Raw genomic sequence first — 72089 nt, 5'->3', positions numbered from 1 at the left:
ATGTTCCCCATTTCCATAATTTGGTCATATCAAAAATGTTATATAAGTAGAATCATGTAATCATTTGGAATTAGCTTTTTCCAATTAACATAATTCTCTGGGTATCCATTCAAGTTACTGTATATATCCATAGTTTTGCCCTTTCATAGCTGAGTAATATTCCATGGTATGGATTAACTGCAGTTTGTTTAACCATTCACCTGTTGACGGACATCTGTTCTGTTTCTACTTTGAGGCTATAAACAATCACGTACAAGTGTTTATGTAAATATAAGTTTTTTTATTTTGGGGGGATAAGTGCCTAGAAGTATAGTTGCTGGGTTATATTGTAGTTGCATATTTAGTTTCTTTATTTTTTTTAACTGTCAAGCTGTTTTTCAAAGTAGTTGAACCATTTTACATTCTCTCCAGCAACCCAGTGATCCAGTTTCTCTGCACCCTCACCAGCATTTGGTGTTACTATTTTTTTTTAATTTTAGCTACTCCTGAGGGATATTTTTGCTGGATATAAGATTCTGGATTGACAGTTCCTTTTTTTCAGCACTTAAAATGTTGTGGTACTTCTTTTCATACTCTATGGTTTCTAATGAGAAATCTACTGTCACATGAAATAATTTCCCTCTATAGATTAGGTATAGCTTCTCTGTGGCCGCTTTCAAGATCTTTTTCCCATTATCTATAGTTTTCAGAGGCTCAATTATTATGTGTTTTAGCATGGATTTCTTAGAGTTTATCTTTTGGGATTACAATTTATAATTTGGGATTTCCTCAACTTCTTCACTCTGTAGTTTCTGTTTCTTACAAAGTCGGGAAGTTTTAAGTCATTATTTCTTTGAGCACTTTTCCAGTCCTGCTCTCTTTTCCTGTACTCCAGAACTCCCCTGATAGGAATGTTAGGAATTTTGTTATATTCTCACAGGTCCCCAATGTTCGATTTATGTTTCTCCATCTATTTTATCTATTTTATGAATTGGATAATTTATGTTCTTCCATGTTGCAATTATTTCCTCTGTCCTCTCATTGGGCTATTGATCCTATCCATTAACTTTCATTTTGGTAATTTTTTTCAGTTCTAAAATTTCCATTTGGTTCTTCTTAATGTTTTTTCTATTTCTTTGCTTAGGCTTACAATTTTTTAAATTTGTTTCTATCATGTTTATAATTTCTCATTTAGGCATTTTTATTATGGCCACCTTAAAATCTTTGTCAGATAATTCTAACATGTCTGCCTCTTTATTACTGAGAAGACATGGAAGTCTAGGCTTTCCAGGTAGTCTCCACTGACTACATTTGTGGCAGATTCATTACCATTTGGCAGAGATGAGAACCCTGCTTCCCTATTTATCTTTCTCTGAAATCACCCTGGTAGAAGTGTTGGAGAACCACTCTTATATTCTCCTGATTGGCTTTTCTTCACCCCATCTAGTTTAGATGTCTAAGTTGTTCTGGTCCATCTAATAGCCTTCGGGTTATATTATTCAGGAAAATAAGGGAAGGAAGAAAAGAAGAGAGAGGCTGTAAAAAGATAGTTATTTAAACTTTTAATCCAATAGATAAGCCCATCAGTCTGATTCCATGTTTTTGACTTTTTCTTCAGTCATTTGGATGTGACTCCTGTCATTCCTTAAAAGTTTGACTCAATATTAGAAATTATATATGAAAATATTATAGAGGCTTTGGATGATGTTATCTTCTACTAGGAAGATTTCAAGTTTTCTCTTGTAGTTATTTAGAATTGAGTGAATGACCTTGATCAATTGAATTGAAATGACTAAAGTTTGAATTTAGATTTTCATGAGGGCTGTATATTTATCAGGAAAATGTCTTTCAGGGATATAAAAATGATAACCTTGAGTATTTGCAAGACAGTCTCCTCCTGGGGGATTCTAGGCCCCAATTTTTTATCTCTGGACTATTGAGCTGTTTGATTATCTAGACTACCACTTTTTGAGTGGTTTGTACGGTCAGTGCCATGAACCAATAAAGAATACAAAATAAAAAGCAGGGACTAATATGGAGATGATCTCAAATTAATCATTTCCTTTCTGGGAATTTGGTCCTCAAGTCTTGACTGGTTTGGTTGCTTTCTTTTGCCTTCAAATAATATTTTAATTTTTAAAACTTCATTTTCTAATGTTGAATCATCCTTATACTTACTGGAAAGTCCAACTAAATGATATTGAAGCAATGCTATCTTAATATGTACATTGGTGAATTTAGATTATTTCTTTAGTTCCTGGCCATTTTACTGAACAATAGCTGTTCAGGAGATTAACTTTGTTTTCCTGGGCAGAGAATCAAATTATTGATCAATAAACACTGTTGCTTTTCATCTTAACATTCATTTAAGTTCTCTGTTTTCATAAATAATTTTATTGTGTTAGATCTTTAGAAACATTACATAATAGTAGGGGTTTTATTTTTCCCTTTAGTGGGAGTGCCCTCACACTTGTTAATATTTCATTTAATTTTTATGTTCATCATATGTAATGCTGCAACATGTTTTTCACTATCTCCTTATATTTTATCCGTTTTTCTTTGAAAAAGAGATAAAGTGTTAATTTGTGAAATAAACTCTGAAAGAATTTAACCCTGTGTTCCTTGAATGAAACTGCCAGTGCCTTATAGAAGTTTTGTTTTGTCTTTGCTTTGTCAATGCCACATAGTGAGGTTTCTTTTAAATTCCTAATGAAGATTTAGAATATCTATATTTTGTTACAAATATGGTCCACTTTACTACAATCCTCATATTAGTGGATGCATGATATTTCACCAGAGAGATGTTGACTCTACTGTGATGAGTAATTGCCTCTTCCCTGGATCACAGAGTCTTCTTTGCTGTCTTCTTCCTGAAGAGGTGGTCTCAGTTCTGCTGTGTCACTACATGTTTTACTTGGTATCAGAAGCTAGAAGATCAATGCATTACACAGAATATAAAGTCAAGCAGACACTGACTTATCTACAACCAGGCCAGACTAGAAATTGATTACAAAAGAACATTAATGTTGTAACTAACATATTTATTATTCTGAGTAGTAATTTACTTTAATTTATTCTCATACTCCATAATCCTAGTGTGGGGGCACTGAATAAGTGTTCGCCTTTACTGCCTTTGCTGCATGCAGTCATATTTCAGAAACTATAATTTGACAAGCAGTACTTCTGAGTAATCTTAATCATGATTTCTATTTTAATGTCTAATAAAAGCAGTGACTTAATTGTGTTTGCAATTCTTGAAGGCCATTATTTACAATAAAGTTACCTTTTGATTCTATTTCCCTCTCCTCTCTGTTGAAGCATATTTTTTGATTACTGATAAGAAGAACCTAAAAGCTTTGGACAGGAAGCACTTCAAAAACTGCCACATGGAGGTATTGAGCCTTTGGTTATCAGACTGAGCCTGTAACAGGCTCTCCCTCAGTTGCAGAAAATCTGAAAATGACTAGATGTTAAATGGAAAGAGACTGTGCCCTAAGGTCTAAGGTCATTGTAGATGAGGATAACTCCTGAGGGAATCACCTCTACTTATGTGACAACTGTGGATTAACTCAGCTCCCAAATTTTATCTTCAACATCTGAATGAGCTGATGAAGCAGAAGGGACAAAGTCTCATTTGTGGGTGCCACACATAAATAGATACATAGGCTACTGAACACTGGTTTAAAACAGTAGGCATGTTTACCATCTCCAGTTAGTTGATGTTTACCTGACATGATTTATTACCTCCTCTACTGCTCTATTTACTTACTCTCTTCAATCTTAGCCAACTCAACAATCAAATGGATGGCTAATTTGGCTTCTGACAATGATACCAAACATGCCCTAGGAAATGTAAGTCCACAGTGCAATTTTGTCTAATGGAAACATCCTGTAGCCAGAAGTCACAGGAATTACAGACAACTGAGTGTTCTGATTTTCCTAACTAGGATATATCTGATTATCTGGATGGGCATGTCAATAAATTCTTACCAAACTATTAAATAAGAAAATAAATGTGCATCTTTCTCTTCATCCAATTAAGATAAATTTATTTTATTTTAGCTAACATTTTGATTTGATAATTGTAGCTTGAAGATAAATAACAGACAAGGAATGGGAATCATTTTAAGGAAGCGTTTATTTTCTTAACTAGCAAAATATTTCTGGAATCTTTGCTGGCTATATCCAGAGCAAATTTAACAAATATCATGTTTATTAAAATCCCTTTGGTTTATCCCAGATTACTTTTCAAGATCTAGTACTTTACTCCCCTTATTATTTCCTCTTCGCCATGTTTTCCCTCATTTTAAATTCTCCATTGAGACTGCTTACCAAGTCGATTATCCCCAAACTCTCACTTTACAAGTTAAAAAAATAATATATCCAGTAACACTAGAACAAATATAATTTATAAAAATAATAATTTGCAGTGCCAGCTCTTTGGAGGGATTTTTTTCCTTCCTCTGTGGATGTGTCTAATGAGCGAATGTGTATCAGGAGGGGAATATACCATTTGGGTTCCCAGATTGCTTGCCCTATTTAGCATTATTTTTTTTAAGTTGCAATTAGTATTAGCCTTAAGAAATGAATGAAAATTGGTGATGAATGAAAACGTTAATAGATCTTGGTATTATAATTAACAAGGGTCTGATCTTACAAAAGTGGTTTTACAACAGCAGTCTTTGGAGGACATGCAAGTCTCTAGCCTGTCTGCCTGGAGCTTTGCACCATATGTGAGGGAAGGGTTTCAGTGGAGGAAAGATGAATTGCCCTCCTCTGCCACCCCATGATGATGGGGATGCAAAGAAGTATATGAAGTCTGAACCTCATTCAGTCTCACAGACATTGTCCATCTTTTCCCCAGACAAGTAAGAACAGAGAATACAATAGAAGTTTAAATGGGCTGGGGAGCAGACATAATGTAATCGAGATGGTATTTTTATCTCATACAAATAACAGGACTGTTAGACTGGAGAAAGGAAACATCTAAATATGTTTGTGAAAAAGAATGATCCCCTTATTTAGAGAAGTAGCAACCTTAATTTCCCTTTGAGAATTTTTTCTACCTTTTCCCCAGATGGCATCTTTCTCCTTGAACTAATCCTTTGTCTGAGTGGCACACAAAACAAAGATTAGGGTAAAAAGTACTAGAAAGAAGTCTAGAGAAAAAGATACAAAGGACTGGGAACAAATAATGTAATTAATGTTTGTTCTGAGGTAAGTTTGAACATAAAACTTTATAATTGGAATATATAGTTAAAACTGTTAACACTCAGCATTGGTAATGGTGCTGAGAAATAACATCTCTCATGAATCAATTGTGGTTGTGTAAATTGTAATGTTCACACCAGACCATTTGGCAGGGCTACAAATGTAAGGTATTAAACACAGAATGCTATTTGACCCTGTAATTTCAGTACAATCTACTATAAGGATATAGATGACTAAAATAATGTATGTAAAATATATGGATGTTCTTTCCAACACTGTTTAGAATTAAAAAAAAAAAAAGAACCAAATGAAATAACCAATGATAAGATATAGGCTAAACAAATTACAGTGCATTGATACAATGGGATACTATGCATTATTTTTAATAAAGGACTTTAAATACAGGGGAAATTATGCAAAGTAAAAATAAAATCATAGACAAAGAACACCTTTTTAATGAAGTCCAAAGTAACTTTCACTAAATTAAAATTAAGAATTTTTGCTTGCAGAAGTGGAAATGATCAACATCAATAAATGGCACTTGGGGAAGACTAATTTTAACTCATATGCCATGCAAAAATATTGATGTACTTAATATGTAAAGAGCTCTTATAAATAAATGTGAAAACAAATACCCATATAAATTAAAATAAGAAATATTCATAAACAACAAATTTTCGGATAAAGAAATATAAATTATCAGTAAGGACTCTCAACCCTATGATTTAAAAATTTTGTTTAAAACCATGAAGTACAATTCTTTCACCTATCATATTCGTGGTGATAAAAAAGTGGTAGTATTAAGTGTAATGATAGTAAAACAACATAAGTGGCTTCATTCCATTTTTCTGGGTAGGAAAAAATGGTAATATATTTGGAGATCCATGTGGTAATACTTGCAAAAATTTTAAATATATTTATATTTTCACCCCACAAATGCATGTCTGGGTATTTACCTTGCAGAAATAGTGGCACACGTCTACATTAATATGCAAGAATATCTGCTGCAACATTGCTGGAAAATATAAAGATCAATATAAACTAACTGTGTACTTAAGCTAATTGTAGTATCTGCTTTCTGTGATACTCTGTGGCAATCAAAAAGAATGAGTAGATCTATATTGCTTATGTTTGACCTTTTGAGGGCCTGTGAGTAAATGCATTGTTAATGCAAAAAAATGTCCAAACTTTGTCTATGGTATGTTCTCGTTTGTGTAAAGATTTGGAAAGATACATGAGCAAAAGAGCCTGAGATGGGAAGATATGAATTTTTATTCTATACAATTTTGATCTGTGTAATATTTTTCTATCCTGAGCATAAAAGTATTTTCCAACATAAGTTTCTAGATTATAATTAATAGTATAAAAATACATGGGAAAGATATTCCTAATATGTCTATTTAGTTAAAAAGTCATATCTAATTATAATTCTTTTTTCCTAAAATATACATTAAATATTTTATTGTATATTTTATCATATATAATATTAAACAATATGTTGTTATATAACATTGTATGTTTAGTTTACAGAAAAAATGAAACAGTAAATGTTAATGATTAACATCTTTGGTGGACTTAATAGGTTAACTTTTTTGTATGTATGTTAAGTTTTCCTTTTATTCTTGGTTTTCATTAATTGTTTTTATAATAAACAAGCAGTCATTTATAGAGAAACTATTGGTAAATGCTTATATGACTAGTTCTGGCATTTTTAATATGCTTACTTATCTTCTTTTATTTCAGGAAAATATTCTTGAGTCATATATTTAAATATTTCTCCTGTTCCATTATTTTGGATTATTTCCTTCCCCCAAATATTTCCTTCCTTCATATTTATAAATGTTAATCCCTTTTGCTTCTCTTCTGTAACTATTACTTTTTTTAAGACATTTTAACTCTTTTTAAATCTCTATTTAACTGTGGTTAGTTCTTAAAATTCCTCTATGTACCTTACTGTACATGATTCCCATTTTTTTTGTTTTTCTTTTTTAAAATTTTTTAATATCATTATTATTATTTAAATATTATTCTTGTATATTATTTTTGTCTTTTTTTTTGGAATTCTGGCAGACCGTATTTAACTTTATTTTATTATCTTTCTATTTCCTCCCTGAATTTCTATGTTTCTACTTTGAAATCTTCCTTCAGAGAGGCAATTACTTCTTCATTAGTTTTAAAAAATGGGTAATTATTGCTCACATTTTTGATAAGTTGATTAGCAACATTTCTCTGGTGAGTAGCCTTCCTCTGTTGGAAAGTTATAGCATTTCTTTTTTCTTTTATTATTGCAGTACTTTTTAATCCAAGCTCTACTATTCTCTTTTTTAGTCCATTCTTAAATTGTTTGGATTTTCCTGGACCAGTTATTAGCAAGAGGTTCCTCTGGACAAAGAATTATCTTAGTAGTATCCCAGGTGGTTGATTTTCATAATGCAAATGTAACTTCTCCATTGCCCCACATTCTGTGTCTCTGATACTTCACAGAATTACACTTTCTCTGTTTCTCTTAACCAAACCCTAAAACTCCTGCTGCCAGCAGTTCACACCTATTTCTGCTCCTGCTGTTCAAAAGAAGGTTATAGATATTTCAACTTTGATTATGACCCTCATCATCAGAAACTACACTTTTGCTAGTGCTTTTGAAATCTGTCAGGACAGCCCTCTCAGAGTCCCGTCCCTGCTGTTTTTTCTCCTCTTGCTCCATGAAACCTTTTTTTATCACATATTCAGGTTTCCCAAACTTGACTTCAGATCATGATTAGAACTAAAAAAAGCTAATACATTATAACTGTTAACTTAAAAATTATTGTGCAAGCTTCAGTGCTCATCATTCATTCTTTTATACCATAGGTTTGCAATTAATCTGAGGTAGCTGGATCATTGTTCAATTAATATTATCTTCAGGAAAAAAATGGATACTTTTTCAGACCCTGCATACTTAGAAATGTGTATGATGGGCTTTACTTCCCCTCAAAAATAGGAACATATATGATGGTTTTATTTGCCCTCAAAATACAGAAGGCGATCTCTATTGATTTCTCACATTTAAAATGAAAGAGATGTCATAGTTAAACTCAAGTGTTTTTGTTTATAAGTAGCCTAATCGATTCCCTGGTAGCATTAATTGTTTTTAAAAATGGACAGATTAGATTAGCTGTATTTACTATGACTTGCTGCTATATCCACAGAACTTTACCTAAATTTCTTCTCCAATCTCTAGGACTTTTGCTGACTTTTACCCTGTATTTATAGTCTGTCGATTGTACTGGTGGTGATGTAGACAAGGACCATTTAAATACTTGTGTTTGTAGTGGTATCCTCACGAACAACTACAGGTGTGTTCAAATGAGGTTGCTAAAACTCAAAGCATTTACGTAAACTTTTATTTTAGAAAAACTTTCTCTTATGATAAATAGCTGACACCTGGAAATGATTAATTTTTCCCAGTTTTAAGTTTTCCAATTTTAACAAGAAAACAAGTTAGTGAAAAACTGAGGAAAACACATTTTAGTCTGCACAAAGGAATTTATAATAAAAGTGTCTGGAGGCTTTCTTTTTTGACCCATAACTTTACTTTGAAGTTCATTCTAAAAGATGACTCTCAAATTTTCTTAATTGCTGGAATCATTATTGAAGTAAACATACACCAACTCAAGAATACTCTCTTTAAAAATACCTAGTATGAGGGTTTTCATGTTCAAATGGGCATACAAAAATCAATCTCTTTACTTTACAGTTATATTCAGGTAAAATTATGCAGCAATGAACTATTTACTACTTATTGAATCAGATTTTTCTAATCCACACACTGTTTCAGTGAAATGAATAGAACTCCACTTTCCTGAAAGAGTTATTCAGCTTCCAAAGTGCTTGGCTTCCTCCCAGAAAGTAGTTCACACAGTGACACTTTATGAGTGATAAAACGATATGAAGAGGCACTTACATACTCCCATACTCACAAAAAGCATACATCTGCTAATAACTGGAATTATCCTCAGAGCCTATAGCAACTTCTTTTCAACTTCTTCAATAATGCAAATTTTATTCTTTTTAGAGTAAACCTGCTTTTTGGTGTACTCAACTAAGAAGAATTGTCCAGTAGCATCATAAGCTTTCCAAAATTCACACAATATCTTCTAGCAAACTAAAAATAATCTTATTAAAAATATCTTATACCAAATTGCACATGGCAACTTTATGACATGATTGAAAATGCAAATTAAGAAACAATAGGCATTTTAGAATATAGACTAAATAATGTTTGCGTTTAAATACATTTCTAAAACATGATACAATGCTTTAAATTAAAGCCCAGTTTAAAAAAAAAAACAGATTTGCCTACATCTTTTCTAATAGTTGTTTTAATGTTTTATGGCCACATAAAGTATAGTCAATCAGAATAACAGTTAATATATAATTTAATGAAAGCAATCATGAATGGTACAATTCATATTTCATTTTAACTCCTTTTTACCCTTTTTTGTTTACCATAAATTTGTGTTTTTTCTCTTTTATACACTTAAGCTATGACTATTGGCCCCTACTTCTGAGATCTTAAATCTTCCATTTCTTTTCTTTTTCAGGTACTTTCAATCTGTTTCTCTCTACTGAGTCTTATCTTATCATACTCAAGAATGTAGGGTTATCCTCTATATTGAAATACTCTTCACCTGACTCACAACCCTGAATAGCTATCACCCTAATCTCTTTTGGGTATATAGACAGGTAGAAAAGAGATAAATCATTCTAAGTCTTGTATGCCCCATTAATTATTTCAATCATTATTCTAAAAATATAGTATTTAAAAATAGGGATGAAGAGGGGTTGAAATTAGAAGAAGGCATATGATGAGTTTTGAATCTTGAACAAACCATCCTTCCTATAGTGTAGGAAATGAATTGGTGGTAGGGAGAGTGGATTGTTGGAGACACATTAAGAAACTAAAGTTGATAGGACTTAGTAATGGATTGGATATGGGATGACTCTTGAATTTTTGCCTTAGGAACTGGATAATGATGTATCTGTTTCCTGAAATTGGGAAATTTTTGTGGAGGAACATTTCTAGAGGATTCCATGTGTTAGAAGTACTTGGGACGTATGTTGGTAGAGCTGTCAAGTAGGTAGCTTAGTTTATAGGCCTGAAGCTTCAAGTCTGGGATGGAGATAATATCTGGGATTCATTTGGGATACTTAATCAAATTAAACTATAAATATGAATAAGAGTGCATGGGAAGAAATTATAAGGGGATATTAGAATAGGACCTTAGACCAAGAGAATAGTTAATAGAGGAAGATGTGTGGCACCAGAGACTTGTAAGTAGCAAGAATTAGGGCAATAGATATGTTAGTGTAAATCAAGCCAAGGGAAGATAATTTTCCATGGAATATGTCAACAATGCCAAATCTGGCTTACAGTTTAAGAAATTTTTTAAATTTCCATTGGATTTTGGAACCTGGAGATCCCTGTGAATCTCAGCCTGAGCTATTTTGGTGATAGAATGTTCATAAACATCCAATCATCCTTTAATGCTCTGGGGATGGACTTAGAGTACTATACGAATATGATAGTCATGCTGGTCAACAATGACCTACTAATGAAAATCAGTTTCTTATCTTCAGTCTTCTTTCCCTTTGAACTCTGTTGAAGGAGTTAATTATCCTCTTCCCTTGGTAATTATTTCTCTTTAAAGTCGTGACTCATTTCCTACTATTCCTTCCTTTGTTTCTTTTCTGGTTCCTAACTAAAGGTGCTTTCCATTTGGTTCTTTCTTCTAATCTATTTTCCAATTTTGCTTTGTATTTGCAAAGATACCTTGAAAACCGTAATAATTGCTAAGAATAATACCATCACTGCAGAAGGGTTACCTGTTAGTGGCAGGATAGCCTTTCTGACACTGACAGTGTCTTTGTAAGTTTTCATTTTACCTTCAGGGTTTATATTTTCATCATGTTTCTCACTAGTTAATAATTTGTGAATGAAATTGTAGGAAGTAACTTGTTTTAACAAAAATTTTAATAACACAGAATCCAACCTTGAGAAGGTCCAATGCATTCTAATCAACCAAGATAATCTATAAATGCAAACCCTTGATTTAGGCAAAATTTTCCTAAGAGGGAATGTGAGCGGTGTCACTAAGCTCCTTCCTATTCCATTGCAGACTCTGTGCCAGCTATTCTGCTAGTCTATGTTTTCTCATTTGATCTTCACAAACTTCTCTTTTAGGTAAATTTTATTATCCTTACTTTGTTAATAAGTAAGTAACTTCAGTTCAGGAAACTGAGACTGTTTAATCACTCTTACTCAGGACATAAAGCTAATCATGATAGAACAGGACTCAAATTTGGGTCACTAACACTCCTAATTATATGTTTTTCCTACTATAACCAGTGGTATTTCTCAAAGTTGCACATCCCCAAAGACAAGTACAGATGGTCACTTTCAGATCATGATACTTTAGTCAAAAATTGAATTATAAAAGAATGTCCATAGATCACAATTTTAAATAATTTAATTTTGTTATATTTGGTGACTTTCTGGTATCTGTGTGTACTTTGAAATGAAAATGCATGGTTTCCTTTTGAGAACACAGCTAACCATGGGGTTCACAGTTTCAGATACAATGAAGTCATGCATTAAACTTCTGCTCTGAAATCACAATGTAAATTATTCCATAAATAAGCTTCGGTAGCCATCAAATGCTAAACATCAGTTTTTAACCTTTTAATTTCATTAATGATAGACTCTCGAAAGACCAACCCTCCAGTTGCATCAGTATGGTAGCTTGTGTATTTATAGTAACTAGCTGATAATATGGCCTTTTAATACACAGCACACAGAAAAAGGCTTGTGATGTCAAGTTTCCTCATTTCGGGATGCTTTTGTTACATCAAGATGTTGTACAAAGTGAAATCATTATTACTACGTCAATCAGTATTCTTGCAAGTCAGGCATTATCAATAAAATGGCAATTCAATTTATCCTTTAAGTAAAAGGGGGAAAAAGGACGAAATATGTCCTAACTAGGTATGATTATTTTTTAGTTTACTTAAATCACAATATTTAGCTGATATTCTTTAAGTATCTACCCTAAGATTTAAAATTTGGGTATAAAGTTAATTCTACTTTAAAAATTAAAACAAAAGAAGGTTGACAGTTGCATTTCTTTAGACAAGAAAATAGGTGAAAATTAGGACTTTTTAATTTTTCTGATAGCAGTATTACTACAGCTTCAAAACTGGTGATTCTTGCAGTAATGTATATTTAGATTTTCCATATGTAATAGAAAATACATGTTTTCTAAAGCTTATCAAATACTGAATTTAAAATAGTCATCTATTACCCATAAATATTACCCAGACTGGATTACTATAGGGAGGGTGGGTGAAGGGATGGGTGAAATAGCTGAATGGGATAAAGAGGTACAAAGTGAAAATTGTATTATAAGTTAGTCATAAGGATGGAAATACAACACATAGAATATAACTAATAATATTGCAATATCTTAGTATGGTAACAGGGTACTACTATTACTGTGGCAAGCATCTAGCTAGTAATATATATATAATTATTGAGTCACTATGTTGCACATCTGAAACCAATATAATATTGTGTATTAATTTTGTTCCAATAAAAAGCTTGTAATAATACTTCAAAAAACTTATTTCTAAAATAAATGCTGTGAGTTAAACTTTAAAAAAATAAAATAAAACGGTCATTTGTTTTAAAATATAAAAAAATAGACTAAATAATGACTTCATAAATAGTGTTTCCACGAATAAAATCCATATTATTTTCCTGACACTAATGACTTTTTTAATAGCAATAAGTCATTTAATTATTTCTGTCTTTATGATTTGGGATAATTTATCATTTTCTGGTCATAGGCATAAGTAATCATCTAACATTGTATAATACATGCTGCTTCCTTAGTGACAAACAATAATTATGTGTTTAAAGTGCATTGTAAATTATTACAAAAGTGTTTAAAATATACCTAGTTTCCATTTTTTGCCATTTTAAAAGCGAAACTAAATCTTTCAGGTTCAGAGTGATTTTACATTTAGGGTCTATAATAATTTATGACTTCATTCCACTTCTTTGTTTTGCTTTTCTGTTTCCCAGTTACTTTAAGGAATATGAATCTCAGTGAGTAACATTTATTTTGAAATAAAAATATAGTTCAAAACAAGTTTCATTGCCAGTGGAAATTTTCTAAAGGTGTCTGTATTTTTTTTAAGAAGCTGTGATTTATTTACACATTCCCTCTCTGCAAGCCACTCTGTTCTATCATAATAAAACCTACAAATAAAGGATCTGCTCTATGGAGTAATGTTGATATAATCCTAAGAGTACAAACCCAGTACTTGTTTGTCAAGAGAGTTTCCAAAGATTATTTCATCAAAGGAAAAATATAACACTTAACAGCAATTTCCATTATGCACTTAAAGCTCTGAGAATATTAAAGGAAGATTAATATAATATGTATTTTCTTGCTCATCTAGTTAAGCATCACAATATATCAGTCAGAGTAACTAGTAATTTTTATTGTATGTGATAATGTTCTTGAAGAGTAACTTGGCTTTTTACTTAATATCGTTATTTTCTTATTGAATTGGCATCTTAAACCATTCAGATTATTTTTGCTATTTATCCATGTACTTGAATTTTATTTTCTGAATTTGGAGAGAAAATCATAGACCCAACTTCACTCTCAAATGCAGATACATAACAATGTAAATGCATATATGCCTGTATTTAAGTATAATAGGCTAATTGTTTCTATTTTGAACAAGAAAATTAACTAATCCCTATTGTTTGTAATCCAGTGAATATCAAAAGTAATTTTTTCTTAGAGTGACTATTTTGTAACTAAAATTTTCAGCTCAGCTAATATTCTTTTTGTGTTGTGTAACACAACTAAGCATGACAATTGCTGACTAAATTTTTATCTTTTTTGTGGTAATTGCACAATTTATTAGAATATTAAAGACTAGGTAGTAAGTAAAGAGGGCAGAGAAAAATCTAAAATCTTATTTACTAACATAAATCATAGCAAAAATGTAAGAATGTGAGAGCTCTTCAATAAAGCTTTTTTAGGATGTGCAATAACCTAGGTAAAACATTAATGAGAAGTGGAGAATCAATGTAATATGCAAAACCACCTGGCACAAGTCTCTGGAATATGTCAAATCAATTGAAAGAAGACACATAAGTAACTAGGGAGAAATACTTGTGGATTTTGAAGATAGAGTAGCTTGGTATACTTTTAATATGTTTGCATTTTGAGAGTTCTCATGAAGGAGCTTCCTTTAATTTAATAACTTAAGTTTGCTTTAATTGATTTTTCAGAGAATTCCTTTTGTGGCAATGATACCCCAGGGTGCCAAGTTTGAATCATGCTGTGATTAATTTTTTTTAAAGTCAACTGACTTAAGCAAGTGCATTAATCTAGGAAGAAAAATACCACTATATTTCCTTAGACTGATATATAAATGTAAGATTTTCTACTGTTGATTTAAAATAAGGCATTTAAAAAGTTTTAGTATACTGTTTATAGTATTTATATCTCATGTAATCATCAAAGTATAAAGTTTATTGATGGAGGCAATATTAAGCATAGTTGACTCACACTGAAATATGTTCTAATTGATTACACTGGCAGCGAGTCATATGTTTCCTGGCTTGAGTTGTGTCTAATTGTGGGTTTTGTTTGTTTTTGCTTATTTCTCTTGGTATTCTCATCTACTTTCCCCACTTGACTCAGACAAGAACAATAGTTCATTACATTGTGTGCAAAGAAAATTGGGTAAATAATAGTGATAACAAATAAATACAAAATACACACACACACACACATACACATTATAGCTTGCAAAGTACTTTGTTAGAAAAGACATCAGTATAAGGGCTTTTGCCAGTATTATCTAATTTAACTCTCATGCACTGTTGTACTGGAGTAGCTCCTCTTGCCTCACATGGGACAGTTGTTAAATTTTCAGGAATGTAACCTGAGTTGTTAAACACTATTATTACAAAAAAAATATTAAAACTTACCATGAAATAAATTATACTAAAAGCAAAGATAAATACTCACAATTCATCAATTCCTACTTATTGTATAATATTTCATTAATATCTTTGCTTTGGATGTTGTTTGCATTTAGGGGAAATACCATACAAAATAAAATAATATAGTGCAAAATATTATATTATGCAATATAATGATGTGCCACTGTGTAGCTCTTGCCAACTCTGTGTTGAAAGCTTGAAATTCGTTATGATAGAAGAATTTAAACCATAAAAAAATCAGCAAATGCAAATAAGACAGTTGCAGGCATTTACTGGCATAGCACAGATCTCACAGCTCAAAGATGCAGACTATTTTACAGAAGTGAAATTTAAACTCAGAGAATTAGATTATTTACCCCATGTGATCATCATCCATAAGTATTAGAACCCACATGTTCTCCCAACTCTGACCCAATACTTGTTTGGTGATGCTTTGTTTCCTGGCAAATACTAACAACACCATAATGGAACTCTTGCTGGTGCCATGTTTGCTAGTAAGTATTTGGTATATGCTTTGTCTTAATTGCCACAGAACCTTCATGATTAGTTACCTTCATGATAGTTACAACCTTCATGATTACTTTATAGATGAATGAAATGTGCCTTTGAGAACTGATTTGCCTTTCCTAGAGTCAGGATTTGAACACAGACTTCTCTGACTCTGAAGCCAGAACCCAACTCACACTGCTTACCCAGATAACTTTAAAAGGGTGATTTAACACAAAAAAGGTGGATGGAGAAACATGAACTTTTCTATTATTGCCATCAGACTTCAAGTTTACTTTTATTTTCACTTTAGCTGTACCTGTTTTTAAGTACTCTAAGGTTGCTGCAAAATTAATCTACTTCCTTTTTCCTTTTTGATGCTATTAAGTAAAAAAAAAAAAATACTTCCCCTCACTCTACACTCTAAAAGAGCAAAAACTTCTAGATTTTCCAATTTAAACATATCCTTTGGAGATGAAGCCAAATTACAATATAAATTCTGGCATTAAAGAAACCTGAATGTTATTTCGGGAAGCATTTTCAAGAACACGGTATTATTTAAGTATAAATATTAGTGTTTTTACTTGCTCTTCCAAGCTATTTAAAATAGTTTCATTAAATATAAAGTTTGAATAATAAGACTAGCATGTGAAATGATTGATAATGTTATTGATGGTTATCATTAAAGAAGCAAAGTCCTTAACAACAAAATCATGGTTTTGGTAAAAGAGAGACACTTAGAAAAATAAGAGTGGCCAAATGCAATGAAGAAAGGAGCACCAAATAGCATAAACTAAATTGGTCTTTGCAGGAGAAAAGAATAAAGGGTGGGAATGAGAAGAAACAGAAATTCTGTGAAGTAATAGCAAAGAGCAAAGATGGTGTCTTTATAGTTTTCAAAACGACTAGAATCCAATGAAGATGTTGCTGCTCTGGGTTAACATATTCCTTTCTAAATAACATATAAACTTATTTACAGATGAGCCATATTCAAATAGTTTCTGAAAATATGTATCTACAATGTTGTTTTTACTGTATTCCACAGATAGTTTATTCTATTCTTATATGGAGTCATTTCAGTAGAAAAATTTCTATCTACAAATAATTTAAATAATACCTGAATTAATATTTTTCACCTAATGATAGCCAGTGTTTGAAAGCAGTAGGACATGAAGGAAGATATATTTTGCTTATTGGATATCACTTTATATCATTAACTCCATATAATTTTTACAGTTGAAATTCATGTTATAGAATTCTAATTTCTACCCCTCAAAGAATTATTTTATTAACATTTCTGGAAATCATTTTTAAAAATCTAGGTTGTGTTTTTTTCCAGAACTGATAAGAAAATTTTTATAAATGAACTTTGACATCCTTATGTATATTTCACTTTAACCAATATTTACTATAAAATGTTATCTGTAATAATATAAGAAACTTTAAAACATTCAGAAACTTAGTTGTACTAAGAGAGAAACGAGCAATCATTTTTATAGTATGTGTGCAATTTTGTAACAAAAATGAGTGATATTGGTATTTGAAGCGCAGGAAAAGATAGCTAAATAAAATCCAATTTTGTTCTTTCACGTATTGAAAAATGTGTTGTTCAGATGTTATAATGAGAGTGAATACAAGGTGCACTTACCCAGGCTTTTGTATACTAAGCTGTCTTATTTGTTTATGTATTTGTTTTCAGATAGTACAAATGCAGTCAGAATGATAAAGGTTCTCGATCATTTCAACTTGAAGAATGTTAAGACAACAGTTTTTACATAGAATTGAAATTCTGATTATTTTTTTAGCCATTCAAAGTTTTTCTTTACATGGTGTACATTTTAGTTTAGAGTATATCATTAAGCCTAAAAATACTACAGATAATACATTTATAAATAGAAATATTTCTTTGATTGAATAGTTGATTTTAGTAACATTTGCACTTATAATTTTGTTTTTAAAAATTTTCCATAGAATTTTTTTCATCTTCTCACTAGATTTATTATTTATCTATCTTTTAATGTACTAGTCCAAAATATATTTTTTGTATAATTAAAGACCTTAGTACTATGGAAAATAGTAGGCTGTGATGCAGATACAAAGAAAATGTTTTATTTTAAATATATAATAACTTTATTATTTTTCATCTTACATTGTAGCTTTAAAATATTTGATAATGATAATATATTAGTTTAATTTAAAATATGAAAATTTAGAGTTAATTTTAAAAATTAAGATTAGCTAACTAGAAATTTTAGTTTATGACATACTACCCAATTTTTCCATTTTTAAATGTATTGACTAATATGACCAATAACTAATGAAAAAAATGACAAAAGTTATTTTCCAAAGAACACACTATCAGATTGCTTCTCTTTATACTTTTTAAACATTACACGATTTTTTTCATATGGTGTAGTTACTATTATTAATGAAAAAATGAATTTTTATCAATTTTTTAAAATGGTTTTACTGGGATTATATATTTCAATTTTAATTAGCAGCTGAATGAAATAGAATTGGGGCAAATATCACATAATTTCACAGATGAAAAGATGTTGAAACTCTGGTCAGGAGAGTATGTAAGCAGAAGAGATAGGAAAAATTGGATATAGTTACACCAATACAATATTTTTATGAAGATGCTTTATAGACACAGAGTACTATATCTGGCTGAAAACGTTCCTGAGAAGGCAAAGCTAGTCTTTGTTCATATTATCGTTACAGATACACTTGAAAATGACTGTAGTTGGTAAAGAAATATTGGATTCTGTAAGGTAGAAAGCAAACTTTATATTAATGTGGAAATTATCCCCCAGAGCCAGCTCTTTTATGATAAATTTAGATACCATATGATTGCCCTAAACAAGAATACAAAGCATGGTTTGAGAATTTGGAAGCAGGATGGGAGAGCAGTGGGGAAGGGAATGTTCTCAACTGCTGCATTTGGTTCAAATGACAATGACGTATCAAGTGTATGATTTATCAACGATGATGGCCTTTTGTTATGAAATGTTCATTAATGGAAATCCATTTGTTGTTTTACTATTTCATGAATATAAAGGAGTATTTAAAACTCCAGGATGACACATAGTCTTGATGAAGTAACTTAGTCCCCATTTGACGAACTTTTTTTGCTATCAAAGGTGAAAAGATTATAGTATTCAGGAAACAACTGCCTGGATTTTCAATTTTATTTAAACAAAGTAAAGCTTAAATAAAACTGTATACTTCGTTGAATACTAATCTTACTATGAAGGTTGTGTCAATCTTGTTATTTTTTCTTAATAAAAATAGCTGTTTTCAAATATTAGACTTTTTAAATTGAAAACTTTATTATGATTTTGTTAAATGCATTTTAGAACTGGAAGAGGCTTTAGAGGTTATTTAATACCATCCTTTTACTTTCCTGGAGAGAGAGCGTAGGCCAGACGAAATAAATGATGGATCCAAATTGCATAGCTCCTTAAAAGCACTTAGAGAATTTTCATCCCAAGAAATTTAGAAAAACAATCATACTCTGTAGCATCCATTTCCTTTTATATGTCTCATTAGAATTATTCTGAATTTATAAAGCTACAACACATCAAGGCTAACATAGATGTACTTTTGGGGACAAAATAGTAAGGCTTTATGTGTGTGTGTGTGTGTGTGTGTGTGTGTGTGTGTGTGTGTGTGTGTTGAGCATCTCTGGGAATCACTTAGAGGTCAATCTACTTTCTCAGTTAACTTGTTTATAGCTTTAAGTACAAATGACAAATGTTCTTTTCGTTGGCCTATTTTGAAAGCTTAATATACTTTTTGTTAGGGATTTGGTTTTTATTCTTTCATGTAAGTCTTTACCTGAAATAGTACAAGAAATAAGAGGTTAAAAATAGGAAGCGTATTTCCAGCGCGATCGATAGCAGTGTACTTCAGGGCGTGACAGACCTGTACTTCAGATGCTCCAAAGATTGTGTTTTAAGAAACGGAAAATTGTCTCAGAACGTGGTAAAAGTTCATTGCATATTGTGATTCCCCTGTTGTAACCATTGCTGATGCCACCACATGTTCTGCATAAGTACAGAAACACACACTGAACTCAAAATGCCCCAAGAGTATTGTCATTCATAACACCCTCGTGTCCCATGTGTGGCTGAATGAATAACAAATGACTGAGCTATTAAGATACTAAACAAAAGTCGTCTAGGCCCATAATATTGATGTAACAGCATCTCAATACTGTATTTGCTTTCATTAGTTCGTGTAGAATAAATTTTTTTATCCCGAGAAAAAGAGATCACACTGAGCTTGGTGGTAATTTGCTCCAGGAATTTTTAAAAAGTGAATCCTACTGTAGCTTATTTTAGCAGTTGCACATGTTTAATATTAGAGGCGTATCTACAAATGTGTGATAGTGCAGCTTACTTTTTTTTTTTAACAAGGTCTAGTTCTTGATGCTGGGCTTCATAAGTTTATCTTCTTCACCATAAACTGCCAAATTGACAACTTAAATGGAACCTGTCTGCTGGTTGAAGTATATAGCATTTATTGCCAGACCACTTTTCAGTATGATTAAAATCAGATTTTCAAATTAATTTGACAGGGCATAAATCAAGGAAGCTCAAAGTTTACTCTATTAAATATACATAAATATATATATATTTGTGTATATATATATATATATATATATATATATACACATACATATACATACACATACTTCCTTTTTTCCACAGAGCCCAGAGAGTTTGTCATTGTTCTTCCAATTGTGAGCTCCAATCCAAGTGTTGTGCTTGTGCACACACACGTATGTCACGTGGAGCTGTGCTCACAAGGATATTTAAAAATAAATGTAGCACTCAGCTTTTATTCATATTTCATAAATATCCAAATTGCCAAGACCTAATAAATTGCAAAATAAAAATCTCCCATTACCCAATGTTTATGAGAGTTCATCTAAGTTTTAACATACTGGGCTGGTCTACCATGAGTATTTCCCATAATATAGTGTTTAAGATGAATGTGTTTGACCAGACTCTAAAAGCCCTAGCTGCTCCAGTTTCCCTAGTGCAGGCAGATGTGATGTGAGCACCCCATTATATGTATGTAATTTTATGTATTTCCCAATTACCCTCTATATTGAAGGAAACATCCCAGTGTCAAAATTATTTGTTACATAGGCTCCAGGCTTACTCTGTCTTTTTATAAAGGGAAAAATACTTTTTCTCTCAAATTAACACTGATATGAAATAGAAAGATGAAGGCACATAGAGGCAGGGACTGCATTTTGCGGGGGATAGGTTCTGGTTGAATGAGATCTGGGATGTGTGCCAAATTAATAGAAAAAATCCTGTTCTTCCTCTCCAATAGCCACAATGTTCATTATTAAGAAAAGCATATGAACCACAGGATTCGATTTTAATAACACCAATGTCTTCATTAATTTGTACATTCCATTTAGCCTCATTATTGGGCAAATGCTGAATTAATGCAGTACACATATTATTGCTGGGCAGCCCTTGCAAAATCTTTCTTTCTTCTTTCATTAGTCATTCAAGGATGATCAGGTGTATGTGTTGTTTTTAAATAGACCTGTGGCCTTCAAGAGCTTTTCTTACCTCCCTTGGGTCTAAGAGGATCCTTTAGGCTTGGGGCACCTACAAAGGATATGGGAAATGGAACTGCAGATTCCCATTCAAAGCCATAATTATTTTTCTGTCTTTTTAATGCCATCGTGTCAAGGAGGCCTCTCCGTCACCTGCAACTGAGATGATATTTCCTCGATGGACTCTGGGCGTCCTTCTAAATCAAGAGTGGTGATAGCCAACACTGCTTTGTATCTGCGGAACAAATAGTGGCCTTTGTCCAGCACAAGTCCCTAAACAAACTTAATCTCTCTAACACTGTGACAGATGACATTTAGATGTCCTTGTTACCCTTAAAATGAGTTTTATTGACAATCAGAGAACAAAAAGAAGGCCCAGAGAAAGCCCAATGTTTTATAGGCCTGCTAACAACATCTTAGTGCAGAGGGTGAGGAGAAAGCCTGAAGTTGCCCCCATTTTCTCCTGCTTTGCTCTATCACCATGACAACAGATATAGAAATCACTTAGTGACTCCTAGAAAGAAAACACAGTGACACAGTACCCCTTGTATGGCGAATCAAACTAAAGCCTTCATTCAAATGGCTATTCAGCTTGGGCATTCATGTAGAGGATAGGGTGGATTTTACACAGGTAACTACAAGGGAAAGGCCAGCAAACCCTCCAGCCACAGCATATGGCAGAGTCTCTGTCTAATTAATGCATCCTCAATAGAATTGATCCATTTTAAATTTGTTTTCTTTTACTTGAAACATCATTAATGTAAAGGGCAGCATTAATCAACATCGTGGAACTTAAAAGAGCATTAAAGAGTGATCTTTTTCCCTATGCAACAAGAATCTTTTCAAGAAGTTGTGTTCACTGCAGCGGATTCCAGGCACATTCTGAGTTCTTAATCAGAAGGCAAATCTAGAGAGGCCTCTACTGGTGAGTGTCTCTCTGTGCAGTTGTCCGTGTGGAACTGTCCTGGAAAAGCAAGCAATGACTTCCAGCTTTTACTGGGAAATTGTGCACAAGGAGGATCACTGATGAACGTACTGTAGAAAACATTGAATAATGGCATTCACATTTTTGAAGTTGTCTTGCCTAACTGCTTTTTTTCCGCTAATAAAATAACCATAAAGCTCTGATGAATCAGTTTCTGGGACACTGAGATAATTTCAAGATTATTCAACAAAGAAATAACAGGTAATTTTCTTTTAAGTTTATATATAAGACTCTCATGCAAGTTTAAGATTGATAACCATTATAACAGGAAAATGTATTTCTTGACATTGTTTGTATGTAGATGGGGTACACACTGTTCACACACATTCCCTTCACTAGTAGAAAACTGAAATCAAATCTTTAGATAAAACTGAAGTATCCAAAAATGATTTTTTGATTAATTGAAAGGAAAAGTTTATTGCCAAGATTTCCTAGTTAGAGTGAAAAAATATGGATAAAATATAGTCCTCGCAAGTGAAATTTAACATGAAAATACCACCGTAACATGTTTTCATCAGATTAGACCAAGGATAAACTCGCTGCTTCTCATGGTAACTTTTGAGGGGAATGGGGATTTTATTTTTTCACCAGAAGCTTAAAAATCATTTAATATTTGCTAGGATAAAAATATATGTTGTTTGTTTTTGCAAAGGGAAACTCATGTTTTTTTCTTTTCCAAAAATACATAATTCCACAAGTGTCATTTAACTTAGAAAGTTTTCAAAAGGTGAAATCCTAACTCTTCTTTGTTTCCAACATTCATATTTTTATACTCAATATTATTTGAAATCTGATCATGCTAGGGCACTATTCAAATTGCCCTTCAAAAGTACCATGAATTATTTTTTGTTGCCGTGACTGATACCTTTAACCTTAGGATTTCTCCCAGCATATTTTCAGTAAGGTCATTTCAACATTTCAAATTGTTTCATGTTTATTACAGATAAAATTTTAGTCCAGCAACCTTTCTCGGGGTAGTTTGGTTAGCATGGGTCAGTAAATTACCTTATAGATTATGTAGGTAACCGGGAATCTTCTCTCAAGTAGATTATTAGATGTCTTGTGCCCACTACCTTGTAGTCCCAATAGTGACACCTACTGGTAGAAGGAGAGCCAAAACTAGTTCGAGTTTTCTTTCTGCTTATTGTTTGGAGAATACTACCAGGAACTCTTATAGTAAAAGTGCACCAAATTTACAATTATCTTTTCAGGTATTTTAAGCATAGAACTGTACATGACCCAAACCTTGCAAGAGAGAAGAAAAGCCTAAAGAGTATTATGTAAATAAATATTTAATTTAAAAAAATGAATAAAGTTCCTAGGAAAGGAATATGGTCTAAATTAACACCAGATAGTGTAGAAATATATCATTACAATCCTTGGGATTCCTATATAGCATAGAAAATGAGAAACCAGAATTTAGCAATAGGGTTTCTAAAACATATTTTATATTTCACAGTTAGAACTACAAGATACGGACAGTCAAAATGCTTAGCAGAAATACTTAACATTTCTCTAAAGTTTCCACAAATGCTTATTAAATGTTTTACATTTAAGAAATAGCAAAGTTAATCCATTAACAAAAGGAAAAGTATAAACTTCACAGCAATCCAATTGTCAACAATTTTGGGGATTTTATGCTAACTTAATGAGAAATGCTCTTCCAGAACATGGATTTATTATATATCAGAGAGAAACATTGGAATCACATTGGCATGTGGTCATTTCTGGACTGAGCTAGAAGCACAAGGTTGGCAGCACATTGAATATATAAGCTACTCTGCATCAGCAGATTCAACATTAAAACAAACTTTGCCAAAACAGATCCATAGCTAATGAGGAGACACATGATCTTCATTTCTCTGTAAGGCTTCAGTGATGCTCCTCTCTAAATTGTATTTATTTTTAATTTATGATCACACATCAGAGAATTTTCAGTTCTTCATGAGCTTCTGAAGACTTTCATAAGAAACTGTCTTATGTGATTAGCCAAAGTTCCCTATTAACATCTGCATTATCTTTATTTTTTTGCCTGGGTAGCAATTAACTTGTTAAACTATAAAACATGGTATCAATAATTCCAGAGTTCTGCAGGTCACATGAGATAAAAATAGAACAGAAGGAAATCAATTTCAAGCCAGGTTTAACTGGAGCAGACATTTTGATGTAAAATGTGCCTGATATTTCAGATTACAAAGAAAATACGGCTATCGGTCCCCTAAAATATTGTTTTGCCTTGAGAGCTATGGTCGGGCATATGGTAAACCAGTGAATCGTTTAATCCGTGATACACATTTATGACTACTTTTGTGGTATCACTGAGAGGTAACGTGAAAATGTCTCACAAATTATGTAGTAGACAGTTATATTGGTGTCTTTGAAACCATCTTTGGCTCTGCTGTGTGACTTTGTTTGTATAACTTGAGCACATGCTTCAAATGTCATCCAGATTATAGGCATGCAGTGAACGATTACTTCTGTATCAATATCAGAAGCATGCTACTTTATTTCCTTAAATAGTTCACCAGCCAATTGCACTAGATAAGATGGCAGAATTCCTCCTTTGTGTTTCTTTCAAGAGATATTTTATATTGTTGTTATGATCTGAGAAAACAAACTTCAAAAATTATTCATGATAATGAATGTGGGAAACAAAGGACTTTCTTAAATCACATAAATTATAACATAAAAATCAAAAGTACGACACTTAACACAAAATCATTTGGCCAACACCCTGGCAATTAACTTGGGATACAATGTGCTCAGGGTGAAAACATGAACAGAAATGCAAACAAAATATCCACGAAGCCTGGGAAAGTTGAAGTTTGGGTTTGGGTTTTCCTGAGTACCTGAAATAGCACTTTAGCGGATCATTAGACACAACTGTAAAAAAGGCCCTGTTTTGCCTTCCCAGAGTTCATCCAGAGATTGCACAAGGGATTCCCACAGAATAAAGCCTCACAAAACCCAAGGGCTGTCAGAGAGAAATGGTATCCAGGAGGCTAGGGAAGGCCAAGCATCCCTTCGACAGCAAAGCCACACAAGAGAGCCAGAGGCGGTGCGGTGGCTGCCAACAACTTCCTACCACGTCTGCCAAGGAGCCAGAAGCCTCTTGTGGGAAAATATCACTTACCCTTAGCATCTGGGTCCTGTGATTGTTATCCAAAGAGACAGAGTGGTAAGATACAGTGGAATAAACAGCATCCCATTAAAAACGCACGCACATGCACGCATTCATACACCCGACATTCTCTCTCTCTGTACAGAAAGAGATAAGCCATACATGGCCTTGAATTAGAAAGACTTTCCATAGTTGGAATTCTGTTAAAATGAGATTTATTCTGAGTTACATATTCCTGCTTCATGAGATGAGATTTAGTAATTACTTTTCACCAATAGCTTTGTTCTGTGAACACCAGGAACTAGTTGTATTTGTGGATATTTGCAGATCTGTAGAGTCTATTATGAAATTTTTATGCCTTTGGAGTAGCTGGTTGTAGGGGGCTGATAGCATTATGTAAAATTTAAATCTTGATCATAGATGAACAAACCAAAATGAGGTTTGATGTTAAACTTTTTCTTCCTTTTTTTGGTATTGTTTCCCTATTTATTTTTTAAGAGACCAGGTTTCAAACATAACCTCATGAAATAATTGGTAAATTCTTATTCCTGTAGGTACTATATTATAAGCATACTGTGGTATACATAATTATGTAACTATGATCTATATGTAACATTATGTATAATATTACATATGTATTTAAGTTTAAGTTTGATAAAGTCTCTTTAAAGAATACACTTCCAATTTACATCTGAATGAGTGTCTTTCAAATTTCCAAATGTGCCAATATGATTGTATAGGTTCACTCTGTATTGAAATATGGGAACGGGGTGGGGGGAGAGAATCTAAAAAATTTAAAGATTGGAGACACCTTGTGGTTAATGCAGAGACCTTAACTTTTTAGCCTTATATCCATTTTATGAGGATCATTATTATTGTATAAAGCCTCTTCTTTTGAGTCCTTAGTAAAAGGATGACAAAAATATTTTTCATTTAAATACTTTGCTTTGATATCAAGAACAGAGTTCTAAGTGTCATTGGCAACATGATGTACTTAAAGATAAATTTATTCATTTTTAAATTCATAACATCAAATCTATTATGCAGGGTAATGGAGAGCATTTGGAATAACAATGTTGTTTATTTACACAATGGATTTATTACTTAAACACTTTCATTTTCCATAAATGAGATTACAATTTCAGTTCCTTTGAGTGACTAAAAAATATATGCATTTCAAGACCATAAAATCTAGTTGCTTATTTACACATAGTATGTGAGATCATATATATGGAGTATATTGTGCTATAATATGCATAATAACATGCCCATAACTACTTATAAACATTCCATGAGTGCATGAACTATATGCTATGGACATTTAGTTGCTTTATTTGTAGAAATAACAAACTAATGTAGGAATGTCTACCATTTAATGATAGCATAAGATTGTTTAAGAGAGAAGAAATCTTGTGGAAGTGCAAAACCACGTAGTAAACAATTGAGGTGATTTTGCTTATTTCTGTTGTTTTTCATTATCACACATACACATATACACACACAAGAAAATCTGATTCTAATTGATAGTCTATAGATTAATAGGTTATCTCTTTTCTGGTGCCAAATTATCTTCAAAATCATTCAAATGTAGTCCCATATTTATAACATCTATACAAATTAGAAAATTATGGTAAAAAGTATGTCTTCCATATTGCATATCTGTGTAGTGGTGGATCAGCCCATGAATTCAAAACATTGCTCAGATTGGAAATGAGGAAGAAGATAAAAGAATAAATAGATCTAAACACCTCATTTCACTTAAAAATTATAAATGCTCACCTGAAATATGAAATACTCCAATATTTATCAGTACATAAAGTAACTTATGAATGAACACAAAAGATCGTTAAGAATTTATGAAAACTTTTTTGTGCAATGTGTTGTTTCATTTTCCATAAAGGAAACAAATATCCCCAGAAAGGTGTATAAAATCAGACCTACATTTTTTAGGACATTAAATTATTTCAATCAAAAACTATAATCTTAAAAGCAAGAACTTAATTTTAACTTTATGGCCAAACTATTTGTATGTATCTGTCACTTTTGTTATATTTTCTCCTCAAAATTTTTGTTTCCTTTTCGATTTGCTTTTTTTTAATTTGATATCTGATTGCTAAGGTTTACATTAAACAGTTTCAATATTCATTCTTTCACTTACATTTATATTACATCTTTAATCTTTAATCATTTGGGTTCTTTTCCTTAAATTTAGCTGGTTTCTTAACTCACCAGTTTAATTAGGTGTTCTTTAACACCACAAAATATATCCTAAGAAGCAGTATTATGTACAAAAACATTTCGTGAAATCCTAGTTTATTAAAACTACTAAATTTCAGCTTGTTGTAATTGCTTTTGGCAGTACCATTTAACCCTTGATGATCTTAACATTTTAAATTATGAAAAGGAAGATCACACTCATTTACTAAAGGAAGTACAATTTGCATACTTAACTAAATACATAGCCATGATTCCCGGGGATTTTCTTTTTTTCGCCTAAGGTACTAGCTGAAGCTGCAGAGGACAAGTTAGCCTCACATTCCCTGTGTTCATTCTATATTCTTTACAACTGTCTAAATTGTATTAAAATTTGCTTATAATGATGTTATATGATGTCCTTGTTGTAATACCTGCATTTGTGGAGAACTTAATATTGATTTACCGTGTCTTTTGCCCATCTTTGAGCAGTCTAGATAGCAATTACAGCTGTTGGTGGTATCTATTTTGTCTTTTCATAATTGTCATTTCTGGTTCTACTTAAGATTAAAATATGAAAATTGTACCACGTGCACATTGACAGTGCATTAGCCAAGTTATCAGCAGTATCTGTGAAGAACCTTCATTTGAACCATGGTTCTTTACATTGCCTCTTCATTTTATTTATGAAAATTGCATGCTACACTATAAACTTGAACAAAGAATATATTCGAAGGTGAGCCTTCCTGACCTCGAGTTCTCATCTGGACTAGCGTTATCTTCCTGGGAAATCACTGGGGCTTTCCCCCTACCTGCCTGTCTCTGCCAAATGCCTTTTCCCCCTCAGACTGGGGTTTCTGACAAGCAGGGGCTGCTTTGTTATTTTTCAAGTCTAACTTTAAAGAGCCCTTACAGTTTTTAGGTTCTCTCTATTACTCTAATTTCAAGCCACATTTCATAAAGAATATGGCATTTTTTACAAGGAAAGACATTCTTTTAATAATAGAGCAGACTTGAAATGAGGGCTTCTTAATCACAAATATGCCTACCAGGTATAGATTTCTTCAAAGGACTCTTAAGAGCTGTTCCAAAATTCAAAAAGTGTCTCATCTGAAGACCGAATATCCTTATGTGGGGAGAGAAGGTTAACACTGCCTGGGCTCCTCTCATTAGGAAATTCATCAAACAGAGGCTATAAACATAATTTTTTAAATGGTGAAGATGGAAAATCTTTTTGCAACTAATTTGGGATTATTTTTCTGGTCAATTGATATAAAACACACAGTTGAAGCAACTGAAGCATTTTATGATTCTATCGAGACTCAACAAACCTTGAACTACTCAAGGATTTTTTGTGTCATACAACGAAAATAAATATCATATTTCAATGTGAAACTGCATAAATATTTGAATACTCCCCCCTACACACACACACACACACACACACACACACACACATATACATATGCATATACTTTCCCACCAGCAGGACTAATCTAGCTAGTTCCTGAAAGGCATTCACTTTAAGAGTAATTTTTGTTTTATTTTACTACATCTGTTCAGAGACTTTTTAAAAATGACTATGTGCAAAGAAATGATAAGTGCATCTGCAATCTGCAGCGGAGGCCCCTCCTCACCAGCCTGTGTAGGGCATTTGTGGGTGTTGTTTTCGTTGTTGCCATCTAGCTAATAAAGGCTTTCTCCTACACAAGAGAATTTTGACAGGGTTGACTCCAGACAGCTTTCCAGCTGAGGTCTGGGGCCTTGCTGAACCTTCAAAATTTTCCCATTTAAGCTGCATCAAAGTGAAGGAAATTCAAGGATCACTAACGTCTCAGATGGTAGCACTTGCCCTAACAACGAAGGTTCAGGAATTCTTTGGAGCAGGCTGAGGTCATTTTTCTCCCCTTTTCTCCTAATGCTTTTCTCTATTAATCAGAGCTCAGAGCTCAGATTGGTCTTCAACTTCCTCCCAATCCTTGCTAAGCCTGTCATTTCTAGCTATTATTTACTTTAATGGACTTTGGCTGATCCCTTATGAAGCTTTGGATCTGAGAATAATAAGGCTGGAGAGTAACGGGCATAGACATGGGTGTGGGTTTGCCTGCAGATTAACCGTGGCAGATGGGCTTTATTGCGGTTTCCTGTGTGCTGAGTGCTGATTGAGAGGGTATAATGAGAGAGGTGGTGTCTACACAATGGTCACAGCCACTTCATTGCACTCTGCATCTAAACAACCCCATTTTCCTAAATCTTTGGGTTGTGAAATTTTAGGAAGTCAGAGCACAAGAACAAGTACAAAAACAACTGTAAATAACCATGAATGTTAATCCAACACTAATTGGTCCCTTCTTTCAATATGAGCCCATTTTGCTCAGTTTTTAAAATTCTGGGTAGATTAAATGATTACACAAAATGTTCTTGCTTTAGGTGGGTTGGATGAAATAGTGAAAAACACGTATTTTCTCTGAGTGTTTTTTGTTTGCTTGGATTTTTTGTTTGTTTATATTTTTTCAAATATATGCTCTATTCAGTTAATACCACAGACAACAAAAGCTTAAGTTGTAATTATTTTCAGATGCTCTGGGAGTTATGTCGGGGATATGTTTCCAAATTAAACTAGAGACTATTAAAAAAATATATAACATCAGGGCAATTTGCCTTATCCCTCCCCTAGTAAATCAAAGTGTTTTACCTTTCTTTGTTTCCTACATTTGGTTTGAGTGTCTGCTCAATTGCAATGCAAACATTTAAAACAGCTTTGTGATAGGTGCTAGTTAAAGGTCCCCTCCACATTCTTCATTTTTAAGATTTTACTTAATTCCTTTCTTTCACCAATGGATTAAATCACAACTATTGATTCCTTTCTTCCTTTGGGACTTTACCCATCTGTCCTCAGGCTTTCATCCTGCACCCCTTGGTCTGAGGGGTGTTCTGAAAATGAACCGCCAAAACCTGGAGAAGACTCCAGGTCAAGTTTGTGTACAAGAGTTTAAATTTTTAGTGACAGTCCTCTCTCACGGCCGCCTGAAAGTTTCCACACAGTGCTGCACAAGCGAGCACCACCAATTATCCTCCTCCTTTGAAAACCATTATCAAGTTTTTCAAAACTTCTTTCATTTCACTGTTGTCATTCAGTGAAAAGGAAACTAACCACCATGTCAAGACAACTCTGCTGCCTAGCAACGCAGGGCCACATTTTAATTCTGATTTGCTTCTGGTCTTGACTAATAGAAAGTGACTATGTTAAGTCAGTCACAAGAGTTGTTTGTCACTTGTGAGATGCAAACAAAACTATATTGTTTCCCAGAGTATTGGGTGTGATTGATGTAAAGATTTACAGTAACATCATTCATTTTCCCTTGTGTTTTAGTGGGATTGATGTCATATCTTTTCATGCTTTATTAATTGCCTTAAAAGAGCTAAAAAAAATGATGCTTTTTGTCCTTTAAAGAGTCTATGGAGGTTTTTTTTTTTCTTTCAGTGAACTAGACTTCAACAACTTGTGAAATTTAAGGAATCTATTCAACTGGTGTCAGCCACATCAATAAATAATTTAATAAGAAACCATCATCCATGAAGGAGAATGCAATTCAAACAATCAAGAGGAACAGACCAGACCAAGGTCAACATTACGGGGTGAGGGGAGAAAAAGTCAAGCTTTTAAGTCGTGAGGCTTATCAAATTTTCCCACAGCCCTGTATTCCCGGCTTTTGGTATGAAAAGCTGCAGTTTGCTACTGGTGCAATTTTAATTGTAAATCTTTCCAGGCATATATGTTGATATGTATATAGTATAGCATAGCATGTTTAAGTCCCCTAAAGTCATATAGAATGGTTATTCAAATTGAGAACTTGTAGCTGTGCTTAAAAGTAATTCTGCGGCAATTGACTGGAAGACAATTAATAAAGTGGAAAGGTATTGCTGTTATATCTTAAATGCTCTCTAAAATTGCCGATATTTCTAGTATTTTATATAAACATGTAGTTGAACTTCATTTATTAGATACTTTAGAATATGCCAATTAATGCAATTTAAATATACATAATCCAGAAAAAAGGTGATATTCTTCTTGAAGTTAGTGTAAGATCTGTGTACAAAGGAGACATTACAATTACAAACATTAATTCTAATTTTCTTGGGATATTTTAATATTCTTAGCAGTAATATAATGATGTCAATCATTAAATAAAATGTTTATAAAAACTATAGCTTACCAAAGCCAGAAACACACACAAAAAATTAAGCTAGATGTCAGCATCATGGAAAAGAGTAGAAATGTCTTTTCCTTTCAATTCTGACCTCAAATAGCTATCCATTTCCATAAAACCTTACTCATATTTGAGAATGGAATCTAGTTATTAAGACAAAAACATATAGTTTAAAACTGTGTAAATCATAATAGATGTATATTTTGAGATGAATACAAAGCATTGTTTATGAAAAATAATAATAATTGAGATTGTCTTGAAGTTACATAGAAATTTTAAAGGGCTTTTATGAACTTTAAAAGGCTTAATTCAGTAGCAATACTTTGTCCATTGGGCCTGTATTGAAACTGACTATAAACTCAAAGAATATTAGCTTCCATTGAAACAGGAGTGGTTTAGGTTCCAGTGAAGAAAAACGCCTTTGGAATTGTGACATTACAGGAGCACTATGATGTGTTGCAACACACCCAGCCTTGGGCAACAGGTCAGAGACATGGCCAGCATTTCCACTCTTCAAACAAGGGAGTGTTCCTCACCCTCTGGGGGCTTTAGTTTCTTCCTCTATAAATAGGGATGATAATGTACTCTCCATCGGTTTAGGGAGGTGCTGAGGGAGCATCTGGTTCATTTAGGACTTGAGATGAGTATTAGTCTAGAATTAGTCTGCCTTGGTTTAAATTCTGCTTACTAGCTAGCTGTGTGACCTTGAGCAAATGGCTTATATTTTCTGATAATCAATAACTTAATCTATAAGATGAGATTAATAATAGTACCTGTATTTTAATGTAATTGTGGAAATTAAATTAAATATTGCATATAAAGTACTTAAAACTTGGCCAAAAGGTAAATGCTCAGTAAACAAGTGTGAATTGTTTATGTTATACCTGTGTCAGTGTTAATGTTCTCTTTCCTCGGGTATTAAAATATACCAATAATTTGGCTCCTCAGACTCTGTGGGTGTGTGATAAGTTAAAATTAAGAGCTTTATTTCCAGATAGATAAGTAGACTACTTAAACTAACAAAGTCCATTCTGTAACAGAAGGAATGAAAGGATAAAAGTAAGATTTTTACATATTAATTATTCTACCTGCATTTTTAATCAAATACATTCAGAAAATATAATAGAATATGACTGTAGTGTGTCTTGGCAAACCTCATAGTATTCTAGCTCCAAATCAAAGATGCTTTGACAACTAAGTTGAATAATATTATACAGTCAATCACCCTGTGGCCAGTAAGAGCAGGAGATAATAATAAGCAGAAAATCTGGTGTTTTGAAGCCCAGTCTTGTTCTTTTGCAAAAGTTCAAGCAGGAGGACATATTCACAAGTCAAATGCAACCTGTGGGCATGTCTTCTTTGTCCTACATAGATTCTAAAAAAATTATTATGGAATTGGTTCACAATATCTGAAATGTAGATTTTGCATTAAAATTCAGATTCCTAGGTTCTCTCAAAAACTCAGGACTGCAAAGGTGAGCTGACTTTACTGGAGTTGAGTAGTGGCTTAGTGGCCATAGTTCTGTTGGCACGATCTGAGCTCTCCACTCCACCCTTGTTCGCCCTGCTGTCTCTCATAGGACCTCCATCCAGATTCACCTATTTTAAGCCAGGTGCCTGGTCCCCAGAGGCATTTCAAATTTCAGCACAAGAACTCAAACTAGAAATCATGGAAGATTCATTAGCTGAATCCAATATTACCCTATGCTCATTGCACTCTGTAATTGCATTACTTTTTCTCCAGTATCTTTATAGGATATTATGTTGGGATACTCTTGAAAAGTTCAAGACAAGTTCTCTCCAGACTTGAAAGTAAAATATCTTTTCTCTTCCCCTGTATGTAGGTTATCTCCTGGCTGGCTAGAGAAGGAATTAAGTGCCCATTTAGGAGTTGCCTGTAGGGTGTGAATAGCACAGAGCCCTGAGGTCTCTCTCATGGAATTGTGATGGCCAGCCCAGGACAGTATCTGGGGCCACAACAATGGTGATGGTTTTTGTGTGTTTTCTGACACACCACACCAGACACTGTGCCAAATATTCAAAGGTGACATCATGTGAAGTTTGATCAGTAACTCTTAGAAAATCCAACTGATAGCTTCTCTAGCAGGGATGAGGTTGGGTACATGAAATTACCTTGTCAAGAATGCACATATGTATTCATACAATTACACGTATTTCTTTTATGGTTTTAAAAAATGCATTTTAGGCTGAGTTATAGTGATGAAAATAAGTATCATCGTAACATTTAAGTGTTTTTCTCACATCTTTTCTTAAATACCTTGATTTGCATTCATTTGATAATAACATTTATCCCAATATTTTTAAAAGGAGGAAAAATAAGCACTGAGAAACAAAGTACTTTCAAGTTCCAGTTATTTGTTCATATGGACATCACCAAATCCCATTTGCAACAAAGTAGGTTTAACTAACCTATTAAATAGCAAACTTCATAAGTAAAGGAATAATACAAAAATAGAAATTTCTTAAAAGTTTACTATAATAGAGCTGAAGCCCTTACTACCATCAGTACAAAACATACTTACGGTGGTTTTTTGGAAAGGTGGGAATGAATTGCTGAGGGTGTATGGGTGTGTTTGGTATAGTTGAGTGGAATCTGAAGTGTTGCTAATGGCCTTGAATGGAAAAGATTTTTCCTTTCCCTTCACTCAGGAGTGTGGCCTCTTTCTTATTTGTACAGGGACCTAATCATCAAAGCAAATTATCTTGCCCACACTGCAAAATGTGTTAAATAGCTCATTATTTCTTTAAATGTAGACATTTGGTCATATTCAAACTAGAATTCTTAGAACTTAAAAACACCCACAAGCAGTTAAGAAAAACAGTATCAATTAAAAATAGTGTTTCAACCATCATTCATTTGCTATGTCTTTTTTATAGGTATTGTTACTAAACTCTATATAACACTTTTTATTTACAAGAAGTTTAAAATAAGTATCTGCATAAGGAAACTTCCTCATAGGAAAATACACCAAATTTTCATATCATGCCTAGCTGCATATTTTTTTTAATGCTTTGTTCATTTCCTGTCACAAGGTCACAAGATGTTAACTTCAAAGAAACATTTGGTATCACTGAAATAGAAGATTTTTTAATATTATTTTCAAACCACAGAAATTGTTTTTTGATATGTGTGCCAGTTGAATCACATTGCTAGAATATTTAATCACACTTGTCATGACAGATAGCAACATGGAAAAATAATCTTGATATGAGAAAAGGATTTAAGAAAAAGCTTCAATATCCAGTCAAGAGTGTGGCTCTTTAAGATTATACATCTAAATACATAATTCCTATTCCTAAATTTAATCTAGACCATTATCCCAAATGTAAAATAATGGTGTTTGGCTAATTTCTCATTTGGAAAGAAACATAATAAAACATGTGAAAAGCACTTACAAATGGGATTATTATTCTAAGAAGTAAAGTCTTTTTGTGCACAAATAAAGCTATATTGGTTCACAGACTCTAGATTTGGAAAGCGTTTTGGAGTACAGTAGTTCAGTTTCGTAACAATGAGGGGACAGTTTCTGCAGCATTACCCCACCCTAGTGGGTTGCTTTCTGGCTCCCTCCAGTAAGGGAAGCTCCTTTCTTTTTGAGGAATCCTGTTTCATTTGGACTGTTCCATCCAGTCCTATTTTGAAGTAATCTGAAGTTCCCTTTCTCTGTCTTGGTGGGCTCTCTTTAAAATTGTCTCACAAGGCAGGTGGAGCAAACAGGTTTGCAGAGCCGTTCATCATAACTACAAACAGAAGCAGCTACTCATGGTGTTCCACACACAATATATATTCAACAATTAGGAATGAGAGTTAATACATGAATTAAATTCTTCTGTATCTGGGACTTATTTGTCTTAAAGTAACGATGATTTTGTTGTTCCCTCTCCTTTCCCTTCTGCCACTCTTGCTCAAAGAATGATGTTAAAGGAGGAAGTGGACAGCAATCACAGGAAATGTCAAATCCAAGTTCAACCACTATTCTGTCTCTTCCCTTTGCTTCAAAATCTAACCCACACTCTCATTCCTGGAAATAGTTGGGCTCCACATAGTTTTATTTTTGGGTGAGTCCAGAGATGGATTTGGTCCATTCACAATGACCAAAGGAAGAAATAAAGCAGTCAAGGCCATGTGCCCATTCTGTCTTCCCATTCCTAAAGCAGTAGGTGTCATCTGGGCACTGGGCAGCCCTGAGTAAGATTGAAGGTACTGAAGATACCATGCCTCTGCTTTGTATTGTTACTTTTCCATTATCTCTTGTCAAGATGTCTTCAGGTCATTATTTATTTTAACAAACATTTCCAGAATATCTATTAGATACTGAAAATGCAAAGATGAGTAAGACATAAGCCCCACCCTGATGTTGCTCATAGTCTATTGAGAAAGACAAACATATGAACAAATCTTTTCAATTAAAAGAGCTCTAAAGGGAAATCAGCACATTGGGTATATGTAGAAGCAGCAAATGTCTATGACAGGTGGGGTTAAATTAAGGGTCCACAGGGTCGTTGATGCTTTGATAGAGCAACTTGAGTACAGTTGCATGACTGTTGGAAGGAATTGCATCTTTTCAGGCCTGCTGGCATTGAATAGTAGAGGGCCTGCTAGAGCAATAGCAAGGCGTCTGCCTGGCTGAAACACAGAGCGTGATTGAAAAACGAGGCAGGGATGTGGAAATTAGCTTCGATTGGGAAGATAGTTTGGAGTTGTTAGCACAATGTGATTGCATCCATTAGCAACAAGATATTTTACCCAGATTCTAAGTGCATTTAAAAAATGAATTAATCAAAAGGGCCTGTTGAAACTGCTTCTTTCCATGAATATACTTTTGCCCAAGCAACTTTCTTTTTACATGTGAAAGAGGACAATGCCAGAAGATTAACTCAGCTATAACACTGGTTTTATACAAGTTTTAGCTACCTAAATGAACTTCGAGAACTTTGAGATTTTTAAGAACAAAAATTTTGAAAACTGTTTAGTATCAATAGGGACTTAGGAAAATGAATTTTGGATTATCCATACAATGGAATATTATGGATTCAGTAAAATGAAGTATTGGGTTATCAACAAAATTGATAGTTATTATACAGATTGTTAGGAGAATAGAAGCAGGTTTCAAAATACACAGTAAGATCCCATTTTTTAAAAAATACACATCTTTATAGAAACATATTATGAAATATATATAAAAATATTAGTGGTGGTGATTTTAGAGTGGTAATATTTGGGATAATCTGAACTTTCATCTCTTTAATGTATTTAAGTTTTTTCTACATTACGTAATTTTTTATATAAGGAAAACATATAATTAACAACCAAGGAGGGAGGAAGGAATTTTTGGTTGTAGCAAGCACCATTTTCAAACCCTCATTCCCAGTTCAGTCTTCATTTACAGATGAAAGAGTAGAACAATGTCAAGATGTTTCAACTAGTCCTTAGACCCAACAGTCCCTGTGGCTGTCTTCACGATGGTCTGATTGAGTATTTCTCAGTCCATATAACATCACAAGCGCAATTGTATCCCCAAAGTGTTTCTCTTGTTGGATGAATTTCCTTTACAAAAGTTGGTTGAAATTCATTATAACTTTTCTACCATTTATTACATATAGTTTTAGGTAGGATATTCTTCAATAACTCACTCTTTTTGATAATTTTGTAAATGAACAAATGCATGCTTTATGTATTTATCACATTACAATTGCCTCAGCTGCACAGGTCCCATCTATCATCATGTGTTTACTTAGAAAACTTAACCAAAAATTTTTCTGTCCTACTTCATCTGATTTTGTTTAAATTGAAATTTTCAGTTGCCACTTAGCAAATAACTCAAATAAATGGCCAGAAACTTAACTATTTTATTATATAATGGCAAATTTTTGTCTTATGTGGACTTTGAAATGTTACTAATGAAAAGATTTCAAGTTTTCAGAAAATTTAAAAACAAAATTGCCTAATACCAAATTTTAAATGGCATCCTTTATGTTCTTGCAAAGCAATTTGAGAAAACTAAAAATTTGGTAATAATATGATTCTTTGTATTTTTTTAGTGTCTGGAAAATGAGCATCGGCATTCAGTGATAGCCAGGACTATTACAACGTTACTTCACTTTTGAGTAAGAAATTCTTTTTGAATATTATCAATAAGTCAGCCATAAATCATCATTATATTCCTTTGGAAGCAAAAAGTAGAAACAATACGTAGTTTGTACACGAGCATTTTCATGTTGTGGCAGATTAATACCAGCTTAGCCCATACATCCGAAGTTATGCTGTTGGCAACGTAGCCATCTGTTTTTAATGAATATCTGGGGTCCATTTCTCAGTTAAACTTCTCTTATTGTGCATGTATGTTGCTTTTTCAGAGCTATCTGCATAATTGCTTAAAGATTTTACTGCAAAATTAATATCCTTGCTGTGAGCAAGGGAACAGGGCAAAAACTGGGATGACAGAGCCTGAGATGAGGTAAAAAGCAAATCCAATTTTTCCTTGCACCATAGAAACCTCATCAGGACTAGCTGTATCTGGTAATCCACATTTAAACTCTAAAACTTTAACCTGTAGGGGAACTCTTTGTATTAGATAATGTAAGCATAAACGGGGTTGAATCACTAATCAAATTAATCATATTTTGTGGGACTTAAAAGCTTCAGTGAAAGGACATGGTATCCAAGTTACACATTTTTGTTGGTGGTGGTGGTAGTGGTGGTAGAGGAGGCATTTGTCACCTAAAGAAAAAGAGTGATATGGAAATGCTCCCGTCTGCAACTTCTAATGAACCTATAACAAATGAGACCAAAGAACAACATAATGAATATCCAAATTCATAAAATTACCTCTTTCTAGAATCAGCACATATTATTTAATTTTCTTCATACTTTTATATAAGAGGGCAATACTGAATAAAGGTTGTGATTGCTACAGTAACTCTTTTCATATTTTGAGTGGTACTCTTAATATATTTGTACTGTGTGCATCTATAAATTATGTATTACATTTAAATATTACAAATGTAATGTGTATAATATGTATAATGTCTACCAGTTGATGATTTATTATTCCAAGTCATTTTGTAAAGCATTTTATACAGTTCATTGTTCAGTTAAAGAGAAGAATATTTGGTGGAAATGGGGACCTATCCTAAGAGTAAAGAGGAAAGGGAGAATCTTTATAGGTCCAGCATTTCATAAAACATGGCACAAGGAAATACAGTCACAAATTTCTTTTATTTGTTGCAAAGGAAGGAAGAAAAATGTGTCACTAAACTAAATCTTTCAAAAAAAAGAAGCAAATGAGTTCTGTGGTTGACAGTCTGTAGCCTGACTAGGTAATTGTGGGGAAAATGCAATTGCATGTGTGACTTTATGTTCACCAAAATCTCCTCTTCAAAAACTCAGCCGTATCCTTTAAATCAACATACAGCTTCAGCATATGGTAGGTTACACAACTGCTTCTAACAAAACGGTTCCAGTAAGAATCTTAGTGAAAGAGAATGCTGAGTAATAGCTATTTAAAATTGTTTATGTTACCTTGTGAAGAATACCATACAATTCTGATGTCTAATCAGGAGTATAAAACCATTACAGGTGGTTCATTTTTCTCACCACAGTATATATCATCCTAAGGAAACATCAATTATATATTCGTATCTGTAGAACTCTAGGCTTAAAATCAACTATACAAAAGTGCTAATCAAAATGCACAAGTCTTTATAACAAAGTCATTTCAGATGAGGAAACCCAACCAAATGAAATGATCATATGTTGACGATATAACGAACAAGAAATGGAAGCAACATCAACAATTCTCTTAGCATGTGATAAGATTACATATTATGTTTAAATTATTGAATATTTTAAGTTGTATTACACCAGATCCAAGTCTACCAATGAATTTATAGTTTGAATATTAGAAATAATAGTTCCTGAATGAACCATTGATAATTTTGACACATGATCTTTCAGCAACATAGAGGCATAACTGTTTGACAACACCAAAGTGTTCTAAATTGAGAATTTCTGCATTTATAGGTATATGTATCTGTTATTATCCATCATAATGAAAGTAGATCTCTAATTTATCCCTGATATTGCAGTAGGGCCTCTTGGCATGAATATAAATACTACCTTTGGACACTGAGGAATAAGTTCTTTTCTGTGGAGCTAGAATTTGCATGGCTTGTATTTTTCTACTGTTATCCCAACAGAGAAATGAAATGTTTAAACTATGTACTAATAAAAATATTGTTATATAAGTTTTTATATTTTTAGAATGTCTGTTACCTATGATTTTAAATTACAGAGACCTTCACTAGTACAATAATTCCCATAAAGTAGACTATTTCATTGACAAGCACTTTAACACAAGTGTTTTGACCATTTTCCAAAACAAACAAGCAAACAAACAAACAAACAAAAAGTAACAATAAGTCCTTATGCTTTTATGAATCTAACATCAGAGCTCCTTAGCAAGTTTCATCTCTGATGAGTTTAAGTCAATGAAGGACAATGAATGTGGTGCCAGTGACTTATTTATCAGGATAGTGGGCATCTAGTTTTTCCAGACATTCAAACTAGCTTTATATTTTTGTGTAAATCAGATGAGAGCCCTGGTTGTCAGTGTGTAATCTACAAAATGGGGCGATGAAGTTAGTTCTCTGTAAGGGTCACTTATAGCTTGAATATTCAGTGACACTAAGTATATAGGTGATGTTTGAAGGAAAGGTCTTCCTTACACAAATATAAATAAATGTTCAGAGGTTTCTAGAATAGTGCAGACAAAAAATATAATTGCCATAATCTTAGGTTTACACTGTTGAATTATATGTCACCTCTACTACCAAAGAAAATCAGGAAGTGCCTAAGCCTAGTGTACCTAGTACACAGTACTGTCTGTGTACCCAGTACACAGATAATATACTCAGCAGTTTGCATCATTTTCTCCCTGTAAGCCTCAAGCTGTTCTCAAATTGGCAATTTTTCCTAAACTAGGCATTTACTTGATTGATTTTTTCTTTCTGCCCTGAATGAATTGTGACAGTTTTTACCTTGGATCAGCATATCAACTCAGTCATAGAAATAGGAGACAGGAGCTTCAAATCTTGGGTGATTATAGTTCTTGGGCCTCCAGCATGCAAAACATTTAAAGACTGAACAGAAAGTTCAATAGTTCTTTTTTTCAGAACTTTCTTGATATAATTCTCAAAGCCATCTTTAGTGTAAGATAACTTTTCTTTTTTCCCAATGGAGGGAAAATTCTTCACAATGCTTAAAATAAAAATAAAACAAACACAAAACAAAACAACAAAAAACCTTACATGACTGCTTCTCAGGAAAAAAAATTCCCCTTTGGAAAAGAGAGCAGCTGTAGAGACATCTGTGGGTTCAACAGAGTCCTAAAAGAACAATTGCACATACATCTGTGGAGATAAAATACATGATGGATGAAATGTGAATTAAGAGCTCACATTCTGTACATACTATTATGAATGTATAAGAATAAAATGAGACTCATAAAACATCTTTCTTACTTCACCATCAACTATGGTGAATTAAGGTGCAACCATAAAAAAAGCAAAAGAAGTAATGGATTAAGAAAGGTCAGCTGAAGGGGCACAAATCCGTTCAGTGTTTTCTTTCTGCAGGGTAGCACTTAGGGCATGTTTATCTTCCCCTCAGTGAGTGCCACGTATTTTCATTTGGCCATCTGTACTGAGAAAAATTTCAATAATATCCAGGATACCATGTGTCTTATGCCACTACACATTTGTTCTTCAATAACCTAGAATATTTTTTCAAGCCTTCACAATGTAGTTTTGTAAAATCTGAAGTGGGCTGCAAATAATGAAATACAGTCAGGACACTGAAAAAATAAAATGTTTTGTAAAATCATGTAACCAAAAATATCATCAATTTCTACCTCATTTTTCAAATAAAATTTCAAGTCCAGAGCAGCAGATACTTGGCCAAAAATCACATGATTAGAGGGAAAGCTTGGACAAGAACCTAAGTATCTTGGCTTTTGATCTAAAATTCTTTACATTACACTCCTAGCTAGTCACCTTAGAAATATTTTTACAAGTTTTGCAAAATAGAATTATGTTTTTAGACATCATCATTTAGATGGTAATTAGATTACAAACACCTTGTGATCAGGGAACATATACATATTATTGAGTAGTATTATATTAAATCTTAACATTCTAATAATTTTTTATGCTATTTAAATTGCTCCAGATCATAGGAAAAGATGGAAATCTTCCTGAAACATTTGATATACTTTTAAACTCTTCTCTCCAAAAACTAAACCAGATATAACACAAAGAACATGAATAAATCACTTATGCATGAGGTTACAAATCCCTTCTACAAACCATTAGCAAATAAAATTGAGCAATATATTGTATGTGTAACTTAACCAAGAAGATTTTGTTCTAAGAATTTAGGGATAGTTAATCTGAAGGAGAAAAGTGCCGTGGTCTTTGTAGCTGAAGGGGATAAAAGTTAATTGTTTTTTCTTTTAAAAATTATTCAAAAACAATGATCAGGGGGGGCGGAGCCAGGATGGCGGCATGAGTAGAGCAGTGGAAATCTCCTCCCAAAAACACATAGAGCTATGAAAATATAACAAAGAAAAATCTTCCTAAAATAGAGACCACAGGACACAGGACAACATCCAGACCACATCCACACCTGCAAGAACCCAGCGCCTTGCGAAGAGGGTAAGATACAAGCCCCGGCCCGGCGGGACCCGAGCGCCCCTCCCCCCGGCTCCCAGCGGGTGGAAAGAAACCGGAGCGGTTTTTTTTTTTTTTGGCGAGCACTTTTTGGAAGCCTTAAAGGGACGGGCCCCCGTTGCTAGGGAGGCAGGGTGGCGGGACCGGTGAGCAAGTGCCTGGGACCGGCGCCTGAGGACAAAGAATATCCCGCGTTTCTCCCTGCGGGACCGGCGAGCGGGTGCCTGAGACCGGTGCCTGAGGACAGAGGAAATCGCGCGTTTTTCCCCTTTTTTTTTCTCTTTTTGGTGAGCGCTTTTCGGAAGCCTTAAAGGGACGGGGACCCCAGTGCTAGGGAGACAGGGTGGCGGAACTGGTGAGCGGGTGCCTGGGACCGGCGCCTGAGGACAAAGAATACCCCATGTTTTTCCCTGCGGGACCGGTGGGCGGGTGCCTGAGACCGGCACTTGAGGACAGAGGAAATCGCGCGTTTTTCCCCCTTTTTTTTTTCTCTTTTCTGCGAGTGCTTTTTGGAAGCCTAAAAGGGACAGGGACCCCGGTGCTAGGGAGGCAGGGTGGCGGGACTGGTGAGCAGGTGCCTGGGACCAGTGCCTGAGGACAAAGAATATCGAGCGTTCCTTCCCTGCGGGACCGGTGGGTGGGTGCTTTTTGGAAGACTTGAAAGGACAGGGACCCTGGTGCAGGGAGACAGGGCAGCAGGACCAGTGAGCGGGTGCCTGGGACCGGCACCTGAGGACAAAAAAAGAAAAAAAAAATCGTTTGCTTTTTCCTTTTTTTTTTCTTCTTTCTTTCTGTTCCCTCTCTCATTGTTGCTGTTGTTGTTTTGGTTTGGAGAGTGCTTTTTGGAAGTCTTAAAGGGGCAGGACAGGTCACTTAGACCAGAGGCAGGGAATCTGGGGATCTCTGGGCACTCTAACCCCCTGGGCAGCAGGGAGCACAGAGACCCCTTACGGAGATAAATAGCCTCCTGGCCGCTCCCCCTCCAACGGGGCTCCACCATTTTGGAGGAACAGCCCCAGCCAGGCCAACCCCACAGCAACAGCGGAGATAAACCCCAAAGCAACTGGGCAGGAAGCAGAAGCCCTGTCTGCGCACAGCTGCCCAGCACAAGCAACTAGAGGTCGCTATTCTCCCAGGAAAAGGCTACAAACCAACAAGAAGGGAAGCTCTTCCAGCGGTCACTTGTACCAGCTCTGCAAACTATATCTAATACCATGAAAAGGCAAAACTACAGGCAGACAAAGATCACAGAGACAACACCTGAGAAGGAGACAGACCTAACTAGTCCTCCTGAAAAAGAATTCAAAATAATAATCATGAACATGCTGACAGAATTGCAGAGAAAAATGAAAGAGCAATGGGATGAGATGCAGAGAAAAATGCAAGAGCAGTGGGATGAGATGCAGAGAAAAATGCAAGAGCAGTGGGATGAAGTCCGGAAGGAGATCACAGATGTCAGGAAAGAGATCACAGAAATGAAACAATCCCTGGAAGGATTTATAAGCAGAATGGATAAGATGCAAGAGGCCATTGAAGGAATAGAAGCCAGAGAACAGGAATGTATAGAAGCTGACATAGAGATAAAAGGATCTCCAGGAATGAAACAACACTAAGAGAAATATGTGACCAATACAAAAGGAAAAACATTCGTATTATAGGGATACCAGAAGAGGAAGAAAGAGGAAAAGGGATAGAAAGTGTCTTTGAAGAAATAATTGCTGAAAACTTCCCCAAACTGGGGGAGGAAATAATCGAACAGACCATGGAATTACACAGAACCCCCAACAGAAAGGATCCAAGGAGGACAACACCAAGACACATAGTAATTAAAATGGCAAGGATCAAGGACAAGGAAAGAGTTTTAAAGGCAGCTAGAGAGAAAAAGGTCACCTTTAAAGGAAAACCAATCAGGCTAACATCAGACTTCTCAACAGAAACCCTACAGGCCAGAAGAGAATGGCATGATATACTTAATGCAATGAAACAGAAGGGCCTTGAACCAAGGATACTGTATCCAGCACGACTATCATTTAAATATGATGGTGGGATTAAACAATTCCCAGACAAGCAAAAGCTGAGGGAATTTGCTTCCCACAAACCACCTCTACAGGGCATCATACGGGGACTGCTCTAGATGGGAGCACCCCTAAAAAGAGCACAGAACAAAACACACAACATATGAAGAATGGAGGAGGAGGAATAAGAAGGGAGAGAAGAAAAGAATCTCCAGACAGTGTATATAACAGCTCAATAAGCGAGCTAAGTTAGGCAGTAAGATACTAAAGAAGCTAACCTTGAACCTTTGGTAACCACGAATCTAAAGCCTGAAATGGCAATAAGTACATATCTCTCAATAGTAACCCTAAATGTAAATGGACTTCATGCACCAATCAAAAGACACAGAGTAATAGAATGGATAAAAAAGCAATACCCATCTATATGCTGCTTACAAGAAACTCACCTTAAACCCAAAGATAAGCATAGACTAAAAGTCAAGGGATGGAAAAACATATTTCAGGCAAACAACAGTGAGAAGAAAGCAGGGGTTGCAGTACTAATATCAGACAAAATAGACTTCAAAACAAAGAAAGTAACAAGAGATAAAGAAGGCCACTACATAATGATAAAGGGCTCAGTCCAACAAGAGGATATAATCATTCTAAATATATATGCACCCAATACAGGAGCACCAGCATATGTGAAGCAAATACTAACTGAACTAAAGAGGGAAATAGACTGCAATGCATTCATTGTAGGAGACTTCAACACACCACTCACCCCAAAGGATAGATCCACCGGGCAGAAAATAAGTAAAGACACACAGGCACTGAACAACACACTAGAACAGATGGACCTAATAGACATCTATAGAACTCTACATCCAAAAGCAACAGGATATACATTCTTCTCAAGTGCACATGGAACATTCTCCAGAATAGACCACATACTAGCTCACAAACAGAGCCTCAGTAAATTCCAAAATATTGAAATTCTACCAACCAATTTTTCAGACCACAAAGGTATGAAAGTAGAAATAAATTCTACAAAGAAAACAAAAAAGGCTCACAAACACATGGAGGCTTAACAACACGCTACTAAATAATCAATGGATCAATGAACAAATCAAAATAGAGATCAAGGAATATATAGAAACAAATGACAACAACAACACTAAGCCCCAACTTCTGTGGGATGCCGCGAAAGCAGTCTTAAGAGGAAAGTATATAGCAATCCAGGCACACTTGAAGAAGGAAGAACAATCCCAAATGAATAGTCTAACATCACAATTATTAAAACTGGAAAAAGAAGAACAAAGGAGGCCTAAAGTCAGCAGAAGGAGGGACATAATAAAGATCAGAGAAGAAATAAACAAAATTGAGAAGAATAAAACAATAGCAAAAATCAACGAAACCAAGGGCTGGTTCTTTGAGAAAATAAACAAAATAGATAAGCCTCTAGCCCAACTTATTAAGAGAAAAAGAGAGTCAACACAAATCAACATAATCAGAAATGAGAATGGAAAAATCACGACAGACTCCACAGAAATACAAAGAATTATTAAAGACTACTATGAAAACCTATATGCCAACAAGCTGGAAAACCTAGAAGAAATGGACAACTTCCTAGAAAAATACAACCTCCCAAGACTGACCAAGGAAGAAACACAAAAGTTAAACAAACCAATTACAAGCAAAGAAATTGAAACAGTAATCAAAAAACTACCCAAGAACAAAACCCCGGGGCCGGACGGATTTACCTCAGAATTTTATCAGACACACAGAGAAGACATAATACCCATTCTCCTTAAAGTGTTCCACAAAATAGAAGAAGAGGGAATACTCCCAAACTCATTCTATGAGGCCAACATCACCCTAATACCAAAACCAGGCAAAGACCCCACCAAAAAAGAAAATTATAGACCAATATCCCTGATGAATGTAGATGCAAAAATACTCAATAAAATATTAGCAAACAGAATTCAACAGTATATCAAAAGGATCATACACCATGACCAAGTGGGGTTCATCCCAGGGATGCAAGGATGGTACAACATTCGAAAATCCATCAACATCATCCACCACATCAACAAAAAGAAAGACAAAAATCACATGATCATCTCCATAGATGCTGAAAAGCATTTGACAAAATTCAACATCCATTCATGATAAAAACTCTCAGTAAAATGGGAATAGAGGGCAAGTACCTCAACATAATAAAGGCCATATATGATAAACCCACAGCCAGCATTATACTGAACAGCGAGAAGCTGAAAGCATTTCCACTGAGATCGGGAACCAGACAGGGATGCCCACTCTCCCCGCTGTTATTTAACATAGTACTGGAGGTCCTAGCCACGGCAATCAGACAAAACAAAGAAATACAAGGAATCCAGATTGGTAAAGAAGAAGTTAAACTGTCACTATTTGCAGATGATATGATACTGTACATAAAAAACCCTAAAGACTCCATTCCAAAACTACTAGAACTGATATTGGAATACAGCAAAGTTGCAGGATACAAAATTAACACACAGAAATCTGTAGCTTTCCTATACACTAACAACGAATCAATAGAAAGAGAAATCAGGAAAACAATTCCATTCACCATTGCATCAAAAAGAATAAAATACCTAGGAATAAACCTAACCAAAGAAGTGAAAGACTTATACTCTGAAAACTACAAGTCACTCTTAAGAGAAATTAAAGGGGACACTAATAAATGGAAACTCATCCCATGCTCATGGCTAGGAAGAATTAATATCATCAAAATGGCCATCCTGCCCAAAGCAATATACAGATTTGATGCAATCCCTCTCAAATTACCAGCAACATTCTTCAATGAATTGGAACAAATAATTCAAAAATTCATATGGAAACACCAAAGACCCCAAATAGCCAAAGCAATCCTGAAAAAGAAGAATAAAGTAGGAGGGATCTCACTCCCCAACTTCAAGCTCTACTACAAAGCCATAGTAATCAAGACAATTTGGTACTGGCACAAGAACAGAGCCACAGACCAGTGGAACAGATTAGAGACCCCAGAAATTAACCCAAACATATATGGTCAATTAATATTTGATAAAGGAGCCATGGACATACAATGGCAAAATGACAGTCTCTTCAACAGATGGTGCTGGCAAAACTGGACAGCTACATGTAGGAGAATGAAACTGGACCATTGTCTAACCCCATATACAAAGGTAAACTCAAAATGGATCAAAGACCTGAATGTAAGTCATGAAACCATTAAACTCTTGGAAAAAAACATAGGCAAAAACCTCTTAGACATAAACATGAGTGATCTCTTCTTGAACATATCTCCCTGGGCAAGGAAAACAACAGCAAAAATGAGCAAGTGGGACTACATTAAGCTGAAAAGCTTCTGTACAGTGAAAGACACCATCAATAGAACAAAAAGGAACCCTACAGTATGGGACAATATATTTGAAAATGACAGATCCGATAAAGGCTTGACGTCCAGAATATATAAAGAGCTCACACGCCTCAACAAACAAAAATCAAATAACCCAATTAAAAAATGGGCAGAGGAACTGAACAGACAGTTCTCCATAAAAGAAATACAGATGGCCAAGAGACACATGAAAAGATGCTCCACATCGCTAATTATCAGAGAAATACAAATTAAAACTACAATGAGGTATCACCTCACACCAGTAAGGATAGCTGCCATCCAAAAGACAAACAACAACAAATGTTGGCGAGGCTGTGGAGAAAGGGGAACCCTCCTACACTGCTGGTGGGAATGTAAATTAGTTCAACCATTGTGGAAAGCAGTATGGAGGTGCATCAAAATGCTCAAAACAGACCTACCATTTGACCCAGGAATTCCACTCCTAGGAATTTACCCTAAGAACGCAGCAATCAAGTTTGAGAAAGACAGATGCACTCCTATGTTTATCGCAGCACTATTTACAATAGCCAAGAATTGGAAGCAACCTAAATGTCCATCGGTAGATGAATGGATAAAGAAGATGTGGTACATATACACAATGGAATACTACTCAGCCATAAGAAGTGGAAAAATCCAACCATTTGCAGCAACATGGATGGAGCTGGAGAGTATTATGCTCAGTGAAATAAGCCAAGCGAAGAAAGAGAAATACCAAATGATTTCACTCATCTGAGGAGTATAGGAACAAAGGAAAAACTGAAGGAACAAAACAGCAGCAGAATTACAGAACCCAAAAATGGACTAACAGGTACCAAAGGGAAAGGAACTGGGGAGGGTGGGTGGGCGGGGAGGGATAAGGGGGGGAAGAAGAAAGGGGGTATTAAGATTAGCATGCATGGGGGGAGGGAGAAAGGGGAGGGTGGACTGCACAACACAGAGAGGACAAGTAGTGACTCTACAACATTTTGCTAAGCTGATGGACAGTAAACGTAATGTGGTTGTTAGGGGGGACCTGATATAGGGGAGAGCATAGTAAACATAGTATTCTTCATGTAAGTGTAGATTAAAAATTAAAAAAAAAAAAAAAGAAAGAAAGAAAGAAAAGGGGGATTACTCCTTAACAGGATAAAACTATTGGCAAATCAAAGATCAATGCATGCTTTAAATATCCTTAATGTTGATCACTTAAAGGGTGTCAGATGATCAGCTATGGAGGTACTCTTTTCTGATAATATTCCTTTCTCTTAATTAAAAAAAAAAAAAAAGCAGTTACTGTGTGCTGACCTCCAATGAGTTCTGCACAGTGGTATAGAGGGCATGTCAAAGTGTGGGCAAAGGGTCTGTTTGTTTCTACGCAGAAGATAAAGGCCTAGCTTGGATACCCAGAAAATGAACTAAGATAAGATATGAGGAGGAGCTTTCGGCATCAGCACTCTCTGGAGGACTTGTGCCGGGGGATGATCATCAAAAAGCCTCTACAGGGATCCGGACGATGCTGCGGTTGTGGCTGCATCCAGCCCACCGTCTCCTGGACTTGCCATAGGAATGAGGAGGGAGATGTCTAGGCTGGCATGTGCATACAGTGAGACAACGAATTTGACCGGATCTGTACTGTTGGAACTCAACCAGGAGTTGGGAGGGGTGCAAGTTGTAGCACTCCAAAATCTCATGACTATAGACTATCTATGGTTAAAAAAACATATGGGATGTGAACAGATCCCAGAAATGGGCTGCTTTAATTTGTCTGATGGTTCAAGTACAGTTGGACAATATCCATCATATCATAGATAAATTTTCACAAATGCCTAGGGTGCCTAAATGGTTTTCTTGGCTTCACTGGAGATGGATGGTAATTATAGATTTGCTTTGTTTATGTCACCGTATTCCTTTATGTTAATATGTGTGTGCAAATTAGTTAGTAGTTTAAAACCTATACATACTTAAGGTACTATACAAGAAGATATGTCAAAGAAATAATCAATCCTCCCATGTTTCCTTCATATGCTACATCTATAGCTTTTCTTCTTCCTTCCTAATTACAACCCTTAAATAGAATTCGTGGCTCATATCGAATTTACCGAGTATCATAAATCCTCCAGGTGGTAAAGATACCTCGAGACAAGTGCTGGGCATAGAAGCCACAAGGCATAAATCTGCAAAGAAGTAAAAAGCTAACCTTTGCAAACAATATGGCTTCTCTCTCACTTACCAACTTTACATTTCCCTGTATGGCCCCGGAAGATGACTGGTTAGCCAGAGACGGGTAAGATTCCTCAAGGGAGGAACAACCTAAGACAGGCACAGTCGCAGGGGGGCCATCAGGTGAGAATTTGGGGATCAACAGAGGTGAGGCTCAGAACCTCACCCCCCCTGCTTTGAGAGAAATCTTCTGCATCCGTGGATGTCTTGCTGCCCTTGTCTAGCCTGGATTAATACTTAGTCCATAGGCACACACCTGATCATCTGATCATCTACATTTGCCTTCTTACAGCACTAAACTATGTTTTCTACCTTTATCTTGCATCTACCTACCACTTCAGCATTTTCTTAAAAATAAAAATAATAATAACAATAGGAGAAATGTGGGATCAACATATAAATCAAGTACAAAAATCAAACGAATATTCATATTTGACCTGATTGTTTATAGGTCATAATGCGTGATCAAAACCGAAAGTTTCTGTGATGACTGCCCTTGTACTGTTCACCATGTAAGAATTTATTCACTATGTAAGAATTCGTTCACCATGTAAGAACTTGTTCGTTATGCTTCAGAAGATTGGAGACTGACAAGAATTAGGCTTGAGATGGATTAATGATTGTACATTGAGGGTTGACCCCCCTATACTGAATTTTATTGTTGTTAACAAGCATTTGATCAATAAATATGAGAGATGCCCTCTCAAAAAAAAAAATTATTCAAAAAGAAGAAACTAAAAAACATTTCTTTCACATGATAAAGACTATCTTAGAACAATAGACAAAAAACTTAATTGTGACAGTCATTTATATTATTCAACACTTACAAATATTCTTAGTTGCTATAAAATATGACCACATTAGAGGTATAATTGTTACAAAGGAAGAGACAAGAGCAGCCACTTATACAGCCTATGCTTTGTACTTGGAGGTGATCAATTGAATCAATTGAAATAATAAAATAAAATAAAAGAGTCACAAAAATAATAATTAACAGCTCAGTAACAATATAATAGCAATAATAAATAAAAAAAATAATAAACAGCTCAATAACAATTTAGATTTAGAACTTGTCAGAGAAAAAAATCTTATTCAAAATAACAAAGTATAATATGCAGAAAGAAAAATAACTAACTGCAGTATTAACCTACATATAGAAAATTGAAACTTTTATTTAAGTAGCAAATAGAGCCTTAAATATATGTTGAGTCTTATTATGGTGCTGGATAAAAGAATTTAAAAATATAAAGAGATGAATTTTTCCCAGAGCTAATCTACAACTTTATAAGTTATTTCATATACCCAAGGAATTTTCTTCAGAATTTTTCAAAATGATTCTTAAGTTAATTTGGAGCATAATATCAGAGAAATATAAGAATTGCAAAAACATTTTTGGAAGGATAATGAAAGAGCATGGTTGTATAAAAAATTAACTTACATTCTGACATGAATGTAATCAACAGACATAAAAGTCAGAAGTGTGTATTAAGTACATGATAAAGGAATTATCCCAGGTCAGAGAATTTGTTGCATTTTTAATAAATGGTGTTGATTTATCTTATTACAGTATTAATAATGTTAATTCCTGATGAATCAAAAATACAGTTAAAAATGAGCTCATAAAAGTAATATGATAAAATATAGGTCAAGATTTATATAAACTTGGATTGGGCATTACTTTCTAAGTATGCTAACAAAAACAGAACTATTAAAGGCCAACAATTAATAGACTTGATCTATTCTCACCACTATAAGGTCTCCCATAGGAGTTTACTTCAACATGTATGCTGCTAAAATCAGCTCAGACAAATTAGGAAAAGGCAGTAGGTACCTGAGGATTTGGAAGAAAAACAGTATGAAGGTGGGGGAAGTGTCCAGGAAAGGAGGAGGGAGATTTTCAGTAAAATGTTTCTTCATTTGTTGTGTTTGTAAAATTCAAAGGCAATATAAAATGAAAATTAACTACTATAATCATTATAATTTAGTTTTTAAAAAATCATCAATATCATTATATTATTTCTTCTACACAGTGAGTTCCACCCATATGAGTATTTAGAACTTAGTACTAATCCTTACATTCAGCTGCAGTATAAGTAAAACTGAGTCTTAAAAATGATCTGCAAACCTAACCACTCTGATAAACATACGAGTCTGTGGAAAAATGTTTTATTTTCCAAGTGACTGACTTTTAAATAGACCTTGGAAACACAAACAATATAGCATGGAATATTTATATATTTTTCTGTCTATATATACATATATACTTTTTTGAAGGTTTTTTTCTTTTAGCAATGTCATTCTATACAAAAATAATAGAAACATAACAGTTTTAACAAGAAGTTTATAGTTAAGTATTTAACATAAAATCTGTATATATTATCATTTACAGCAATTTTACAGGGTAAATTAACAAATTGAAAATTAGTTAATTTCTAAATCCCTCTTTGCCTCAACTCTTTGAGTATTATAGGCAGAAGGTCTACCTAGCTCTGTTTACAAGTACCAAATTAAGTTGGTCCAGTGCTGCTGGCATTGAAGATGGACTCAAGGAACATGGGAGAAGCAAGAAAGAGATTCTCCTCTAGAGCCTCCAGGAAAGAACACAGTCCTGCCAACCCCTTAATTTTAGCCCAGTGACACCCATTTTGGACTTCTGATTTCCAAAACTATAAAATAATTTAAGCCAATTTTGTAATAATTGGTTATAGCAACCATAGTAAACTAATATAAACTTAAGTATATTTAAAAGATTTAGTGTATCTTAGACATAAGGCTGACTTTAAGAGTTAGCCTTTAGAAGAAGGGCCACGTGGTTTTGCTGTCCAATAGATAGAAATTCTTATTTATTCTTCTCTAACTCCAAATGGAAATCTTCAGGTGTAATTATTTTTATTATTTGGGTGTGGTAGATTTTCAGAGTTTGAACACTTAAAATAAAGTATAAGTTCAGTGTATGATATATCCATCCACAAGTTAGCATTACTATTTAGTTAGTTTTTACTTTCCTGAGGGCAAGGATTTGGACTTTCATCCATTCATTAACTCAATAAATATTTATTGAACACTCAGTCTATATGAGGCACTGTTCTGGGATTTGGGAGTAGTGTACTGGAGAACAAAGGTGAGTTCCTTGATTCCATGGACCTTATTTCTAATGAGAGAAGGAAAGTAATAAGCCAATAACTGACTAAACAACAAAATTACTGGAGTACGACAAGTGTTAAAATATGATGATGTGATTGTAGTGTGGAATGGGTGCTTAGGAAAGACCTTTGAAAGACCTGAAAAAAATCATCATAGACAGAGGAGACAGCTAGTGGGAAGTCTTAAACTAGTGTTTCAAAAGCCCAGAGAAGAAGAGCATTAGCAACTGAGCTGAATATTCTTGAGGATTCCATAAAGATATGAGAAAAGGAGCTATTGGATTTGTCACTATGAAACCATTAGAAGGCCTAGTAGAGTGGGCAGAGGGGTATGTTAAGGTGACATCAACTATACAAATTTTTACAATAAATTCTGATATAAAGTGGACAGAGGAATCAGACAACTACAGGGTGATGTGAGTTCAGGCCAGGTTTGTTACTGGTCTTGTTTTAAGGAAATACTAGGGCATCTTGTATACTGATGGAATGACTTAAGGAATGAAGAAAATGATGATGCAGAAGGAAGTGGAAATAGTCAGAACAAAGTCCTTGAGTAGGCAAGAGAGGATGGGTCTAGAACCTATGTGAAGAAGTTGGTCTTTGATGAGAGTGGACAGAGAACACTTATCCAGAGTAATACGTGGAAGACCAAGGGAAGGTACAGATGCTACTATGTCAGTTGGGAATTCCTTTAGTAGAAAGATGAGCAAGTGCACCTTCCAGTACTTCTGCTTTCTCAACCATATGAGATCTGTTCACTGACTGATAAGAGAGATGGTGTAGAAGATTTGAGAAGAGAATATTAACTTGAAAAGTTTGATGACATTTTGTGACTCACCAGGTTTAAGCATGCATGTACCATCTATTTGAATGGGTATCTTTACACAAACCTCATGGGGACAAAAGGATTTTGGAACAAATGAATCCTTTCTGTGATGAGATTGAACAATAATATACTATTCTAATTCTCTCTCTTCTCTCTCTTCCTCTCTCTTTCTGTACACAAGCATATACACATACTTTTCTCTCTTTCCCTCTATATAGACATATATATGTACATAGATATATACACATTTACTCTATGAACACATACCAAATATATTCAGTGACTATTAATGCGCTTTGACGATGTAGGGGAAGGTATCAGCCACAGTAACAGAAAGAGTCTCTTCTTGGTGGAAACCCAACTTAAAATAGGTCCTTAGCCTAGGCAGCCACAGAATTCCTCCTGTGCAACATCATTAACACTCAGGCAGTTACGTCTTCAGATACTGAATTTGAATCTTCTTAAGTCACAATGAGAAGCAGAATAAATAAATCATCCATTGCTCACACTGGTGGCCAATGACCAACACAGAACTTTTGTGTCTTCCATTTGAGGAAGGGCTGCCTTTTTATCCCCAAGTTTCCTGAGGAAGACCTTCAGGGAGACCAAACAAATATGTAGAAAAGGCTCTTTGCATAATCCCTATGTCCTCTCTTTGCCACTATGAAAACTGACAGTAATTTCAGCATTCAGACTCTCTGAGGAACCACAGACCTGTTTTGGGTGGCCTGTTTGCTCTAACAATACCTGTCATGTCCTTCTTCATACTCCAAGGATGGTTATTTCATATTTTCTACTTCTTTAGTTCCCTAGTTCAGAATTAATATCTATTCACCAGAACGAACTTCATACTACAACATGCATGAAATACTCCATTTGTTAATGGAGCTATAATAATGATCTTCTCAGACTTATGCAATCTTACTTGACTCAAAGTTAATTGCTAAAAATATAAAGATACTGAGTCCAGATCCGTGTTCTAAGTAACGAGAAAATTGGAGTTGGTTAAGGGATGGCACAGCGAAGAGCCCAGCTGGGGTTAGAGTGAATAGAAACATATTCTGTGTATTGTAATGTATTTCTAGAACAAAAGTTAGAGTAAGAGGAGGCAAGTCAGCATCAGACTCTGGGGATAAAAATATGTATAAATTAGATTGCATCAAAGACAGAATGGCAGCACCTTGGTCTATCATTTCATCAACAGACACCAGATTTATTTCTCATTCTATGTCTTCAAATGGTCTCTCTTTGGAAAAGCTTGGAAAGGTGGCCTGTGGGAGGTCAGCCATGAGGAGATAAGGGTCAGAAACAAAATTAGGTTAATGCTTTTAAGTTATAACCCACCAGCCACTTCAGCCTGCCACAAATTAGAGCGTTGGTATAAGGAGAGGGTGAGAAGTTTGATTCTACTAAAAACGAGATGATGACATATCAAAGCAATGTGACACTCCACACAAGCATTAGGGGAAAAATAATGATTGCAAATGTCAGGAACACTGGATTATACTTCATTGAAACATTATAACTACAGAAAAAAAGGAGTCACTGTAGGAATGACATTTTCTATAAAATACTGGCTAATAAGTTTCTTCTGCAGCATAAAACTCTTTAAACTGGAAATCTGTTTGGTGAGCCATTGGCTTTTTAATCTAATATGAGCAGTAAGGTTGCAATGCCTCACTAAAGAAACTGAAAACCTTGTACAGAAAGAGATGAAGAGGGATGCTTATGCTGAAGTGAACACTGAAGATTATTAGTGACATTCGTGGTAGCTTAATTAAGAAGCCTGTTGCTGTGTTAATAAATTGGCACAATTTCAATTCAAAGTGGCAGGGCTCAAAGGAAGGCTTCTATCTCTCTCTCCCTCTTTCCCCTTTCTTCTTTCTATATAAGACATGACATGGAATACATGGGAAAATGCTTGATGTCATTCATGTGAGGAGCAAAAATAGAAATTCAAAATCTCAAAACCAAGCTTAGAGACTTTGTTCAGAAATGGAGCAGATTGAACTGACCTCTCACAACAGATCATGCCAGCAGAAAAGGGAAAGAGCTGTCATTCCTATAAGACAGTAAAATAATATAAAGTGACAGAACCTGATGCCTTAACAGTTTATGTGTGTCACCAACAAATTGAATGTATAGATCAAGTAAACCAGTGCTAAATCATGTTAATTAAGTCAACCAAATTAACTTATGTTAATTTCAATAACTGAAGACTTAAAATAAAGGAAATGTTTCAAAATGAAGACTCAATCAAACCAAAAGCTTAAAATAAAATGTTATAATCATTCATTACTCTGCCACAAGGCATGGCTTTTCTGTAAAAGCTTTCATGCAGGGTCTATGAAAGCATTTCTTAAGAGTACCAGTAAATAAAATTGTGTTTTCTTGGGACAACATTGTCTCTTACTGTCTCCTTTTGGGACCTGAATTCTGTACATGATTCAAATATTCTGATCAAATCATGAATACATTATAGTTCACAGCATATTTTTGAGGGTTGATTTACTTGCGTTTCAGTTGACATAACATGTCATTTTCACTTGCATAAGAGTAATGCTAGAATTACATTCATTATTTCTTAAGTCTAGATAATCTGGTTTAACCTGGTTTGAAATTCACTGCAGAATCAAAATTCTCAGACCTGAACAGAAATTCAAAATCTATTTTGTCCAAAGACATAGAGAAAAGAAAATTGAAGCTCAGAGAAATGGTTACTCAGTAGCCATAGGTACTTAGCAAAAGTGAAATGGATCACATTTGAATCACCTCTGTGTTACTCAGCGATGCAGGTGAAAGGCTTCATAGGAATAGGATGTTAATCTAAAACAGCCACTTTAATCATTTTACTAAAGTTGAAATAGTCACTTAAAATATCAGCAATAAAAATGGTTATAACACACATGTACTTCTAGCAATGAATTCAATTTTAGTATTTGAATTTATAAAAATACACAATGTTGAATGAGTGAAAAGTAGTAGTTTCAAATTATAAACAGATAAATCATAGGTCATTTGATTTTCCTTTTTCCTTCCTCTCTTTCTTCCTTTCTTCTTCACTTTTCCTCCTTTTTCTCCTGTTCTTGTCCTTATTCTTCTTTTGGTATTATGACGGCTTCAAAATGTCCATAAATTCTTTGACAGTCTTCCCTTGCAAAGATGAAGCCTGATTTCCCAGTGGGCTAGACTTGGTAACTCTCTAGTAATTAATAAAATATGGGAGAAGTAACCATATGTAACTTATGACACCTGATCATGAAAGACATTGCAATTTCTTTCTTGTTCTAACAATTAGTCTAGACAAAGTCAGTTGTTACATCAAAAGGATGCTCAAGCAGCCCTCTGGAGAGGCTGTGTGGTGAGGACCTGAAGCCTCCTGCTAATAACCATGTGAGTGAGCTGTCTTGAAAACAGATATCATGACCCCCAGTTAAGCCACCAGTTGACTGTAACCCCAGCTGACATCTTGACTGTAAGTTTATGAGAAACCTTGAGCCAGAGGTACCCAGATAAACTGCTACAGATGAACTAATAGCTTGGCCTACAGAAACAATGGGATAATAAATATGTGTTCCTTGAAGCCTCTAAGTTGACAGATGATTTTTTATGTAACAGTAGATAAGTAATATAGGTATGTTACCTTTATCGTGTGAAATTTTATGATAGGCTTTCTAAAAATAATTAGGAGGCTTCTTAAAAAAAATGCATTATGTAAGTATCACGTATTTTCTATACCAAGATAAAGAATTCAAATAAATGAGTATGAACTGAAAACACTTACAATTCCAGATAACAAGTGTTCACATTTTAGTGTATATCTTTGAGGGGTTTTGCTAACAATTTAAATTAAGCTTAAAAAGGCCACCGGTGTATACATGGTAAAAGATTAAGGGCATAAACTCTGGAGCCAAGCAGCCTGGGTTTGAACCTCAACTCCTGAACTTGTTGGGAGGTTTAAAATAATGCAATTAATATATGCAAAAGCAGCAGAATTGCACTTGAATCATGGAAATCATTCTATACATTTGTGCAATCATTACTGTTACATTGTCATATCCAGTGAACCCTTTCCTGTTCCATTGTCTTTTATTTTCAGCAGCCTGTGGCATAGTCTGTCACTCCCTCCTTGAAACACCTACACTGTTGCCATTTATTCCAACAAAATCTTGGATTTCTTCCTACTTTATCAGCTGCTCCTTAGCAGTTCTCTTTGCTTGTTTCTCCTCTTCCCACTATAAGATATGGAGCGCCCCAGTGTTTGTCTTTGGATCTTTTCTTTTTCCAGACTCTCTGCCCAACAGATCTCTTTCAGTCCAATGGTCTTATTCACCAACATTGAAAGGAAAGGAGCGACACACAACAGCAATTCACCGGAGAGTTCCGCTTTATTAGGGAAAGGTACTGGGTTATATAGGAAGGGGCATAGGGTGATTGTGGTGTTACTTCTACGGGGCTGGTGGCTGTTGGCTAGGTGCTGGGATTGGGAGGGGGGTGAGAGGTGATTGGGCTTCAGGTGGCGCCGGTGGGAACCGAGGACCCCGAAAAGAAGCCAGAAGTTTGCCATCTTACTGGTGGGGACCCTTCATTCCCCCCTTTCTCCTCTATGGGTTTGTGGACGTTGCTTTCTCTCTGACTGCTTCCTGCTGAACAGGGGCAGAGAAGGGAGTGAGGGTTTGAGGATTGGGAGGAAAGGGTTGATAGGACTCCCCAAAGTAAGGATGAGTAGATGTGGACTTCTTCAGGTTGGAAATCAATGAAGGTTCCCTGTAACCATAGGTTGAGGACCTGTTGATTCCAATGGTGCCAAGAGGATATGGGTGTCAGGAGCCAGGCGTCTGCGGCCATTGTTTCCAGGAACAGTTTCCAGCGGAGAGAGGGGTCCATCTCAGCATGTGGTGAGGAGGTCACGTGAGGGTGAGGGGTCTTCCGTGGCCAGAAGCTGGTAGTTCCTGGGTAAAAGCTGGTTGAAAGCTTGATTAGAGATTTTTCCGACTTGGGATTTGATGAACTTTATTATACAGGGTAAGAAGAGACAGACGAGAAGAATGACTATTATGGGGCCTGCAATGGGCCAGAGCCAGGTGAGGAGGGGGTTTGTTAGTATTGAAGAGAATGGGTTGGAATTGGAAGCAGAGTGGAGGCTGGAGGCAAGGTCAGTGAGTTTGGTGATGTCAGTTTCTACAATGCCGGATTCGTTGATGTAATAGCAGCACTCTTCCTGGAGGAAGACACAGGTGCCGCCCTTCTCGGCTGTAAGCAGATCTAGGGCCCGCCGGTTTTGAAGGGTGACTTTAGCTAGCGAAGTGACCTGTCTTTGGAGAGAGGCTAGGGAATCGGCAGTGGATGTCAGGGCTCCCTCAAGTTTGGCTTTGAGATCTCTAACTGCCCATAGAGAGTGACCCAAGGCTCCTCCTGAAAACCCCACCCCAATGGCTGAGGTGATTAAAGAGATACCGACCATGATGGGAAGGAAAACAGCCCTTTTTGTGCGCGAGTGCAAGGGAGGTTGGAGCTCAAGGAATTCTGCCATGCTGTAAAGTGTAAGCTGTGGGATTAGGGTGATGAGAATGCAGGGTGTATCGGAGTTGAGAGGTAGTGAGTTGAAAAGGCTGCCATTACACCAAAAGAAGTGTCCCGGTTGTGTAAAAGTCTTAGAGCCAGAGGTAGGGGTGAAGTGCACTGGAGGGGGGTGGAGTTGGGCCTACACAGTGGTGGATGGTGAGATTATCTGGGTATTTTGGTTCCCATAGGGGTATGTCTGCCAGGGGACGGAGGGGTTGTCCTTCTGTATAAAAGGGGTAGTTGGAAATATTAAGGGGCACGGCGGCCAGCAGTGGGCGCTGTAGTGATGCGCACAAGAAACAATTGGCGGTGTTGAGGGTGTGGTTGAGAAAGATGGTGGTGTCTTGAATGAGCTGTAACCAAGAGTAGGAGGAATAAGAAGATGAAGAGGCGCCGTCAAGAGTTTGGATAATGACTTTTTCAAAATGTCTGATATCTGATGCAACTTGAGAGATCTGGGAGCGAGAGGGAACATACTCTTGAGAGATATGAAGGGTACCATGGGGGGTCGAGGACCCCTTGTAGTAAACTGAGGCTGTTACTCCAGCAGCCCATCGAGAGTCCCAGGGATCTGGGATTGATAAGGAGAATGAGCCATTGGGATATTTCATGAAACGGTTGGAGGAGTAATACTGTGGGTACTGGAAGTCACCCATGTAGTGAATGGTGCAAGACCAGTAGGGGCATCCCCCGTAGGTGTCTTGCCATCGCCTGCAATAGGCTTGTCTTTGGTCATAGAGGAAGCAGAGGTAGAGAGAATAAAGGTAGCTGTAAATGAATACTTCAGTGGAGGGAGGAAAGTGGAGGTACAAAGGCTCAGAGAAGCCTTTCAGAGGGCAGTCTGATGTGGCAATGAGGGCAGTAACTTTTGTTAGATGCTGTGTGTAAGTCTGCTTGACTTTGAATCGCCATACAAAGGAGGGTGGGGCGGCAGGGAAGACAATAGGAATGAGGGAAAAAAGCGAGAGAGCAGTAAAGGAGGAAAAAGTCATGATTCAGGTATGGATGGCAAAGAGGGTGCACGGGAGATGCGGAGCTTCAAGGGATCAGAGGGATGAGGCGTGGTAGAGGAGACAGCGTCTTGGGCTGTATCCGAAGGACTCTGGATTGTGACTGATGGGTCTTGGGTGTCCAGAGAAGGTGGGTCTTGGGTATTTGGTTTCAACCTGGAGATATGAATCCAAGGGGTGACAGAGTTATCAGGCAGTGAGAGCTTGGCGGCCGAGGGGGTGCAGAGAATAACTGGGTGTGGACCTTCCCATTTCAGGGTGAGAGAGGGCTGATCCTCTGGTGGCTTATAAAACACTAGTTGGCCGGGCTGTAAGACAGGAGGATTTTGGGAGGCGGATGGATCAGGAAGGAGCCAATCCTGATATTTCCACAATTCAGTGTGGAGGAGAGAGAGTAGTGGAAGGGCTATATTGGGAGGAATTGGTCCTTTGTGGGAAGGGAGCCCCGGGGGTAGGATCGGGCGGCCATACATGATCTCAAAGGGCGACAAGAAGGAAGGTTTCTTTGGGAGGGCTCGAATGCGGAGTAGAGCTAAGGGAAGTAAGCGAACCCAGTCAAGGTGTAGTTCTAGAGATAGTTTGGTCAGGATGTCTTTTAGAGTCCTATTGGCTCTTTCTACTTTTCCTGAAGCTTGTGGTCGATAAGGACAATGTAAATGCCAGAGGAGCGAGAGCGACTTGGAGAGGTTCTGGATAATTTGGGCAGTGAACTCAGGGCCGTTATCTGATTGGAGGGAAGTGGACATCCCGAACCTAGGAAAGATCTGGGTGAGGAGGATAGAGGCAACTACGGATGCTCGTTTGTTAGTGGTGGGGAAAGCTTCGACCCATCCTGAAAATGTATCTACTAGCACGAGTAGGTATCTGGTACGTCATACAGGGGGCATGTTAGTGAAGTCTATTTGCCAATCTGCAGCGGGGACATTACCCCTTGCTTGATGAGCCGGGAAGGGTCGGGCTTTGAGGGGGGTATTAAGGTTAGTGCGTTGGCAGATGGTGCACTTGCAGGTGATTTGGTTAAGTAGGGTTTTGTCTTCAGGAGAGAGAGGAAAAAAAGATTGTAAAAAATGGATTAAGGATTGGGGGCTGGGATGGAACAGGTCATGTAAGAGGCGGAAGAGAGACTCTTTGTCCTGAGAGCAGAGGGCATCTTGTGATAAGGCTAAAACTGCAAGGGCAGACGGATTGTTGTCTGGTGCGTTTTCTGATAGGGCAACTGACCGGGCTACTCTGTCGGCCTTGTTGTTACCTCTTGCAATGGGGGAGTCATCTTTTTGATGTGATTTGCAGTGGACTATGCCTAGTCGGTGTGGGAGTTGTGAAGCCTCTAGAAGTTTAGTAATTAAGGCTGAATTAGTTATGGAATTCCCTTTTGTGGTGAGGAGGCCTTGTTCTTTCCATACTGCCGTGTGGGACAAGAGAATGTGGAATACGTACTTGGAGTCAGTGTACAATGTGAGAGACGTGTCCCGGGCCAGAGTGCAAGCTCTGGTGGCTGCAATGAGTTCAGCCTGCTGATTGGTTGTACCAGGGGGTAGGGCTCGTGCTTCAACGACATCTTCGAGGGAGACTACTGCATATCCTGAGTAGTGGATGCCCTCATGTTTAAAGGAGGACCCATCAGTAAACCAGATGAGGTCGGAGTGTGAGAGGGCTCCTTTGGAGATCGTGGAGTGGCACGGAAGGAAGTTGTGAAGGGCTTCCAGGCAATCATGCGAGGGAGTATGAGGAGAGTAGGGCAGAGGAAGAAGAGTGGCCAGATTCAGGGGCGGGCAGGGGAGGAAAGAAATGTTTGAATTTTGGAGGAAAGAGGACAGTAAGGTCAGGAGTCTGGAGGGAGGGAGAGTCTGTAAAGTTTTGTAGGTTAAGAGATCTTTTAGGTGATGTGGGGACAGAATGGTAAGGGGCGCTCCGAATGTTAGTTTATGAGCTTCTTTCTGCAAGAGCTGTCCAGCGGCTAATGCCCATAGGCAGGGGGCCCATCCCCGAACTGTGGGGTCTAATTGCTTGGAGAGATAAGCTACTGGGGCAAAGGATGGGCCATAATATTGGCCTAGGACTCCTAGAGCTTGACTGGACCTCTCATGAATGTATAATGAGAAGGGTTTTGACAAATCAGGGAGATGGAGAGCTGGAGTTTCTACAAGGGCTTGATGGAGCTTAATGAAGGAGTGTCAGGGTGAGGATGATAATGGTTCTTCAGGGGGGCCCTTGCTGAGGTCGTATAGGGGTCTTGCCAACAGGGAGAAGTTAGGGATCCACGCTCTAAAATACCCAGCCAAGCCTAGAAAGGAAAGGATTTCTGTCTTGGTTTTGGGAACGGGCAGGTCAGAGAGGAGTCATTTTCTGTCTAAGGTAATGGACTTTCTTTGCTGAGACAGAAGGAATCCAAGGTAAGTGACAGAAGGGGAAGAGATTTGAGCTTTGACAGGGGATACTCGGTAACCTCTGGAAGCTAGAAGGTTAAGTAGAGACGCAGTGTCAAATTGAGACTGTTCCCACTAGGGACTGCAGAGCAGAAGATCATCTACATATTGTAATAAAGTGGACTCGGGGTGATCATGGTGAAACTGTTTGAGGTCTTGAGCTAGGACTTGTCCAAAAATATGGGGACTATCTTGGAAGCCTTGTGGTAAAACTGTCCAAGTAAGTTGTACAGAATGTCTGGTGTATGGGTCCGTCCAGGTGAAGGCAAAAAAATCTTGGGAGGAGGGGTCTAGAGGGATAGAAAAAAATGCGTTCTTGAGATCTAGGACTGAGAAGTGGGATGCAGAAGCAGGGATCTGCGATAAAAGGGTGTATGGATTTGGAACTAAGGGATGGATAGGGACAACGGCTATGTTGATGAGGCGAAGGTCTTGGATAAGGCGGAAAGATACGTTGTTTTTTTTAACAGCTAATATGGGGGTATTAAATGGGGAGTGAGTGGGTCTGAGGTAGTTTTTGTTTAAGAGATCTTGAATGATGGGTTGGAGGCCTATGCGGGCTGAAGTGATTAGGGGGTATTGGGCCTGACAGATATACTGAGAGGGGTCACGTAATTTGATAGAGGCAGGGGGACATAGGGCCATGGAGGGGCTTGTAATGTCCCAAACTTTGGGATTTACAGGGTGTATAAGGGCAGAACTGGAGCTTTCATTGGGTAGAGGAGGGTTGTCGGCTATGAGGGCCATCAGAAAGGGAGTACTGGGGACTGTGGGATTGGATATAGTTATGGAAACGTGGAGGAGGGAAAGGATGTCCCGTCCTAGTAAAGGGATGGGACACTGGGGCATAACTAGGAAGGAGTGGCAGAAAGGTATGGGACTGTCTAAGATTGTGCATAAAAGGGGGTGGGGGGTTTAATGGGAAAATCTGTTTACCTCCTACCCCGACTATAGGAGTAATGGCTGGCGTGGTAGGGCCCCGGTATTCTCGCAAGACTGAGAAGGTGGCTCCTGTATCTAGGAGGAAGGAGATGGGGCGACTGTCTACTGTTAAAGTAACCCTGGGCTCCTGTTTGGTGATGGAAATGGTTGGGCGAGAAGCTCCCGGGCCCCCTCAATCTTCTTCTGCCAGCCCCACTACGGTGGGCTTAGGATGGGGGTTGTTCGTCCAGCCTCCCCTTCGGGTGGTTGGGCAATCAGACCCCCAGTGGCACTTTTTGTGGCATCTGGGGCATGGGGTGGTAGGAGATCTGGGGGAGGGGCACGCCCTTGACCAATGTCCCTCTTTTCCACACTTGAAACAAGCTCCTGGGGGGGGCTTGTCTGTAGAGGGGTGCCCAGGTTGTGGTTTTATCAGCTGGGCCAACATCTGGAAATTGGCCTGATCAGCTTTTTGTTTACGGCCTTCTTTCTCCTCCTCCCGGTTATGGAAGACTTTAAAGGCCACTGTTAGGATCTCAGTCTGTGAGGTAGCGGGGCCCTGTTCTAACTTTTTGAGTTTAGCTTTAATGTCGAGGTAGCTTTGAGCTAGGAAGTATGTCATAAGGACCTGTCTTCCTTCAGGTGTTTCTGGGTCCAGGCTGGTATACTGTAATAGGGCTTGAGTGAGTCTATCTAAGAACTCGGAGGGGGTTTCGTCTCTCTTTTGAATTATGTCTTGGAGCTTTTGAAAATTGACTACTTTACGAGCTGCCTTTTTTAGACCTGCTATTAAGCAGGAGGCAAAAATATCTCGAGTGGAGACCCACAGCGGTGTTATAATCCCAGTGTAGGTCTTGTTCGGGGACAGCAGTGGGACCAGGGAGACAGGTGGGGTCAGTCCTGTGGGTTTCGGTAGCAAGCATTTGGGCGAAGTCCCAAGCTCGTCTACACTCCTCAGGGAGGAGAGTATTGGCTAGGAGCATGAAAATGTCATGATGCATGAGGCTGTAAGACTGGAGGGTCCATTGTAACTCCCTGATGTAGGTTGTGGGATCAGTGGAAAAGGAACCTAGGCGTTTCTCTAGTTGGGCTAAATCTCCTAAGGAGAAAGGGACGTGAACGCGCAAGATGCCTTCGGATCCTGCTACTTCCCGGAGCGGGGCGATAATTTTGGGAGGCCCTCGGGACCGAGTCTGAGGGGGACTGAAGGGTTCTGGCTCAGTCTGTGCAGGGGAAACAGGTGATGGGGGCAAAGCCGCGATAATTTTGGGAGGCTCTCGGGACCAAATCTGAGGGGGCAAAGACGGACGAGGCTCTTGGAACTTAGTTAGAGGGGGGCTGAAAGGCTCAGGCTCGATTTGCGGGAGGGGGGAAGGTGAGAGGGACGGAGAAGGAGGTGGTGAGGTGCAGGAGGAGATGGTGGAGGAGGGGGAAGGGAGAGAATGGGAGGCTTCTGCGGGGGTGGAGGCAGCGGCGGCGATAGAGGAAGGGGGAGGGGCTGTTGTAGGAGAAGAAGGGGAAGGGAGAGGATGAGAAGCTTCTGCCGCGGGGAAAGCGGCAGCGGTGGCGGCAGCGGTAGAGGAAGGGGTAGGGGCTGTTGTAGGAGAAGAAGGGGAAGGGAGAGGACGGGAGGCTTCTGCCATGGGGAAAGAGGCGGCAGCGGTGGCGGAGGGTGGAGGGGTTGTAGGAGGGGGAGGGGCTGAAGGGGGAAGTCTGTATGGCGGAGGCTCGTTGGCTGGGTCAAAGGTAATTGAAGAGGGACTGGGAGTGTGTGGAGGGGAGGGAGACGGCTTGCAGGCTAGGAGAACTTGGGGCGGGGAGCAGGTGGTGCAGAGGCTGGGATTTTGAGCTAGGAGGCGAAAAGTTTCGATATAGGGAATCTCCTTCCATTTTTTCAGGCGCTGGCAGTAGTTAAAGAGATTGCGAGTGATGTTAGGATCAAGAGTTCCCCCTGCGGGCCATTGGTTGTTATTGTCTAGGGGGTATGTCGGCCAATCTTGGGAGCAATATTTACGGAGAAGTTTTGGTTTTATATCAGGCATCAGGGAGAGGGTAGCCAGATGCTTAAGCAGGCATTCAAGAGGTGAACTTTCAGGGAGGGATGAGGAGGCTCCCATGGCTAAAGGACAGAGAAGGAGACAAACAGGGGAAGACAAATGGAGATCCTCAGACTGGAGGCAGACCACAAGGAGACAAAATGGCTAAAGGACAGAGAAGGAGACAAACAGGGGAAGATGAACGGGGATCCTCGGACTGGAGGCAGACCACAAGGAGACAAAATGGCTAAAGGACAGAGAAGGAGACAAACAGGGGAAGACGAACGGGGATCCTCGGACTGGAGGCAGACCACAAGGAGACAAAATGGCTAAAGGACAGAGAAGGAGACAAACAGGGGAAGACGAACGGGGATCCTCGGACTGGAGGCAGACCACAAGGAGACAAAGGGTGTCCCCGATGATCCTTGGTGGTCTGCAGAAACTCGTATACAAGTCGGAATTTCTTGGGAAGTGTGGGTCGTCACCCAGACTTCCCTAAGAAGGCAGAGTGCCGGAGTCACGAGGTACCTAGCGCTAGGCGTTTTCGGCAGACCGAACAGGTTTCGGCGGACGGAACAGAAGGAGGAGGGGGCGGGAAAGGGAGTGTTCTCATCCGCAAAGGAGTCACCTCATTTATGGCTGTTGGAGGGGGGGCGCTGAGAGTCTGCTGCAGCTGTGAAGGCCTGAGGTGGGGGTTTATGGCTTTTGGAGGAGGGGCCTGAGGGTCCGCTGCAGCCGTGAAGGCCTGAGGCGGGGATTTATGGCTGTCGGGGGAGGGGCTTGAGGGTCCGCCGCAGCCATGAAGGCCTGAGGCGGGGAGCGTTCCCTCCTCGTCCCCGAGCGTCAGGGCCTTGCCGGACGATCACGGTCAATGGCACTGCGATAGCTCAGAGAAGAGTGGCCCACACCGGGGAAATTTTGCTTAAAAAGTTTCAGCTGAGGTGGGGGTTTATGGCTTTTGGAGGAGGGGCCTGAGGGTCCGCCGCAGCCGTGAAGGCCTGAGGCGGGGAGCGTTCCCTCCTCGTCCCCTAGCGTCAGGGCCTTGCCGGACGATCACGGTCAATGGCACTGCGATAGCTCAGGGAAGAGTGGCCCACCCCGGGGGGGGGGAGGGAACTTACCTAAAGGCCAGAGAGGAGTGGTGAGTGTGATGAGCCAATGCCGGAAAAAGAGGACGAGGGCAAGCTGCTGCTGGTGTTGGGGGAAGACGGGGCCCAGTTGGGGTGTCCCGTCTCCCGGGTTTCGGCACCAATGAAAGGAAAGGAGCGACACACAACAGCAATTCACCGGAGAGTTCCGCTTTATTAGGGAAAGGTACTGGGTTATATAGGAAGGGGCATAGGGTGATTGTGGTGTTACTTCTATGGGGCTGGTGGCTGTTGGCTAGGTGCTGGGATTGGGAGGGGGGCAAGAGGTGATTGGGCTTCAGGTGGCGCTGGCGGGAACCGAGGACCCCCAAAAGAAGCCAGAAGTTTGCCATCTTACTGGTGGGGACCCTTCAAACATCCCACACAGTCTGACTTCCACCTCATTATGGAACCATCTTTCTCCTCATTCACTCCACCATGTCACACTGGCCTCCTTTCTGCTTTCCAAACAGACCATGCCCTTCAGTGCCTGCAAGCCTTTGCGGGGACTGCTCCGATGCATCCCTCCAGTGCTCAGCATGGCTTGTTCTCATTCTCTATCTAGAAAAGGCATTCCTGACCATTCCTATTTCTTTCCTTTGCTAAAACCTTCAGCTCGTCAGAGGGCCAGTGGTAATTTATTTATTTATTTTGGTTCTTTTCTGTCTTTCCCCAAGTGGCATTTTATAAGAAAATGTCATGACACCAGACGGGAAGCTGGTGGGGGGTGGGGAGGTCCACCTATAGTGGCAGCCCAGGGACTTATAGATGAGCTGAAGGTCAGGACACAGGTGGGACTGGTGAAAGAAAGCACAAGGGACATGGCTTCTCAGATAAAGAACAAAGGTTTGTTTTTCTGCAGGACAATGCTCTGCCAGGGGGCACAGGGCCAGCATCCTGGGGGGAGGAGCTAAGTGGAGAGGTGCCCAGTCCTGGGCTGCATACACATTCCCCACAGAAGTAACAATAGGAGATGAGGCTCTGCCCACAGGCTTCAAGGGACAGAGGAGAGAAGAATCCAGAAAAAAGTGTCTCAGAGAAAGTGTTCTCTTATTCAGTCCTTTTATACAATCTAGTTATGCATGTTATATTATTTCATATAATATTTTGTTGTTCATTCATTCATGTCACACACACACATTTTTGAGTACCTGCTATGTGCCAAGTGATATCCTAAGTACTTATATCAGTGAAGAAAACAGTCAATGATCTGAGCCCTTATACAGTTTACATTCTAGTTTTGATAAGCAGTAAGCAAAAGACATCATAAATACATAAATTGCATTATTATGTTATAGGTGGTAAGTGCCATGGTTTAAAAAAAATAGGAAAAAGAACGAGGCATGGTTGGTTGGTGGTCAGGGAGGGGGATAGGGCAGCAGTTTGAAATAGAGTGCCAGGATAAGCCTCTTTGATACAGTGAGATTTGAGCACATTGTTGAAGGTAATGAGAAATTATCACACACCTATTTGGGGGAAGACTCTTCCAGAAAGAGGGAACAGGCAGTACAGGCTGTGATGTAGGATCTTGTCTGGGCAGCGGACTGCAGGGACACTGGTGCTGAAGAGATACATGGGGAGAGACAAAGTCAGGGAAGGAACAGGGGAAGGGGAACTATAGGTCATTCTAAAGACAGGATGCCTTGGTATTCTCTTGTGCTCTAACTTGTTTGGTATGCAAGTCTATTTACTACTAAAACTTAAAAGATTTCACCAGCACACTTCCAGGCTTCTTTAACTTTGTCTGCTGTTCAATAACACACTTAATCTACACATCCAGTGTTGTTTGTTTATTTGTTTTAATTTCATGGAAGATTTAATTTGAAATTTATTATCTGTTTCTATTATATTTGTTTGGATTTACTTGTTAGGAATTCCCACTATCTGTACTTTGGATGTCGGAACTCTGTTTTAAATCATTGCTTTCCCTATTACTGTTTTTGGTCCTTCTTCTTCCTTTGTTTTCTGGAAAAGCTCTTAAATTTAACTTGTACATAGGATTTTGTTTTATGAGATATCAGTTCTGCCTTTTTTGTCTCATATTGTGATAATACAATCTTGGTCATTTTTCATTCTTTACCATGGCTAGAAGTCTTTCCATATCAATTGGCTGTATTAAAATCTCCTTTCATCTCTTTTTTCTCTGCAAAGGCATATTTTGATTAAGAAAGCAGCATACCTTTCTAAAACTACTGCTTCCCATAATATTTTCTTAATAAATATTGCTATTTTGACTTCTTAATGTGAGTCTATTTTAATTTTATGTTGCATAATCATTTCCTTGCATATGTTTGTTTCTTTTTGTATATCCTTGAACAAAGAACACTCTATCCATACTCGATATTTAATAAAACTCCACCTGAATGGATTCCCCCTGTTACTCAGATATAAAAATAATAATAAATGTTCTTAGACATGTTCTGTCTTAACTGCTGGGGTTGGTAACTTGAAGGTCCCTAACTAGGTCAGTGATCTTTGATTGATCAGCTAGTCCAAACCATGAGACTTCACATCTTGCAGTTTCTGTTCTGATTTGACAAAGTTGTGACAATCATTTATCTCCCATGGTTTTCTTTTGGGTTCAGCCTGTGCTCCAGGTACATGGCTTTATTTTACTTTATTCTTTGATGTGTTCTTTTCATGGTATCTGGAAAAACTCCCACCAGGATGAGGAGAAAACCACCTCCCCCAAATTTCTCACCTAGTGACCAACAGCTTGTGGCTCTCCTAGCCCAATGGGGAATCCGCAATGGTAGAAAGACTAAACACCAGCCCTGTTGACACTAGCCCTTGAAATCTGGGCTGTTTTCTCAGAGAGCAGCTTGCTGCTTTCTCAGAAAAGAGCATTATGGATAATCACTGAAGTCACCTCTTCCTCATACAGTGGACGCTCTTACCCTGTAATGACTAAGCAAACTCAAAGAGGCTTTATTCTCAAATGCATCCCTACAAAGCAAATAAGGAGGTAGTTCTGCACCTGCTTTTCTCTTCCATAATGCTCAGAATCTTCTGCCAGAGGAAGAGTACAGAATTATTCCTTGAACTTTGATTTTTTCCCAACCAGTTGTGTCATATCCAGAAAACCATTTATCCTTTTAATTCATTTTGTCCTAGGCAATTAGAAAGCTATCAAATTCAAACTCATGATGTGAATGAGAACCTTCATCTTGCCACTGGGAAGTTAGTTATAACCCAAGATTCAATCCAGTCAGCCTCTGAATCATTACATCTGATTCAAGTTTAAAGGAAATGGTGTCACTTGCACCATTCAGTGGGTATTTTAGCTCCCACATTTTGCCTTGAGGTAAAAGTCAAGCCAATAAAATTCAAGCAGTAGCTGAGTTGAGATTCCAGACAGTAGTCCCTATAGACATGGCCTTACTAATTTTGTCTCTAAATTTTCAATGTTTATTCTATAAATTTAACAGAAAGGACAGTGAGAAATTCATCCTGAAAATGTAATTACCATTAATAGTAGGAAGAAATTCATACCATATGTTAAATTTAACTTAAATCAACTTGGGGGAATTGGAAATCTAATGAAGCTAATACATTTAGGAACTGGACTAATACAGGACTCCAGTGGCTTTGTAATTGCCAATTCTATTTTCAAACAATAATAAATTAATTACATTTTGCATTTGTCTGAATCCCAACAATTTGACAATTGATACAGTTGAGATGAGAAGCAAAGCATTTTGTCCACTCCTAATTACATTGTACTTTTGCTCTTAATGATAGTTGTCAGCAGTTACAGCTTTGTGAAGAAAATGCATCTTGTTTTATTTTCACTGTGTGCATACGGTTTGTATAGAATGATATATATAATCGATGTTGATCACAGCATTGATGCTTGTGCATCATTAATGTCATACCCTTTCCATTGTCACGCCATTTATAACACTATAAAACAAACATGCCTCTTCTCCTCTTCCTAGTATACTGCATGCCATTAAAAGTGAAAAGAAATGCTATATTTATCTTGATATATATTAAAAAATAATGAAGAGGATAATTATCAAGGCTGCATTGCAATTTCACGGCATGGCTGTCAGTTATAAACTGCTCGATCTGCACTCTTCTAGTTCATAATGTCAGAAAAAAGTCTTGTGATTGAAATACAGTCATTTAATTAATTTCTCTCTATTATTGCTTTCAGTGCTCTACTTACGATACAGACTCACTGATAGGAAATTCAAGTCTGGAAATGAGAAGACCTTGAAAGCTGATGGTTCATTTTTCCCTCTATTTGGATATTTAATCTCTTGGCACTGAGTGGCAGGAATAAAGATATGCTACAGATTTGAAATATTCAACTTATGGTTAGTTAGTTAGTTGTTAATCAATGGCAAGTTTGACAGGATGGTTTTTTTGCTGACTCTTATCTCCAAAGGCTATTCAATTTAATGGCTTTCACTTCAATACCATGTGATGAATACCTATGAGCAATCATGGAGCCATGAGACTGCTGCTTTGCCATTTTTCAGACAGAATTTTTTTACTGTCAAGGCTCTTATTGCACATGAAACACAAGATTCTCTTCCCTTTCTCTCTGATATAGTGAAAAAACCACATACTGGGAAAGCTGACTTAGAAATATTAATTGTAAATAAATAGGCTACTAGATTTATGAAGCACCCTGATAATTGTTTAAAACAATTTCCAAATATAAAGTCCTCTGACCTCTGCCATAGTGAAGAGTCCTTGTAGCTGAAGTTTTCTAATTTTTGAAGGAACAGAAATTTTGTGCTGTGGTCATGAAATCTTGCTAAGAGAATTAACTGGTAAGAATATAAACAGAAATGGTTTTTCCTCTTCCTTTTTCATTGCTTTACT

The sequence above is a fragment of the Manis javanica genome, chromosome 3 (genome assembly GCF_040802235.1).
Source record: "Manis javanica isolate MJ-LG chromosome 3, MJ_LKY, whole genome shotgun sequence".
NCBI classification, from domain to species: domain Eukaryota; kingdom Metazoa; phylum Chordata; class Mammalia; order Pholidota; family Manidae; genus Manis; species Manis javanica.
Note: the sequence above shows the minus strand (reverse complement) of the source record.